General features: G+C 42.3%; 4 protein-coding genes and 1 long non-coding RNA gene across 14 annotated transcripts in view; 3 read left to right on the forward strand and 2 right to left on the reverse strand.

Moving 5' to 3' along the window:
* The first annotated feature begins 9,346 nt into the window (after positions 1-9,346).
* Positions 9,347-20,019, forward strand: dnajc11a (DnaJ (Hsp40) homolog, subfamily C, member 11a). The gene is made up of 16 exons (XM_072696473.1): positions 9,347-9,443; positions 11,165-11,294; positions 11,419-11,492; positions 11,624-11,725; positions 11,816-11,944; positions 12,111-12,233; positions 12,315-12,388; positions 13,089-13,278; positions 14,506-14,591; positions 14,786-14,902; positions 15,021-15,176; positions 15,604-15,673; positions 15,832-15,889; positions 16,738-16,880; positions 18,097-18,226; positions 18,370-20,019. The coding sequence occupies exons 1-16, from the start codon at positions 9,372-9,374 to the stop codon at positions 18,393-18,395; spliced, it is 1,680 nt and encodes a 559-aa protein (XP_072552574.1). The 5' UTR covers positions 9,347-9,371; the 3' UTR covers positions 18,396-20,019.
* Positions 20,020-21,049: 1,030 nt separating this feature from the next.
* On the forward strand, positions 21,050-41,841 carry asxl1 (ASXL transcriptional regulator 1). Of its 5 annotated transcripts, XM_072696539.1 has the most exons (13): positions 21,050-21,786; positions 27,853-27,935; positions 28,627-28,629; positions 28,960-29,077; positions 30,302-30,458; positions 33,201-33,274; positions 34,572-34,656; positions 35,278-35,397; positions 36,090-36,256; positions 36,369-36,465; positions 36,647-36,752; positions 36,845-37,793; positions 38,045-41,841. In XM_072696539.1, the coding sequence occupies exons 1-13, from the start codon at positions 21,730-21,732 to the stop codon at positions 41,123-41,125; spliced, it is 5,097 nt and encodes a 1,698-aa protein (XP_072552640.1). In that variant the 5' UTR covers positions 21,050-21,729; the 3' UTR covers positions 41,126-41,841. The 5 variants fall into 5 exon arrangements, with proteins under 5 accessions (XP_072552640.1, XP_072552641.1, XP_072552639.1 ...); XM_072696540.1 differs by lacking the exon at positions 35,278-35,397 and having other exon boundaries at positions 21,658-21,786; XM_072696536.1 differs by lacking the exons at positions 21,050-21,786; positions 27,853-27,935; positions 28,627-28,629 and having other exon boundaries at positions 28,646-29,077.
* Positions 41,842-42,601: 760 nt separating this feature from the next.
* Positions 42,602-51,445, reverse strand: pcmtd2a (protein-L-isoaspartate (D-aspartate) O-methyltransferase domain containing 2a). The gene is made up of 6 exons (XM_072656489.1): positions 51,168-51,445; positions 48,583-48,901; positions 47,495-47,597; positions 47,193-47,364; positions 45,669-45,792; positions 42,602-44,963 (listed from the first exon to the last, which is right to left on the reverse strand). Exons 2-6 carry the CDS (start codon positions 48,887-48,889, stop codon positions 44,533-44,535), a joined length of 1,137 nt encoding a protein of 378 aa, XP_072512590.1. The 5' UTR covers positions 48,890-48,901; positions 51,168-51,445; the 3' UTR covers positions 42,602-44,532.
* A 40-nt stretch (positions 51,446-51,485) lies between these two features.
* Positions 51,486-62,447, forward strand: LOC140534898 (uncharacterized). The gene is made up of 3 exons (XR_011977484.1): positions 51,486-51,504; positions 59,338-59,490; positions 62,272-62,447. It is a non-coding gene; the product is annotated as an uncharacterized lncRNA (long non-coding RNA).
* myt1a (myelin transcription factor 1a) overlaps positions 53,683-69,968 on the reverse strand; it is a 17,038-nt gene continuing 752 nt past the window's right edge. For 2 of the 6 annotated variants that reach the window (XM_072656486.1, XM_072656488.1), the window contains exons 2-23: positions 67,184-67,275; positions 66,489-66,543; positions 65,735-65,765; positions 65,549-65,611; positions 65,208-65,443; positions 63,956-64,963; positions 63,331-63,465; positions 63,139-63,229; positions 62,916-63,038; positions 62,571-62,785; positions 62,220-62,410; positions 61,879-62,103; positions 61,606-61,760; positions 61,419-61,481; positions 60,912-60,980; positions 59,407-59,469; positions 58,730-58,813; positions 58,340-58,561; positions 57,625-57,716; positions 57,436-57,539; positions 56,191-56,334; positions 53,683-55,079 (exon numbers count right to left, since the gene is read on the reverse strand). In XM_072656486.1, the coding sequence (XP_072512587.1) occupies positions 54,936-55,079; positions 56,191-56,334; positions 57,436-57,539; positions 57,625-57,716; positions 58,340-58,561; positions 58,730-58,813; positions 59,407-59,469; positions 60,912-60,980; positions 61,419-61,481; positions 61,606-61,760; positions 61,879-62,103; positions 62,220-62,410; positions 62,571-62,785; positions 62,916-63,038; positions 63,139-63,229; positions 63,331-63,465; positions 63,956-64,963; positions 65,208-65,443; positions 65,549-65,611; positions 65,735-65,765; positions 66,489-66,543 (3,513 nt within the window). In that variant the 5' untranslated portion in view covers positions 67,184-67,275 and the 3' untranslated portion in view covers positions 53,683-54,935. Of the gene's footprint in view, positions 55,080-56,190; positions 56,335-57,435; positions 57,540-57,624; positions 57,717-58,339; positions 58,562-58,729; positions 58,814-59,406; positions 59,470-60,911; positions 60,981-61,418; positions 61,482-61,605; positions 61,761-61,878; positions 62,104-62,219; positions 62,429-62,570; positions 62,786-62,915; positions 63,039-63,138; positions 63,230-63,330; positions 63,466-63,955; positions 64,964-65,207; positions 65,444-65,548; positions 65,612-65,734; positions 65,766-66,488; positions 66,544-67,183; positions 67,276-67,369; positions 67,387-69,968 lie in introns of those variants that run through there. The other 4 variants (XM_072656483.1, XM_072656487.1, XM_072656484.1 and 1 more) reach the window with 3 other exon arrangements.

Here is a 69,968-nt window from a genome sequence, read left to right on the forward strand (position 1 = left end):
ATTCAATCTAATTCCAATTCAAAGCTCATTTGAAAGAGACACGCTATGTTGAAAAAAGTTTTGGGACACCTACTGATTTAATGTTTCTTCCAAAATCAAGGGTATAAAAAAGAGTTTCCTGCTTTAGTTAAAGTAGCTGTCTCTACTGTCCAGGGAAAGCTTTCTACTAGATATTGGAGCACTGCTGTGAGGATTTGATTGCTTTCAGCAAGAAGAGTGTTAGTGAAGTCAGGATGTTGGATGATCACGACCCCACCTCATCCTCAGCTCCCCAAATCATTCCAAGAGTATTGGATGGAGCACAATCCATCATTCCAGAGAACACAGTTCCACTGCTCTACCGCTGAATCCTGGGGGTCTTCATACCTCTTCGGATCACATCTGCCATTAGGCATGATTCTGAAAGGTTCATGTTTATCTGCTCTAGAGATTCCTGTTCTATTGGCAAAACCTTTCTACAGGGACTAGACAAGCTGTGTGTGTGCATTTGCACATCTGTGTTAGCAATGGGTCTAGCCTAAAATGCTGAATACAGAAGGTATATATTATATACAATAATATAGGAGTGAATTATGTGACTTATACTTAACTCAGTAATCAAAAATGATCATGAGAAACAGTTACTTTAATGGTTTATGGCACCTTTCAGGGTAGCAATATCTGTCCAAATTTCTGTTCAGATGAAAAATTAAAAAAACACATAAAATACCCCTTTTAAACCCATATTAGGATGTGTCCCACTTTCCCAAATTATTTTTTTAAATAAAAAAAGCTTGTTCCATTTGGTCAGGTCAGTAGATACATACTGTATGGTGTGAGGCCGTATGTTCTCCTTGACTTGTCTGAAAAACCTTGCTCAAGCTTAAGCTATGAATATGTACATGGCATAATACACTGGAAGATTAATGAACATTCTTTAATTGCACCAAGCTCATAGATAATGGATTAAATGTTTCTTTGCCTGCAGCAAAAACAGACCGTGAAATGCCATCATTAAAATATGATCCTTATTGCTCGGGGTCGATTGATAGTATGTGAGCACTCTCCAAGCCCTGACCTTTCCACTACCAAGAGAAAAGCCCCGAAATGTTAAACGAAGTGGCCTAACTCAAAAACACAAAGATGTGTACTTCATCTGTGCCTGGAAAAAATGCCTCCCAGTGTAACAAAAAAGTTTTAAAATAGTTTATTCCTGACATAAGACAGTACACTTATTAAAAACGTTCTTTAGCACAGGCAGTGGTTCTGTATAGAACCATGACAACTCATCAAATCATTTGGGTGCTAGTTCTTTGCCTGGTTCCTCACCTGTAATCTGATGTAACTTGGTGGCCCATTCTTTGTACTGTACTCTCAGTAGAAGAGACAGTAGTGTCAACTGAGGGAGTTACCAGAGACTGATATAGAGATACCCCAGGTGGGATTCGAACCTTTGAGCAGTAATGTCCTACCAGCATACCACATGTTGGGGCAGAAGATGTGAGAACTAATGGACAAAAGTGGCAGCCAGGGAAAAATTAACATGCTTCGAACTGATGAGTGCAGAAGATAAACAGAACAACCAGATCTTTCCAAATTAAATGAGAAGATGGTGGGAAACAATGAACGAAGAATTTCATAAACACCCGAGAAAGGAAAAACCTTGACGTGGTTTGGTCTTTAGTTCCCATTCTGTGTACTTTCCTTTTCTCCTGTCTTATATATTACTTTTGGATGTGCCAGAGGGCAGAGGGGGAAGCCTGAGAGGGCAGAGTTTTGAAACTTGTGAAAGAAGTTTTGGGAAAGATTTACAGGCTGAGTCAGTGCTGAATGTAACAGACTGAGCACAGAACAAGGACGTCATGCACTTATAGTAAGTAGGGGGAGAGACAGTTAGCCGCAATTGCCCGTAATTATCTAGGGGCAATTCTGAGTCTCCCCCTGGTGGCCAGTGGCAGTCTAGCGGACGGACTAACCATGGGCTGTGTAGATGTTTCAAGACAGGATTCCACTATTATATAAGTCAACCCTTACAACCCTTTTTAGTGAATTGGTGCCATAGAAGAACCATTTTTGGCTCACTTACAATGTTTTAATGGATGCTTCATTACAGAACAAATTCTGTATGTAAGTTATGAACATGGGAGAAGAAGAAGCTTTTTAAAGTTTTAAAGAACCCCAGTATCATTTTAAGGTTCTACACAAATGAATGGGATTTCTGTGGAACTATAAAGACCATGAACCCATTGGAAACCAACCCTCTGCAGGAACTGCACCTCTCCTCTGCCATGAATATATTTAAAAATATAAATTTAGGTCAAAATCGAATCTAATTTGAACAGACAGCTGTGCTTTGCAGATAATACCATCTAGTGCGGTATAGTGCCCCCCTGAGGTAGTTAATACACACTGTAGTCTGTTAATTCACTGCTAAAATTTAAAGTGTAAATGCATGTTTCATGTTTTTCCAAACACACACACCGTCGACACGACATCATCGTCCAATCGAATGAAAATAATTGAAATAAGATAAAGTAAAAATTCAGATTTTCTGTGAAACTGTGATAAAAACCAGCGTATGGGTCAGTCTTTCTACAGACAGCAGCAAGAAGGGGGGGGGGGGGGGGGGGGGCAAACAAGACTACAGTTACCAAAGCAATACTCCTAAACCACTACAGTTCCTACAATGGCTTGCAAATCTAACTTACAGTTTCCTGGTGGCACATGCACTTGTGAAATGACTGTATTTACCCTAACAGGTACCGTGTGTTCTCTGCATATTCACCAAAACGTGACCTCAGCATGAATGCACATACAGATACACCAGTAATTCACCACCACTGTTCACTCTGACTCTGTAGGTTTCTCTAGAACAGACCGTTTCACACCAAGCCACAATGAATGGCTTTGTTTACATCTTTATGCAGAAATTTTAAAAAGTGGTGACATTCCCCTTTGTAAGGTCTTAAAGTTGAAAACTGAATCTACTTAGAGTTGATTCGATGTACTTTCTGTGAGATATAATTCAGCCCTGGGGAATAACTAGCCAACATTTATGTGTTCATTTATTTGTTCATTGTTTATTAGTGGAAAAAAGGCCTGCTAATATAGGCCTAATAAATCTTGTCCATATGCATGTTATATTTAGCAAAAGTATAATTTCAGATCGGGGAGTGCCTGGGCACACCAGCATTAGGCCTAATGCATATCTTAACATGCATATGTGTGGGCGTTCATAAGCTCTGAGCCACTGAAGCTCTCCAAGGAGTTAAGAACTGCTGCATGGGAAAATACTGAGCTGAGCATCCAACTACTGAGCCTATTCTGTTTAGCAATTAAGGCATGCATATGCAAGGCACACACAGAGGAACATTAAAAGCTTTGTCTCATTTCAGTCCAGATTAGTTACACTTTTTCACTACTGGTATTCATGCCCCAACAGAGGTTTGTCCTTGTTTGACCTAGTTACAGCAAACTGCACTGATGTTTGGAATATCATATGACTACGTTTCACAGCTGATTTCAGACCAAGATTTGTGTTGTGACATAATATTCTTTAGACAGTAGACAAACAATAGTTGGTAATAATATAAGGACCAGTAGAAGGGGTTTCTCACCACAGAACAATGGGCCTTATTCACCAACCATTCTTAAGAAGAAATTTCGCTTGTGCATTTTTTTTTACAAAGACTCTGACATCCATCAGTGTTTTCTTATTTATGATTTGTTCCAAGTGGGATCCATTATCATACGTTTTATAATAACGCTGGGGTTTAAAAACACATCATGAATCCCATGTAGATGTTTTGTCAGGACTTTTCCCAAGAACAAATGTAAGAAAATTCTTAAGCAGAACATCCACCCTCAATATCAGTGAGTCTCTGCCTTCTCAGCACATTTGAAAAATGCATGTTGGGAATGTGCAGAGGTGGGGTTTAGTGAGGAGCAGGTAGAGTAGAAAACATCCAATATGAAGTTGTTCTGCTTGAGACGTTTTCGCAGATGGTTTCCGTCCCACACTATCTCCAAGTAAAGCGTGTTACAGACACAGCAAAACTCAACTTTCGTTTTCGAACACTTGGGAAACTCAAGTCAGGTTTTGAACAGTAAAAATGTACTTTATCAGCATAAAATGAATATTGTTGGACAAATCGTTTGTTTCGTTTTGACCAAATACTACTAGGAGTATGAGTGTAAAAATATTTGTAGAAATATTAAAATATATATTTAGAGTTACCTGCACTTTAAGAAGATATTGGTGAATAAGGCCCAATGTTCCTTATGATTCTACTGAAACTGTCCTAATAGAGGTCAGTCAGAGCTTTACTAACATTGAAACCACCTGTCTAATATTTAGTAGGTCCCCTTCGTTCGGGTCGTCAAAACAGCTCTGACTTGTTGAGGCATGGACTCGACAATTGTGAAGGGATCCTGGGGTATTAGGATCCTTTAGCACGTCTAGCACATCCCACAGTTGCTCAACCGGATTGAGACCTGAAGAATTTTGAGGGCCAAGTCAACGCCAGGATCTCGTCGTCATGTTTCTTAAACCACCGCTGATCAATTACTGCAGTGTTGTAGTGTGGCACATTATCCTGCTGAAAGGGGCCACTTTTATTAGGGAATACTGTTATTTCCCAGAGCATCACACTGCCTCCACCAGCTTGGTGTCAGTTACAAATCAACAATGCAAGCGACAGAATAAACACAGAGGTATAAATACACTAAGACGAAACAAGCACCACATGAGGCTAATGATGGAGGGGTGGAGTCACAAAGGAAAGTGAGGTGGGAACAGTAAAGAGTAGGCGGGACTATGGCGGATGCAAGAACGAAAACAAACAATGAAGCTCATGGACATGGAGCACAGGGGATACGTAAACATGAAACACAGATGAAAAGGGACTAGACAAGACAGGATTAGGTGTTACACTTTTAAGAACAAGAGTGCGGACAGAGTCAATATACATATTATGTCATTAAATATCATATATTATACAGTATATCATATGTACATATTATTGCCTTTATACATAATATGTCATTATCAGCTGAGCTGTAGCTGTGTGTAAACCTTTTGGGCTCTGAATGTGATCCCACACATCATTTCTTCACTCTTATAACTGCATTGTATAGGTCCTAAAATTGAACCCTGTGGGACTTCACAAAATATACACCAATTTTTTTCGCAGTAGGATTAAAGACTTGTGAAGTGAAGTTAATGGACGTGGCGGAGTGGGTTTAGTCGAATAACCTTTAATAAATGAAATAAATAATAGGTACAAAGCTGTTTGAGGTGCCTAGAAAACACATAATACGTACTTAGAACTGCTCAAATGTGAAAAAAATGAACTTTGCCTTTAACCATGCATGTCCTTGACAACACGCTCAGGGTGGACTGCATGACACAATGAACATCCTGCCATGCTGTGTGATATGTATAAAAAGGCTGAAAAGAACCAGCTCAGATACTAGATCAAGGTGGGAAGAGGAAAAGATCTAAGTGGCTTTGAAAGTAGATTCATTATTTGGGAAGGATGGCAGGAGCTTCAGTCACAGAGGCTATTTAGCTGACCGTTTTTTCAATAAGAACAGTGTGTAGGGGACATCTGCATTTAGAATCGTGAGAAAACGTCAGTAAGTAAGGTTTGGAAACCGTGGTTAAAAATGCACATTGAATTGCTGTAATGCCGGTGCATTCGCAGGGCTGGGCTGTGAACACGTACTCAGAATACAGAAGTGAAGTATCTGTATTCAGTTCACATTCGATTTTGAAACGGCCGTTTTCTGAAGACACTTACTTTTTACATTTTAAGGAGAATACTTTTAGGGTGCATACCCACTGAAAACATAGCATTCTCAAAAGATACATGTAAAAGATACATGCTTGATAATGGACGATTATTAAAAGCTTAATCAGTGGAGAGAGGACAGAGTGAAAGGTAATATGGGTAGAATAAAGGGAGGAGACTGAGTGAGGGAGGAGGCCTCAGCAGTGTTCCTTGGAGAGCAGAGAAGTCTTTTATTCAAAGCTGCTTAGTTCTTTTACAAATTCAAAAAACAAAAAAATGCTTACACTCTTAAAAATGAAGGTGCTTTAGATGGTTCTATGAGCGATTCCCAATTGTGGTTCCATAAACTATGTTTGTAATAGAGCTGTGTGAGTGTGAGGAACCTTTTGAAGGTCTAAAGAACCATCACTTAATGTATCTTAATGTATGCATCACTTAATCACGTAAGGTTTTTTAAACCCCTTGTAAAGGTTCTTCATACTCACACAGTTTAATTATAAAGAATCTTTGGTCCTGGAGGCACCCTGGCCATTTTACTGTTTTTCTTGTTCTGAACACATCTGATTCAACTAATCGGCTCATTAACAAGCCGTTTCAGAGTTGCAGAGGGGTGTTAAGCAGGGGATCCACTTCAGTGTGGGCCAGGGTAGACCTTTAGAAGGTTCTTCACACCCATACAGCTCCGTTACAAATAGGGTTCTTTATGGAACAGGGTACCATGCTCTTAAAAAAAAGGTTCTTCAAATGGTTATTTGAGTGATGCCATAAACACTTTTGTTGGTTCTTTATAGCATCACTCAAATAACCATTTGAAGAACCTTTGTTTTTAGAACTATGGTACCCTGCAATAGAATGGTGCCCTGTCTAGACCAGACTCGTAGCTGAGGCGAGGTAAAGGACAATACTTAGCATGTCCTCTGACTATGAACTTCTATAGTCTGTACCTGAGTTTTAGGTAATGCAGTTGTAACACAATGTTTTTTGGTTGGGGAGGGTTAGAGACCACTCTAAGCCAGTGGTCTTCATCCCTCCTTCAGGAAAGCTAACTTCCTGCAGGTTTCCAACACACCCCATTCAACCAATCAAGGACTTCTGAAGGCAGTTTCAGTTGGATCAGGTGGGGTGGAGTAGGGTTGGATCCAAAGTTGGGAGATTCAATGCTCTCCAAGAGTAGGGTTGAAGACTATTGCTCTCAGCAAACCATATAGTATCTTTATATCCAGAGGGCATTCCTGCCTTGAGCCCAATGATTCCTGACCAGGAAAAAGTGAATAAGAAGATGGAGGAATAAATGAATGAACAGAAGAACAGCATGGTGAAAATCGCCAACCAGTAATGTCAACAAACACTGTGTAAAATAAGCCATGTGTTCCCATGTCCCATAAAAGGACACCTGCTAAAAGTACTCCTATGTATTGTGACTAAATGTGTTACTGAAAAAAACATTAAGGACGATGCATTTAGTATTCAGGCCGTCGCCGCTCCATCAATTGTCAGTGCAGGACATGATTAGACTGTCAGCAAGAACAGTCCGTCCACAACCATGAGATATAATATCACAGAGATGGATATTATAGGGCTGCAGATACTGCTTATTTGAGTCCACTTGTCCCATCTGAAGGATCACTATAAATCCATTTAAAGTTATTCTGACTGATCACTTTTACACTGAACACACTCCACCAGAAATAAGTCAGGAAATTCAAATAGTCATGTCGTGACACGGCAGTTTGAAAAATCGAACAGTAAATTAGAGTGAATAAATGTTCTAGCTATCCAACATTAAACGTTCAGGAACCCTGAGATGTCTGTTGAAGGTCAAAGAAGGAAACAGGACTAGTGCAGCTGTCGAGAACTGGTGTCCAGGGTTTTCCTATTCTAACACACTAAAAGAAACCTTTGTGATTGGCTGAAGAGCTGGACCTGGAGGGCTGGAGTTGGAAAATCGCCAAACTAAGCTGGAATCCAGCAGAGAAGCAAGGCATTGTGTTGCAGATATGCTATACGGACAAAAGTATTGAGACACCTGCTTATTTATTGTTTCTTCAGAAATCAAGTGCATTAAAAAAGAATGTACCCAGGTATATGTTGGAATAGCTGTCTCTACTTTGGGGAAGGCTCTCTACTAGATTTTCCAGCACTGCTGTGAGGATTTGATTGCAGTCAGTGACAAGAGCATTAGTGAATTTAGGATGTTGGATGATCACTGCCCTACCTCATCTCTTACTCCCCAACTCATCCTCATACCAACAGTATTGGATGGACCACCCATCAATTCAGAGAACCCAGCTCCATTGCTCCACAGCTCAATGCTGGGGGCTTTATACCCATCTAGCTCACACCTGGCATTAGGCATGATGCCAATAGGTTCATGTTTATCTGCTCCAGAGAGTCTTATTCTATTGGCAGTACTTCTCTACAGGGTCCCCTTAACCCCTTAACACGCCGAGCTGTATTCCTCAGTAAATACTGGGACTTTTGTATAAACTGGTGGGGCTATTCTTGTGAAACAGAAGTTTGTAATAACACGTTTGGCCCACCGGCAGGACATAGGCTTTATAAAGGAGATGAATATGGTTCACCAAATGTCACCAAAATCTAAATATATTGCTACAAATCATAGATTCCCTTTTCCAGCATCATCTAGAACATTTTCGGCTGTTGTAGAGAAGCTTACAGCTTCTGATTTCTTTACAACACTGAAACCAAGGGGTCATGATGCCTGTAACACAAGTACACAGCCCACCAAATGTAAATACTACACCCCACCCCACTCCAGTCTACAGCCATATAGCTTCTCATATTTAAACATATGTTATAAGGGATGCATCTGCCTCGATTGCTTTTTGACTGAGGCACAATTCAGTCATTTGCATTTATCACTGTCTTAAAATGACAGCAATAAAAAGTGCCTGTTTAATTCTAACGGGTAAACACAGGTTAGAAAATCGTTATGTAATAATTCAAGTTTCTGGTCATGAAATAAAATGGACATTAAGCACACAAAAATACAGAGAAGTGTAGGATTTGATCCCTAATTTAGTTATGAAAAAAAGCTAAGCACTGAATTCAGGTTCACTGATCAGCCATAACATTAAAACCACAGACTGCTGCTGACGCCTTGGTGCCAGAGGTCTTGTAGAGCTCATGTATGGGCGGGTCAGAGCTGATATTGGTGGTTGGTGTGGCGCAACAGCTAACACCTACCACTACCTACCAGTGAACTACCCCATCACGTGGAATACTGGGGTTCGATTCCCAGTCTGGGTGACTATGCTGCGCTACACCAATAAGAGCCCTTGGGCAAGACTCCTAACACTACACTGGCCCACCTCTGTAATACGAGTCACCTTGTAAGTCGCTCTGAATAAGAGTGTCAGCTAAATGCCATAAATAATAAAATCAATGAAATGAAATGATATTGGGGCACGATCAAGGTAAACTACACAGTTTCCACCCTTCTGTCCTGTGTCCTGTCAGTCTGACCGTCACTGATCCTCCGAGCCTGATGGGGGCGCTAATCCGCCGCTCTTGGCTAAAGTCGTGCGGCGGCTCGGCGCGGAGAGAGGCGGCGCTGGGCGGGGATGAAAGGTTGTAAACATGGCGGCGGCCTTGGAAGAGGATGAAATCGACAATGATGATTACTACTCTCTTTTAAACGTGCGGAGAGAGGTATGGGCTTTGCGTTTGGTCTGTACGGATCTGCAAGGCGTGAGTCGGGGTTGTTTTGTGAGGAGAGGCGCTCCATGATGGTCACTGTGAAGCAGAAGGCTGGGTCATGTCGAGCGGCTCAGGCTGAAGGGAGCTAGCTAACGCGTTAGCCCGGCAGTGTGACCCTTCCTTATCATTGGCCACTGCAGTGTCCATCTGTCCTACACTGTATTCATAATAAATACACATTTAAACGCGTCTTTTGAATGTTACACCTCTGATGAGATGTTTGATGGCCTAAAATCTAACGTCGTGGTCGCTGAGTAGCTAAATGTGGGTAGCTATCTAGTTAGCTAGCTAGCTAAACTTTCCACGACTGTGGAGCTAAACGTGAGAGCGCCCTGATGCAGTACTTTCAGTTATGGCTAGCTATAGGTCACTGGGTTAGCGATGGTCTCGGCTGGGTTACACGTCGTTGTCAAACTCTGAAAGTTAGCTTAGCTGGCTAATGTTATTGCCATCATAGCTGATTTGACTTATAGTCCATAAAAACCAGAAGCCCACCCGCACAGCTCCACTGTCCTCTCTAAAGTTAGTGCTAGTAGTGCTAGCTACCTTCAGCCCTGCTTGGTTTATGTCTTTAGTGGTTTTAGAGGTAATGTATGACTATTTACTGGCCTCAAAATAATGGCTGATGCCTGTTATAAAACACAATCGTAGTCTTTAGCCTTTTTATTTAGTGACAAAAGCAGTTGGCAAGCTCACAAAGTGTTGTGTAGTGAAGCCCCATGTCTCTTAAGGCATTTTCAGGGGTCAGTATTACAGAAAACCAAAACGTCTCACACTCGTATATGTACAGTCCTTACATGACTGGACCTTAATGACTGGAAGTATGGTGTTAGGTGGGTGCTCTCGTGGAGAGGTGAATACTTAGCTCCATTAAGAGACACGCAGGGAACACGTCGTGCAGGGATTTCAGAGTCAGTTTTAATGAGCAATGAGAGCACTTCCCAGACAACACCTGCAGGAGAACCCAGGCTACAACCCAGCACAGTTCACCATACTCACACACACTCCTGCGTTTTCCTCCAAAACTCTCCATGCACATGTGCACTGTACCCCACCTTAAAGTGAGCGTTACAATACACCGATTACCCATAACATCTGATCTGACCATTCGAGGCCACACGAGACCTCTGAAGGCGACCTGCGGTATCTGGCACCAGGTCCTTTTAGTCCTGGAAGTTGTGAGGTGGGGCCTCGGCTGTCCATTGCCCTGTCGCCGTTTAATAGGTTGACCTGTCTTGGAAAGATTAGATGGCTTTTGGTAGATACTGACCACTGCATACCAGAAAAAGAGGGGAGGGGGGGGGGGGCGCCAGACCTGTCTGATGTTTTGGAGAGGTTCTGACCCAGTCGTCTAGCCATCACAACTTAGCCCTGTCAAAGTGGCTCAGCTCCGTATGCCTGCCCAGGTGTCCTGCTTTTAACACACATCGCCTTCAAGGACTGACTGTTCAGGTGCTTTCTAACGTGTCCCAGACCTTGACAGATGCCACTGTAGAGGAACATAATCAATGCTTTTTGCTTCCCCTGTCATGTTATGGCTTATGGGTGTATGTAAACTACAGATTCAATATATATATATTTTTTTTACGTTTATGTCTCTGTCCTCTACTGCATGCAATTTATAGCCTGAATTTGGATTTGTCAAGGTAGTCAAATGTGTCTTCTACCTTCAGGCCACACAAGAGGAACTCAAGGCATCGTATCGCCGCCTGTGCATGCTCTACCACCCTGATAAACACAGAGATCCTGAGCTGAAGAGGCAGGCAGAGCAGCTTTTTAACTTGGTACACCAGGCATATGAAGGTGAGAGGCTTCATTATCCTTCATTAGAGTTGTTTCCCAATGGATTGTATTTCTGTTTATTAATTTTTGTTTTATAAAAAACAAATGCCAACATGGTCCTAACTTCTCTTTTGTGCCTCTCCAGTTCTTAGTGATCCGCAGTCTAGAGCTATCTATGACATATATGGGAAGAGAGGGCTGGAGGTAGAAGGATGGGAGGTAAGCCACGGTTCAGAAGTCCTCTAAATAGACCCTCAATGCTTTGATTACACTGAGTAATTCTTGTTTATTGATAAATGGTGTGTAAGGTATATTGTGGTCACCTGTGGTGTTCTTAAACTGAAACACAGGTAGTGGAGAGGAAGAGAACGCCGGGAGAGATCCGGGAAGAGTTTGAGCGCCTTCAGAGAGAGAGGGAGGAGAGGAGACTGCAGCAGAGGACCAACCCTAAGGTTTTATTTGTACTGGATGATCTTTTGTGCTTTTGCTTAAGGTTGCTGTCAGATTGGCTGTGAACTTTGTGTCTGTGTCTTTTTGGACAGGGGACAATCAGTGTGGGTGTGGATGCCACAGACCTTTTTGATCGCTATGAAGAAGATTATGAGGAGATCTCGGGTAGTGGCTTACCCCACATCGAGATTAACAAGATGCACATTTCTCAGTCCATAGAGGTATGTGAATTTTCGGCAGATGCTTTTTGGGGTTATTCATTATGTAGACTTTTGCCTTGCAGCTTAAATAAAAAGGAGACATTCAGGCCATCATGAGTAGGTTCTTTTTAACCACTGTGCAACAGACAAGTATGCAAGTGTTTATTTTGGGAGGTATTGTTTTCAGGCACCTCTGACAACATCAGACACGGCCATTCTCTCAGGCTCGCTCTCCACACACAATGGCAACGGTGGTGGAAACATTAACCTGGCTCTACGACGAGTGACCTCCGCAAAAGGCTGGGGAGAGGTACGGATTTTGTTTGCTGCTTTGGACACATTCACCCTAAATGACAATAGAGCCTAAACCAGCCACTTTGCTTGTCTGTAGATTGAGGTAGGAGCAGGAGACACGCATGGCCCTCTCTTTGGCTTGAAGATATTTCGCAACCTGACAGCCCGCTGGTGAGTAATGCAGATTTCATAGATAAACTGCAGATAAGTGCAAGCAGAAGTGAACTAGCCTGGCCCAAGCAAGGATTGTTTTTGTTTCTCCCATCATACAGCTCATACAGCACTCCAGAAATCTGCCCCTGCCATATACTTTGTTAAGTACTGATTTTATAATGCTTTCTAGCCACAGTTTAGGGCTCTAAGCTTCTGGAGCTGTCCAGCATGTACATAAACAAACATAATAGCACTATTAAATGTATTTTTAACATCTCCTTATGAAATCTCACCCCAATGCAAAGTGTTTCTCACCTAATTACTTGCGTTAGTTATGCTTTTGCTGTATTTATTGTTGAATCTTGGTCATACTTCCACACACACAAATATAGTGATAAGGAACATGCAGTTGTTTTTTATTTGCTTATGTCCTTAGTATGTGTGTAGACGATTATTTCTGATTGGTTGATTCGTGTACTTGTGTCCTGAGAAGTTCCCATCTTTTCCCATCTGTAATATCACTGAAACAATTGTCGTGTAATGAGCTTTATGGAGAACAGTAAAAGAAAACAAAGCTTAAAAATTGAAAGATTAATACTTTGTTTTTCCACAAATTCTCTATCACAGTGTCCTCATTTGTTTATCATCAGTATGTATTTACTTGTTTAGGCTTTTTATCAGAAAAAGGGAGTATATCGCTGCTGTGTGTGTCTTGCAGCTTCATGACAGCTCAGTGCGGGTTGCAGTTTTCATCACGTGGTATGCGGCCAGGTTTCTCCACCATGCTTGCCCGCCACCTAGATAAGAACACGATGGGATACCTGCAGTGGCGTTGGGGCACTCAGTCCTCTATGAACACCAGCATCGTCAGGGACACAAAGAGTAGCCACTTCACTTTTGCTGTTCAGGTCAGTAACACAAACGTCGGTCCACCTTTTCACACGTCTCTCAACCACACGTCTCTCAGGTGATGCACAATTTATCGTGCTACATAATATGCTTTTCTAAGCATATTGAGGATATCGTTAGTGCTTAATAAACACTGATCAGCTGCAGGTTTCATTACAAGCTCTGTAATTAGACTGGTTTAATTAGCAACAGCAGATGTTGAATTGAATTCACTGTACTCAGTATCTGAACAGTAGTTTCTATGCTACTATGCTAAGAATCTATGCTACTGATGTATTTAGTCTGTAATCACATGTATTGTGATAAATGTCTTTACATATTGTGATATAGTATTTGTACCACATCGCCCAGCCCTAACATCAGTTTTTTTCATGTCCGTTTGATTTTTCACCAGACTATTCCTTAACTGCTATTAGGTCAAGCCAATCACTGTAGACAACATGGACAGCGCAACATCTCTCAAATGTGAAGCAATTGCTTTTTGAGCGCCTCTGCTCTGCCCATCCTCATATGTTTCAGTGACAAAACAGCCCATTTCCATCTCATGTTTCTCCTTTAAACTGTCTTTCATTCTCTAGTGTCTAAATTTTAGCGGTTAGTTTTCCCTGTCCAAATACTTTTTTTTTCTTTTTCCAACAAATTATAAAACTCACGTTATTCTGCTTTTATTGTAAGAACACTTAGGAATTAGGAATTAGGGTTACACTTAGGAATAAAGTGATTGACAACCTTGGCTGAAAGAGAACGCCTGCAGGACTTGCAGTGCGCCCTTTCTGTTCATTACATAGAGTAGCTGAGTTGTAGTGGAACCTGTTTACTATTGAAACATTTCACTTCCTGGACAAACTTGGGATCCAGGGGTCAAATCTGCTTTGCTTTGGCGCTGTAAACTCAATGACGGCGCTCTGACACACACTTGGTCTGGGAGAATGGGGCAGGTGTACCAGAGTATCCTGGCTCTGCCGCTGGAGGAAAGTTTTGGCTTCATTTCTATAGAATGGAATGGAACCACAGTGGCTATGCTTTCTACAGTCAACCAAATGTCTGCTTTGCTGTAATCTGATGTTCACAGGTCTTATATATATTTTTTATATTTTAATATTACCGCAAACAGGGTCGTCCAGTAATGCAAAAAACTCCAGATCTTCCAGTAATACATTTAATGTGGTTAACCAAGCTAAACTGCAGCCGTGCTGTTAATCTAATGAAGTCTTTTCTTGCCACAGCTGGGGATCCCACACACATTCATTATGATGAGCTACCAGTACAAATTCCAAGATGATGATCAGACCAAGATCAAGGGTTCTGTGAAGTAAGCGTCTTTGTATTGTTTGTTATTGATATTCATGATACTGATAATGTATGTAACTGTATTGTTAACATGAACTCGTTGAAATTGCCTTTTTTAAGACTGTTATAAGAATCTGTCAATCATGTTTAATTCTATTTTTACAATTATGAGCCCCTTTTCCACATAGGTGACCTCTGTGTGTCTTTTCTCTACAGATCAGGGTTTTTTGGAACAGTGGTGGAGTATGGTGCCGAGACTAAGATCAGTCGACACAGCGTTCTAGGTGCTACCGTCAGTGTTGGAGTACCCCAAGGGGTTTCCCTCAAAATCAAGTATGAAGTGTGATCTGATTACAAAACAAGTATCTTTAACTTGTTGGTGTTTTGTTTTTTATATATATATATATATATATATAAAGATGTTTGTTTCAATCCTGTTTCAATGCTTTAGGTTGAACAGGGCCAGCCAGACGTACTTCTTTCCAATACACTTGACAGACCAGCTTCTCCCCAGCGCAGTGTTCTATGCCACTGTTGGACCTCTTGTATTTTACTTGGCCATCCAGAGGCTTGTTATCAAGCCTTATGTGCGTTCCCAGAAGGAACAGTAAGTCCTTCAGTGTCCTCACACCCTTGGAATTGAGAATTCGAAAACAATAAAAGACCTTGGAAGTATTTAGAAATTGTTAAGGGTTGTTTCCAAAGTACAAGGAATGAGTCTGTACGTGAGGGCATAGTTAATTATCACAGAGTGTGTGTGTGTGAGAGAGAGAGTAAGAAAAGCTAGTCTTCTAAAATTTTACACATAATAAACTGTGTTCTTTAATCACATTCAAGGCTGTCTGTAACTTCACAAATTTCAGCATTGACCTTGTCATTTGGCTTTAAATTGTTAGATGTATTTGTGTTGATGATGATGCTTAAGTGTAGAACATTGCTGACAATCACAGGTGGTGCTGAGGCAGAATGAAGCCTATTATAAATAACACTTTATTGTGATTTACATTTTGTGTTTAATTGCTCCCTCTGTTTAGGGACCTGGAAAAACAGCGGGAGAGCACTGCGTCTGACGTTGCCAAAAAGAAGCAAGAGGCAGAATCTGCTGTGAGTCCACAGATCTCCAACGTAGTGCTGATCACTTTTAATGTGGACTATGTCAATATGCATGCAGAACGAGTGTGGAGTCTTGTCCTGTGTTCATTTGTGATTTTGTCAGAGAGATGAACATGTGCCTTAATAGCAAGTCTTGTTTTTTTTTGTAGGTTTTGCTGATGCAAGAGTCTGTGCGAAGAATCATTGAAGCTGAGGAATCTCGAATGGGTAAGAGAGCCATTTTCATATCCACCTCTTTTTCCATAAAAATATCTTTTGCTTTGTGTAAGAACTTAATTAACTGAATTAATTTGTTGATTAATTACAACCACAGCGATGATAAACATACAGTGAGTAGTATGATGTTCTCAGTTAGAGGATGTTGCAATGATTGGAAGATGAAAATAATTTCGCTCGAAAAGATTGAATGTTGTGGAGCACCATATAACTTTTATATCCACCACCTGCCAAAGAAGAGGACTTGCGTCTGTGGTTGAAGCTGAAGCTGCTAAATTAAAAACCACCATTCAGTCTGCCCTTGAAGGGGAAACCAACACCAGAACATCCTAGGTTATGAAGCTCTGATGAAGCAGATGCATTGGGTGCTTGTGAGGGTCTTGGCTGACTAGGTTAGCTCTTAGGTTAACGTCCTACCTGATGGCCTCACGAACACCTGATGCATCCTCATTCCCTGGAGCTTCATAACCGACTTTCCCCTCCACAAAATGGTCCAGAGCAAACGTGTGGACGTTCAGGTGGATGTTTGAAATTTAGCACCTTCAACCATTGACGCAGTTCCTCTTCTTGTTTGGAGTTGGTGTCTCACAGCACTCCGATCTTTTCATGTTGTGTTGAGAAGCTAGTTAACTCTGCTCTTAATAGCTCAGAAAAACTGAAATAGCCTGTTGGAATGTTGGGTTAGCCTAGCTAAACACTTTCAGAGCAGTAGCCTACTTCAGACTGCATTCACTTTGAATACGAGCCAAATAAGGTGGATAGCCTCTGATTGACAGTATGCAAGGTAATCAGATGTTCCTCATTTTACAAATGACTTGCATTGTGTCTTCTCTCATTAGGCCTCATCATACTCAATGCCTGGTACGGGAAGTTTGTGACAGACAACAGTAGGAAGCATGAAAGAGCGAGAGTCATTGATGTGACTGTACCTCTTCAGTGCCTGGTGAAGGACTCCAAGCTCATTCTCACAGAGGCCTCGAAGGTAAACTAATTCTCATAATGGTCCCCCAAAAGTGACTCTTTGATTGCATAGGGGTGTAACGGGACATGTGTTCATACCAACCAGTCACAGTATGTCGTAGACGTCACGATTAAGTACACACAGTCGTACAGAGAATATACAGTACATGTAGCCTATAGTTATGTTAAAATTACAGAGTTCACAGTTTAGACACAGTTTTTTTAACCACTTCCAAAGCACTTGTGTTATCAGTGGGTTAGCAGAGTCATCCTTGAAGCATGTGTCTGTGTAAAAAGCCATGTTTGCTGGATGCAGCGAGCTTTCTGCCTCAAGAATCATGTCTGAGGTAATGCCCTTTGTGACTGGTTATTTCCCAGTAGTACACCAGTTAAACAAATGCGGATAGGAAGGCTGATTGGATACAGAGCAGCTGATTGACCTAGGCTCAGTTGCTCCTGGAGAGATTGTTTGATGTGAAGCTCGCTTTACCATTTCACAGCCATGTTTAATTTATGCTGAGAGAAAAACTAGCCCTATAGCTGACAACACCAGAACAAGCTTAAGCACAACATGAGAAAAATTACCAATAAAATAGGACTCCCTGGAGCTAATAAACCTGTTGGCACCATGCCTATATAAAGCCCTGAAGCATTGATTTGTAGAGCAGTGGAACTGTGTTCTCTGAAATGATGGATGTTGCTCTATTCAATACATTTGGGATGATTTGGGGAGTCTGGGATGAGGGGAAGTGGTGCTCATCAAACATCCAGACTTTACTAATATTCTTGGTTCTGAATGCAATCCAGTCCTCACAGCAATGCTTCACAGTCTAGTAGACAGCTTTCCCTGGACAGTAGAGACAGTACCTCCAGCAGAAGCAGGATTAACTCTTTTTAATGCCCAAAGAAACAATGAATGAGCAGGTGTCCCAATACTTTCGTGTTTTTATGGCATAGGTCCTAGCAGAAAGTTTGCAACATGCTAAGATTTTCCATGATGCAGATTTTGTTGTGGTTTTTGTTCTGGTTGTACCGAACCATGAGGTCCAAGCTGTGGTATAACCACAATCGTGTTCTAAACAGATCAGGCTACTGTGTGCCGTTACACCCCTAGTACCAAATTCACAGCTTGTATCAGTGAAACATTTAAAACTGATTTTTGCAGTTATAATCCAAACCCAAGCAGAACATTTCAGGACAACCTATTAATATGCTGTTTCTATTCACCATCTCCTCAGGCTGGCTTACCAGGCTTCTACGACCCCTGCGTGGGTGAGGAAAAGAGCCTAAAGGTGCTGTATCAGTTCAGAGGCGTCATGCACCAGGTTCTATCTGGTGACACAGAAGCACTCAGGATACCAAAACAGTGTATGTCTACTACAGGTCTTTTTTTCTGTTTATTATTGCTATATTTTGAGCCTGGGGTCTTGTTTTAATCATAATGCTAATCTAAAGCCTCAATAAAATGTATTGAAATTTCTATTAATTTTTCTTTTCTTCTTGCATTGCAGCTCACAGGATTGATAACGACACTTAGGAACAGTTTTCTTCAGGGATGAAAGGGACAGCTTGGACTGGTGTAGAAGACAAACGGATGTTGTGTTCTAGTGACTTGGATCTTATTCCTTGTGGCCTAAAAATCATTCATATGCATATATATATATATATATATACTTTTTGTGCAGTTAATAATTTAGTTATGCAAAAGGGCATGTTTAAAAACCAAGTCCACTGGAGGAGCGCATGAATTTGCTTCAAGCCTACTTGAAACACCATGACTCGTGTTAGAAACCTGAAAGAATTTGCTATGGATTGGGTACCTTCCATGTCATTCTGGCCATTTTTTAAGTATTTAAATTCTCTCCTCCCCCTGAAGAAAATGGTCACTACTTGCATATGAATGAACTGTACTGGAGTGTTTCCAGGACACAACAGTGCCTGTTTTCAGCCCTCATGTGAGAGCGCTATTTCACTATACAGATGTCAGAGGGTGAGCATGCTGCTGCTGAACCAATCCACGCGATCACACTAAGTATCGACCCTTTGTTAATCATGCATTTCATTTTTCGGATGTAAACACCAGCATGCAATACAAGAGAGCTCATTAGTGTGGGTGGATGCTGAAGTACCTTATATTGAGGTAAAGACCTTCAACCTACGATACCCAATACCATCTCTTAATGATTTGTTTGCTTGACTCTAATAAACAGTCACCATTCCAATTTCTTTGACCCTATTCTCCATCAAGCTGTTGAAAGCACATGATTTTACATGATTTCTAACACTGCCTTAGGAAACTGTTACACGATTCATTTCCGAATGGTCAGTTTAAGTAGTAATCCATCATTTTTAAATGTTGACATTTCTGGCATTCTTCTTGTTGTGTTCAGAAAGAGTTGAAAGGCTGGCACTAATAAACGTTAACAGCTTTCATTTTAAGCTCTCAGCCTGCCTTGTATCTCAGTTTTGAGGCTCCAGATCTCCTTCAACTCCATAAATGTCCCGTCAAATATATTTTTAGTGCCATAAGACAAGTTATTTTAACCAGGTCCGTGTCACTGTTGCCATCCTAGAACATGGTAATGCCTTTTGTAATTTTAGGGAATTCAGAAGTAGTGGTGGGTGAAGGATGAGCTGTTTAATCAAAATCAGCCTTCTCTCCGTTTCAAGAAAGGGTCCCCTTTCAGAGTGACTATTATTTGTAAAGTACATTTCCTCTGTATATTTGCCAGGTGGAAGGTGGAGAAAAAAATAAATCCTCAAAGTAAACTTGTAAATGCTTTTGAGTTGTGTGCTTCTGTTTATGAAAGCAGGCTGACCTGATTAGTTTTTCCACTCAATTATATATGATCTGTTCTAGCTATTATGATTTCTTCAACTATATTTTGATTTATTTAACTGTGGAATGGTACAAGTCTCATAGTTGGGCACACCAAGCATGATCTGTCAGGAAAATGCTTCTTGTCATTCCTCATGTGATGTTCTAAGAAAATGATTTCGAAAAGGCTAACAGTTCAGTCCTCTGGGCTATATTTTAAATTGCATTGCTTACCAAGGACATCAGTTTGTAAAATGCACGTCTGTTTATGACCTAGATTTCTTGCCCTTGCTGTATGTCTTGTCATTTTGTCTTCAATATATTTCATTCTTTTCATTATAAAGACATTAAACTGGTGAACATTTTTGAGGATGCATCCAAGACACACCTGAAGGCCAAAATCCTGGGAAATTAGGGAGAGAATTGAGACTGGCTGTGTGGTGCAAGCTTTACATATTAAATATTTAAGCGTACAACAAATCTTTGGCATTTTGGAGTGAGTGGTGAACCTATAATACATCTAGATGGACTCTTTTGGACAGTATTTTAATGAATGAGTGAGCTGGATGAATTACTGTGTGCTTTCTTAGTTTAAAGTTGCCTCAATATCCAGCCATTTAATCTATAGGGTTATTAAAATGCAGCAAGATTAATTTGACTTCTACTTGCGTTATTTTATTAAAATTAAACACTTTTAGTATGGCTTAATCATCCACATCGACTTATAATTAGTGTAAAACATCAAGCATGACAAGTATCACAGTAAGTTACACCAGTAATAAGGACGACATTACCCCCCTTCATGATTTAGCCTCATATATAAGTGTAATATACGAGAGTAAACTAAAAAAAGCGGGCATCAACGAAAGGTGTGCTGGAAATAAGAAACCTCTCAAACACGCTTTTCATTTTTGTGTGTGTGTTTTTTTTATTATTATTTTCTTTTCTTTCATTCATTTCTTTTAAAAATGTCTCAACAAACGTGCTCGCTGTTGTTGTGATTCCCCTTGAGGTGAAGCTGGCGTCACTCGTTCATTTGCGACAAGCGTGAGTGCATTTCAAAATAAAAGCCCAGCGCAAACAACACCCCCCCCCAAAATAAATCCCGTATTAACATGCATCTTCACTGCAGCAATCAACTGATGTCCAAAACTGCTTATGTGTCTTTCTTTGCTTACACGCCTGTCTAAACGCAAATCTAAAGCGATTTTGGAATCGATTAACTTCTGACATAGTCAAGCCCGGCTTTTAATTTGGAGAAATGTGAAGTTTTGCGCTGCACTCTGCTTGTGGCATCAAATTGATCGTTTTGATGGCTTATTTAATAAGCGCAAGACGTCTCAAAACAAACAGAGCCGTTTATCTGTGCCTAATGTGTGAGCTGTGTTGTAATATCTGTCATTCGTACGTGTGGCTGCTGCTGAACTGGTATGCATAATAATGGGCGGGGTCCCATTGGCGTGTGAGACGTCAGCTAGGCTGCTGTGTAGCACTGGCTGAAGAGCGAGCGCGAGCGCGAGAGCGAGCGAGTAAAGAGGGGGATGGGGAGCGAGTTGTTTTGTGTTGCATTCCTGCAGTGTGGGCTTGACCTTTGACCTCGTTGTTGTGTCCTCTTCTCTTTGCATTCCTGCTCGAGGGTGGATTTATTTTTATTTTTATTTTTTTTCCTCCAGGAATGCCCAGCGCGTCGGTCAGTGCTGGGGCTCTCTCGCTGCGCGCCCTGCGTGTGTTTACTGGTTAGCTGCGGGGGAAACGGTACAAAAGGCTGGCGCTGTTGAACGCGGCAGCAGAGCGTTTGGGGGCTTTTCTTTTTTGCACGAATCGTCTTCCTACCGTTTAAGGGAGCCGATCAGGCGGGGATACGCTTTCCATCTTGAGCGAAAGGTGCTCGGCAGTCCAGTCAGGAGGCTTGCGGTGTTGCAGAAAGGAAAGGCTCGGTCAGGGTCACTTAGCCTGCGCGCTAGCCTGCCTCTGCTAGCTCACACGTTTCACATCCGCCGAATCGGGCAAGGCTGCAGCGAGTGAGACGCATCGGCACGACCAGACCGAGGAAATGAAGGACAAACAGAAGAGAAAGAAGGAGCGTACGTGGGCAGAGGCCGCTCGTATGGTAAGCTACACACGCGTTTATCGCCACGGTGTGGTGTTTGGTGCGAGATTGGTGCGATTTCTCGGCACCGAGGACCGGACAAAGCTGCTGCGGACGCTCGGGCTGTTCCCGCAGAGGGAGCGCTCTCACGCCGCATCGTGTTGCAACCCCCAGCCCCTGGCTTACGAAATGATGGTTGTGGGAAATCAAAAAAAACGCTGCCAGAGTCATCGAGACGAACAGCAGCTTTGCTTAAGGCTCACAAATGAATGGAGGGGCACAACTTGTAGCTTAGCCGTGTTAGCACCGCTACGCGTTTGACCCTTTGTTTGCAAGACTTGTAACTAAATAGCTAGCTAGCGTTAGCCTGGTGGATATGCTAGCCCCTAACCCTAGCTAGCAGGCTGGCAAGCGAGAATATCCACCCGTAGGAGCCTTTCGTTACACAGCAGCCTGTTTTTCAGTAGAGAACAGTGTGCGATTGCAGGCGGTAAACGTAGCGTTTGCTGAAAACGACAGGCCGTTTGTTTCCACATGCTGCTGCTGCTGCTGCTGCTGCTACTACGCAGTATGTGTTTCCTAGCCGTAGCCTAACCCAGTGTGCAGGCAGGGGAGCGAGCATAAGCAGCACATTGCACAATCCCTGCATGTGTGAAATGCGTGTTGTCACTTACAAGCCTGTAGACTCGTGGCTCTTTCATATCAAGGAAATGTAATTCAGTAGAGCCTAGATGACAATGCTTTCTTCAGTGTTGGTCACATATACCCTCTCCATCCATCCAGCCACCTCTGCTCTTTATTACATGGACGTGGACAGCATTGGCTAGTTTTCCACTGCTGCAGTACACACCAACTCAGTGTCCTATAAACGAAGGTTGGGTTTGCTATGACTGTTCCTGGGTAATGGATGCAAGGGACATCCCGTTAGGCCCCATCAATCTGCCATCAATCTGCTCATCGGCTGCAAAAGCTAGAGATGGCCTAGAAACATGCAGGTACTGTAAGCTGCATTGCTGTTACCGGTTAAAAGACAGTCTACCCTCTTCATTCATCCCTTCAGGTACAGTGTGGTAGTGTACTGTACTTTGCAGAGGGTTCAAGACACCTTGCCATACTATTTAAGGACATTACTCTCTGCAATGAGTGTTTGTTTTGCTTGTAGGAACTCCAGATCACATTGCAAGAAGATATAACAAATACAGTAATACATAACTATGACAAATACAATCATGATATTTAAAGACATTTTGCATGTAATCACAGACCAAACACATCAGTAGCAACAGACTCCTAAAACTACTATACAGATACTCTACTGTACTTCTGCTACGGGACAACATCTGCTCCTCTTCTTCTAATTAAACCAGTCTAGTTATGTTGTTTGTAACGAAACATGCAGTTGATCAATGTTTAATAGGCATGGGCAATATCCTTGATATCCTATTATGCATCACAATGATCAATTTTATTCCCATACCATAAAATATCGTCATATTGCCCAGCTCTAGATCTAGTTTAGAGAACAAAGCTTGGTTCCAGATTTCTCCAGCATGTGAATTTTTTCAATTTCATCAGCAGCTCACCTAATCTAACATCAGTAAGCACTGATTTACCAAACCAGGTCTCAAACGGTGACTATAAATAATACTAGACTTCCAGGAGGAGAGGGCTAATGAACTGTGAACAATGTAAAATCACTATGTTTAGTTAATGTTTTGTATTTATTGTAATATTAGTGTTTTACTGAGCAAATAAACACTATAAACTGTCCTGATGAGGAGCTTTCTAAATTCTAACTTTCTCAGGTGCCTGAAACTTTTGTGCAATACTGTATGTGTGTGTGCATATACACAAGAATTTCTTTTAGGCCTGTTATTCTGATCATCTGTCAAGAAAACTAGAGATGTTCTAAAATCTTAAGTTTGGCTTGAAATAATTTGATGTTCAGAGCCACAAGGGTTAGGGTTGGGGAGTGCAGCCGACACCCCCATTGCAGGGAGTTACATATACATAGGCTATGTATACAGTAGCATTGCTATTACAGGTTAAGAGGTCTCATGACATCAGAATCCGGGGGAGAAGGAGCTTCCGGTTTCAGATGCTCTGTAAGCGTTGAGTGGCAGCCAAGAGCAGAGTTTTAGATTGGTCACAAGGTTAAAAAAATAAAAAAACGGACGCTTGACACGTCTTTTGCTTCTCAGGACTGGACCCTCCCAAAACCATAGTAGTAGTTTTAGATATTTCAGTCAGGTGAGATCTGAACACTCAGATGCCTTTGGGAAACAGGGCCCTGGTTTATTAAAAAGGGGTCTTTTCACATTTGTATGTCTAGCCTCAGTCTCTTCCACAACATTGGCTCACTGCAAAGGATATACTCCCCCCAGCACGACAGCAGTAACGTATGAACTGCACTTCAGTTTCTGGCATGAGCTAACTGAAGGCCGAAATCTAAATCCACGCCGTGTCGGCACAGCCGCCGTTATCTTGTGGCATTTGCTGCTGCGACTCTAAGGTTACCGTTTAGGGTGGGGTGCAGACAGCCGCCCCACATTTTGTCGTTTCAATTCCCTTGTGAGAATCTTGCATTTCATTAGTTGAAGAGACCAAAATAGAAGGCGTAAGAGGCGACAATATCAGAGGTACAGTCTTTAAAAAATAACACAGCCAAAAACTGAAAAAAACGCTGAAGACCCACCTTTGGTTCTTAAAGGGAGTCTATATGTACATAAGACGAGCATGTCTGAAATACCTCTTGACATTTTGTAGAACCTCGTCGAATTTACAGGAGGGGTGTCCAGTCCTCCTTTTGGGGATCCGCCTATCTGCAAGGTTCACCACCATCTCAGATTGGATGGAACACCCCTCATTCAGCTAATCAAGAATGTCTGAAGGTGGGGTTGGAGGAAGGTTTGCAGGAAGCTAGACCCCCTCAGTAGCAGGATTGCGAATTGCTTAATCCAAGCCTCATTTCTAGGGGAACATATTTGATCAGAAGGGATGCTGTCAGGGCAGGTTCGCTCTAAAGGGAAATAATGCTGCCCGCTATATTACTTAACATCTGTTATGTTATGTAGTGGTTCAGGGAGCAGGTGTCCGCTGTCCTTTGAGCCAGCCAGACACCAGAAGTTCTCACACGCACCAGAAAATCCAGGACTTTACAGCGGATGCAGGTTAAGTACACTGTCTCTTCCCTTCACTAGTAGGAAATGAGAAGCCTGAAGCCTGGAAAAGACCTTGGTTCAGTTTTAGTTCAGGCAGTACACACCCCAGCTCAGCGTGCAAAGCTGAGTAGTTCCAAAGAAGCGTTCATAGAGGTCATAGAGAGTGGGTTATAACGTTATAGCTTTTAATGTACTGTTTATATTCAGTCAACAGCGTAAAAACCATTCAGAGGAATGACAGTTCGGGGGAACCAGCTCAAGCCTGCTGAAACTATACACATGTTTCCAATCACATGCTGTTGGCAGTGTGGTATTGCATTGTCTACCCATTTTGTCATTTATGTAACGTGAAGTTGAACGTCTGTTATACAAGTTATTTAATAGTGGTGTACTTCAAGCTCCCCCGCAAAAAAGAGTGGTATTAATAGTGCCTGGTCTTTGTCATTTAGGAAACCTGCAGCGGTTTCCTTTTTATTGCTTTATCAAAGAACATTTTGTCCTCATTAGCGCAGAAGCGGGGTGTGTGTTTGTCGTCGCATGGCAGGATCTGGGTGGGGCTCCCCCCTTGTTTTAACCGCTGCTAAAATGCATCCCATGGAAAGGGACTGCATGTCTGATGACAAACGGAACTTCAGAGGCATTACAACCTTTTTTTTTTTTTTTTTTTTTTTTGCAAAGCGGAGACATGCTGTTCAGAGTCCTCCAGAAGGTTTAGGCTTTTGTTCTCTGCCTGAAAATTGGGTGGATATGCTGTGATTGTGCAAATTATTTTATTATTATTATATTTTTTTTTGGATGGCTCGTAACTGAGCATTGTTCAGTATTGCAAACAACCCCAAATATTTTGTTTGTGTGACCTAGATATTTCTTATTCCTAAGTGGGTTGCAAGTTTGACACAGCCTTTGCCTTTTACAGCCACCACCTATGTGCCACAGGATTGCAGAAATGCTTCAGAGGGAGCTTTAAACAAAAACAGGAGAAAATGAGGAGATTTGTGGCTGAGCGGGAGCCTGTTTTTAAAAACCAAATAACAGACCAGAAATTGTTCAGAGTGTTTTTAATGTCCTCGTTCTTCATTTATCGCTGTCTGCATTGCTTCTTCCAATGGTTATGAGCGATCCAGCAGAAGAATGACATAAATTAAATACATTTTTGGGAAGCATTTTTTTAGCAGATGTTGCAAAGCAGCTTTACAAGAAATCTGGTGATAAGACAAAAGATCAGCAACACATAAAACCTGTAACCCCACATCAGCAAGCCAAAGGTGTCTGTGGCAAGGAAAGGTTCCCTCGAAGCTGGAGGAAAAAACCTTGGGAGGGACCAAGACCAAAACTACTTACATTGTTCCTATAAACTTGCGCTACATTGTTGCAACAACAACAAAAAAAAGTCACAGTACCACCATATTAAGATTGCTTGGGTGTACTGATGATGATGATGATGATGATAACCACAATGAAAGTAATAATAATAATAATGGCAGCAGCAAGAAGATTAATGGTTTTGGTCCATGTAAACTTAAGTGTAAGTGTAGGTTTAGTGGATGGTGGGCAACTAGTCCGAGGCAGGTAGCAGTAGCTGGAGGATGAGCGACTGGAGCCACTTTCCGTTCCTTAAAGAACCGTGTTTGAAATTAGATGTGTTGAGGGTAAAGAATCTTTTAAAGGTTAAAAGTAGGGCTGCATTATCTATCGTTTAAGCATTGCTATCGCAGTGTGCGCATGCGCAGTAGTTACATCACTGGGCGTGTAGTGTCGGGTGCAATGTAAAAACACATCATGCTACAACTATTTACAACTATTTATTTTTATTATTATTCTTCTTGATCCAAAAACAAACCTCCCACTGTTGTAATGTTCAATGACCAGTCTGCCAGGTTTTATCTGCTCAATATTGTGTATTTTCCTCCAGTATAGGATTCACTGAGTGCATTATTATTAATTATAATAATTAATCATCATTTTGGATTGTTGACTTCCTGGTTTTTCCCAATGGCAGCGTATATTGCAGGAACAATAATTAGCGTTTTTCAATATTGTGCAGCCCTAGTTTAAAGAACCTTTACGCTTAGGGAGTCTGTTATTTTTAAGAGTGTAAGCCTAATAGTGGCAGCTTATACAGCTGAGTTTCAGCATACCAAGTTGATGTGATGTAATGGATGTGTTGGTAGACATTTCTGGGTGAATGACCTGTGAATTTGTGTGTTGTTTGGAGGAGGAATCTAAGAACATTGCAACATTTCCTTCTTCTTTTTGTGTGCTCAACTCTGTCTGTTTTTTGTTTTTTTGCTTGTGTACCTTGTGTGTGTGTGTGTGCAGGCGGGGGCAACATTGCTTTACTTTCCATTCCATGTCTGGTTAGTGTTTCAAATGTAGTGTAGCATGAGAAGAAGTAGTGTTGAAGGATTTTCTGTGGTAACTTTCCTAGCAGATTTGTACAAAAGCTGACCATAGGAACATGCACCCCTGACAATGACTGACTGATTTTAAGGTAAATGCTGTTGGCCTTGTGAGGGACAAAGACTTAAAAATTGGCCATGATTGTGTAGACCCCACAAAATGCGTCACTTCTCATTGTTGGTGTGCTGAATTTACCTACTTTGTGATTTTAGCACATAGTGGCACGCTATGCTGTGGTTGTTGGTCTTTGCCTTACACGAACAACGCTGAATAGAATGAATTTGAACACATTAAACATGTACTCACACACTCTCATGATGCACAAAGTTCTGAAAGAAATGCTAAATGCAGGACTGCTGTTGGAGGAGTAACTGCCAGTAGCTGCTGCCAACAAGAACCAGCTCTAGATTTAGAGCTGACGTATGTGGTTGGAGTAAATGTGTATTCAGCAGTGTGAGCCTATGTATGTTCCACTTGTGAAATGTGCTTCTCCATTTCCTGTCCCCTCCCCCACCCCCCCATAAAGGTTCTTGAGGACTTCTCTGATGCCCCCATGACGCCTAAACAGATCCTTCAAGTCATCCAGACAAAGGGACTCAAAGAAATGAGGTTTGTTCTGAATGCACAATTTAGTGAAGGCTAATGTTCACAGATGTTTATAGAGGTTTATGGACACTCCTTCTAATAAAGACATTCAGCTAATTTGAGCTGCACTCGTTGCTTATGTGCAAATGAATGAACGTACGCAGCCACAGACACGACTTGTCTAGTCCCTGTAGAAAAGCATAGCCAATAGAATAGGCCTCTCTGCAGTAGATAAACCATGAACTTATTAGTACCATGCCTATTGTCAAGTGTGGGCTAGAGGGGTACAAATCCTCCCCGCAATCCGCAATAAGCTATGTAGCAGTGGAACTCTGGAATGATGGATGATGCTCCATCCCATATTTTTGGGATACGCTGGGGAGTTGGGGGTGAGGTTGGGGTGGTGATCATCCAACATCCTAACTTTACTGACGCGTTTGTCGCTGAATGCAAACAAATCCTCACAGCAATGCTTCAGAATCTAACAGAAGTCCTTCCCTGCACAGTAGAGACAGTTACTCCAACAAAAAAGCATGATTAACTCTTTCTTAATATCCTTGATTTCTGAAGGAACAATGAATGAGCAGGTGTCCCAATACTTTTGTCTGTATAGTGTATGTTACCTATGTTTTCTGCTTGCATAGTAAATACAGTACTTTTTTTTTGTCTCCCTTTTTATGTGATCTGCCTCGTCTGCTCTCATCTGTGTAAATAGAAGGTAAGGTTTTCGGACTTGTAGGATGTATTTTTTTTTTTTAAAGGTATCCTCCAGTGTTTCTCAGCCAGCTTTATCTGTACTATGGGCTGGTGCTGAAGCAGCTGCCCATTGGCTTCTATAATAAGTACGCCTTTATTTGGGTCAGTGAGTTTTTCATACAGGGAAATGCCTTTAAATTGTAATGGTCTGCCTTCTGCGGCTGCAAGAGTTTGGTATTGGGTTGAGAAATGCTGGGATACTCCTTTACCATACTAATCTGAATTCTATAACATCCATCCCATTCTTCTGGCTAAATGTGCTGTACTCCTCTAAAAATGACTTCTCACACAGTGGCACAGCCCCGCTGGCCTGCCTGGTCACCATGCTCCACTCCCAGGTGAGGGGGGACAGAGTGAAGAACAGCATCTTCTTTAAGCTGCCTGGAAGGATGAGCCTCTTCACCCTAAAGGTAGAAATGATGCACTTGTTCTCCTTGCTGCACACCTTCGCTTAATCGGTTCTCTGTAGAGCTGTACAATACGTGGCTGTTGCTTGTATTGTGGACATGTTGCTGGAAATTGCAGTTGCAGTGCATCTTTACTACTGTATGTTAAGAATGCACTGGTCAGTAATTTAGCATGATTGACTATTGGCCTGCATACCTTCATCAAAACGTGCATCTGGACCTATGATTGACCTGTCAAGATGGTCATCACGCTCAGTAAAAACAACGGGCCTTGTTTACCAGCTGTTCTTAGGAAGATTTCTTTTCCACGAAGCTTCAGACCTTCTAAAGTGTTGTCTCATTTGGGATTTGCATAGTTTATGAGGACCTTGGGATCCAGCATTATAAGAGCTTAGCTGCCAACAATTCAGTGGTTTAAAACCTCATGTATCTGACTTCCTGGCACTCTTTTTAGTTGATGCTTTTCTCAAGAACAAACTTAAGAAAATTCTTAGAAGTGAGGCCCTCTTGTGAGTGATTGATTGATTGAAAAAAGGGGAGTCCAGCACGGTTTGCTGATTTCCCTGCCCTAACAGACCTGCTAAACCTGAATTGAGCAGGAAAAGCACAAACCTGTGCAGAAATCCGTCCCTCCAGGACCAGATATGCCCACCCCTGGGTTATGGTCGTTATTTGTGTATAACAGCATTCAGTCATATCAGTAATACAAAAACCAGTGTGGGAGTAATGCTTAACAAAGCTGTCCAGCCATGCTCTCAAGATGGGGGGGGGGTTCAAATAGTAATTGGAGTGATGCCATTGAAGAACCACTTTTTTTCAAACTTTTTAGAGTCCGAATGCTGATCTGGGATCAGTTATGGTTTACTGAAGTCAGTTAGGCAGCTCTTGAGGGGTGATCTCAGATTGCTTATTGTTTTACTTGAAGATGCTTGATAAATGAGGCCCTGTGTTTGTAATGGAGATGTGTGAATGTGAAGAACCTTCACTTGATGTAAAGGGGATATATATATATTTAATTATAATTAAGTAATTTAAAGCAATGTGAGCTTTACTCGCATGCCCATCCGTTACAAACATGGTTCCTTATAGAACCAAGATTGGTTCTTCTATGGCATCGCTTTGGCGTAGGAGATTAATATGAATGATGAACTTGTTATACTGTTTTAGTTTGGTGCACCCCAGCTGTTGATGCTCTGGTTATGTTTCTCCTACTCCCCCCCCCTTCAGAAAAATGCCCCGCAATGGTCGAAGAACCCAGCAGCATCCGAGGCCGCTGACCCAAGCTGCACATCGGCAGCTTCAACCACAGTCGGAGCAGCGGAGGGGGCGGAGCAGGAGAGCTGTGACTCCACAGAGACTGCTGCTGCTAGTGGTGAGAATGATGGTGTGTAAAATTCTGCTGATTGGTTCATTGGTAAACCCCCCCCCCCCCCCCCCCCCCATTGGGTCATTTAGCCACTCAAGCAGTATCTAAATGGCTAATGGATGCTTATGAAACCCAAATGAGAAACATGCCTCCTTTCATCCAAAAAAAGAAGCCTGAAATACATTGCATTAGAGCAGTCAGAGGGGTGATTAACATCAGGTGCTTTAAGAACACAGGATGCTGGGAAAACATTGATTTCTTTTTATTTATTTATTTTATATCTGAGGATGTGTGTGTTGCCATGGATACTGCAGCAGCACATGACACCCACTGACCTAGATGAGAGCAGTTTAGAACATGTGTATTTGGTTGTGAGGGAGGAAGAGGGGGAGAGAGGGACTGCTCTCTGAAAGGGACAATGGGAGCTAAATTACAGATCTGATTTGCATATAGTTTCAGAAGACTGATGCTCTGAGGCCTTCTGGAAATATGGCATTTCCAGATGTGAGCATACTCTTAAGAGTACATAGCATTAACCATTGTTAGCAGTATATTTGCAGCTGTATTGTATGTTTGCATTGATCTTAGTTCATGAGGGATTTATTTGTTTTTGTTATATTGGCTAATTTTATTGTGAAGTATTAGTGTATTGTGTTATTTCAGGGGATGTTGTGAAGTACTAGTGTACCTACTGTAGTAGGGCTGCACATAAGGTTGGGCGGTATAATGATAATACCATAATGTTGATGGCCACAGGGTAGGGACGCTGTGGGTGCTAACTGATGACTGATGTCACGATCAGGTAAAAACAGGGTCGGGGAAAAACTGGCCCACCATAGTCAAGTTAATGATGCGCTCAAATTAGTTTGAAAGGGAGAATCAAGCAAACCTAGTTATCAAATGTGGCTGAAAACACTCTAAAGACCATTCTCTTGACTCTGTGCTCTCCAGTATGCTGCTTTATGCTTTAAACTAGTGTGATTTGAACCTCGTTTAGCTGGAACACTGGACTGTGCTGTGGTGTTTAGCGTGCTGACTGTCGTATCTAAATATAGCTAGATAGTGTTAGCTGCCTACCCAACCACGGCAGAACTGGTCTCAATTTGCATTTCTGCTACCCCTAAAACCCTTCGCTCGACTTTGCTCTCAGACACGTTTTTATCCTCAACGCTTGGGTCGGAAACTCAGCCGTCTGATGCTCGATGGACCTGTAGCCGATCTAGCTCAGCAAAGGACTACAGATCTAAAACCATGGAGGAAAAACTTGGATTTCAGCTTTCGGTTCTTTTAGCAGTCGCTCGATCTGAGTCTTTGACGTCTAAACTTTTGAGTGGGCTTTCTGTCAGCCAGACTTGAATTAGTTCTGTAGTGAGCAGACTGTTATCCTGCTAACAAAGCTAATGCTAAGCAGCTTCTCTCTCCTGATTCAGAGCAGTTTAACATTTGCAGTTGTTGTCAGACTGATGGTTTAACACTTACTGAATGATGAATGTAAAATTGCGCTGGTCCACTTAGTGTTTCATCCTGTGAGCAAACGTTGTATCTGGTCATAACACAGGTTATTTAAAATAACACAGGCAGAGGAAGTACAGACACCACTTGCATGTAGAGCCATGTGCTGTACTTGCAGCCCCCGTTCCCGGTAATACTGGATACAATGGTACTAATTATGCATAATATTGTCAAAGAAAAATCACCAAGTCTGTGATCAAGCATAGTAAGCATAGTAACCTTAATAATGCACTCAGTTTGCCCAAGATTAGAGTTAAATAAATGACATTGCACAGATAAAACCTGCCCATGGGATATTTGGACACTCCATGTCCAAATGTTTGTGGACACCCCTTCTAATGAATGTCTTAATCTAATTTAAGTTGCTACCATAACTGACACACAAATGTACAAATGCATGCACACAGCTTGTCTACTGCCAGTACAGTAGGCCTTTCTGGAGCAGATAGACATAAACCATGAGTACTGGCTCAATGCCTCTTCCCAGGCATGGCCTAGATGGATATAGTAGAAAGCCTTCCCAGCAGGATTTAATTCAACTCTCAATACCATTGATTTCAGAAGAAACAAAAAATGAACAATTGTCCCAGTACACTGTATGGACAGGAGTATGTCATGGAAAATGAGAACTGTGTACATTTTTGTATTGAATCAAGCAGCAAAAGAAAACTGTAAAATTGAGTTTAGTTTGTCTTACGTGAGATTACATGTCTTGCGATGTGACCTGCACATGCCCACATTGTGGTGACAATGCTGAAATGTGTTGTGCTGCCCTATACTGTAGGCAAATAATTTAAAGCAGCATTATGTAGAATTGGTATTTTTTTCCTCCTGGGTTCCCCCTATAGGTGAGGATGTGTAGTACGCCACTGCACTATATACAAATGGCAACTCACGTTCCACCTCATGGACAGCTATAAACACGTTTATTGTCAAGCTGAGAGATTCAGAACTCTCACTGAAAGTGAGGGAACATGTGGACTAATGCAGTAGAGTGAAATTACAGGGCTCAAATGGCAGATCTTGCGAGAGGTCTTCTCTGGCATTGCCATTGCACACTTTAGTGGAGCTGCACAAGTTATTCTCCCATTTAACAGTTAGTGGAGCATTAAAATGAAGCTTTAAGCTTTAAATGAATTTTTAAGGTAAAATTGCTACATAATGTTGCTTTATTTTTGTGATTTGTTTGATTGTTTCAGAATATCTAAAACAAAAAGCTCTTTTTGCTCGTTTTGCTCCCTGTTTTAGCCTCAGTGGACGAGACTTCCTCCAGTGCCTCCTGCTCCACAGAGCCGCAGACCCGGCTGAGTCGATCCTCACAGGTACTCCCAGTGCCTTATCTCATGTAATGCTTTTGTTACCAGGTATGCCTGATGCTCGGGGACATGTACATTCTATCCACCCCTTTCATCATTCCCGCCAAAGAATATACCATTTTTTTCAATCACAGTTCTCAAACCCAATTCCAGCAGAGTCCAAACACCCAAACAAATCCAAAATCCTTCCAAAGTAGATTTTTTTCCCCCTGCATATACAGAGGTCGGTGTGGAATAATTAATAAATGCTCTGTATTTGGGCTTGTTCTGATGCTTTAGCAAGTAGACCAAAATGAGAATAAAATCATTGTGTGGCCTTTTTTATTAAATAGATTTTTTTAATCAATTAATAAATTTAATAAACTGTGTGGTTGTAAAATCTGTGGACCCTCTTTCTCTCAAGCATCAATACTAAAAGAACAGTGATGTGTAAATAAACATTGATCTGTGCAGGAAGTGAGTTATGCTTGTTAAAACACCATGTATCATTCAAATAAATGTGGATTCTGTTTACACTCGTCATTAAAATGTGTCCCCAGTGTGACCCAATGAGGTCCGATTGTGCTTTTCCAGCGTAAAAAGCACACCGATGTGCATGCTGTGTTCACAGTTTCTCATCAAAACCACCCTGCTCCAACTGTAAAGAGTTTAGAGGAATGGTGGGAGCTACATTAGATGGTCCTCACATTCCCTTATCGGCTCGGTCAACACGATTTGAAATGTACATTTTTCCGCCTGCTTGATGGAATCTGATCACAGAAGATGCAGTCCGTCTACGGTTGTATTGAATTTGGACGAGATCCGATCATCACAACGTGTCTTGGAAATCCGAACATGATCCGATAAAGAAAAACACATGTTGATGCTAGGTGTAAACAGACCCTTACGTGATTCAACAAGCAACTTAATGAATTGGTCAAATCCATAAAAAAACACACCTTGTTGAACTTAATGTGGCATTAAATTTGACAAACTGAGAGAGGAGGGAGGGGGGCTTTTTACTATTTTTACTAAGTAGTAAGTAGTACTAAGTAAAACTATATATTCCAGCTCATTGTGGACCATTTCTGTTGGTCAATTCATCATGAAACTGCAAAAAACTGCAAGAATTAAATTGTCAGAATGAAAGTAGATTTCCTGCATTTTTAAATAGAATTCTCAGGTGCCTAAAATGTTTGCAGTGCTGCACATGGCTGTAAAAATCATCAAAAAGACATTTAAGTACTTTTTTTAATATTCTGTAAATGCATAGGTGATTTTGTCTCTTGCAAACTTATTTGTTGTTTCTTCTCCCTTTTTACAGTCAGGGAGACAGAGGAAGAAAGCTGTAATGATGCCTCGTGTGGTTCTCACTCCACTCAAGGTCAACGGTGAACACGTCCCATCAGGTTACTGTTCTTTCTTTCCCTTCCCCTCCATTCCTTTCTTCCTCCTTTCTTTCTCCTTTCTTTCCCATCTTTTTTCTCTCTGCAGTGGTTTGTTTACCCACTCTCCCTGACTGTGGATGCTCTATATCTGAGTGGTTTGACAATGTTTGTAATTTTACGCACCGACACTCTTTAATCATTTATACTGCAGTCTTCTCAAGGGCAGTTTTCCCACAGTTTCGTCCTGTCGGCAGCCTCTTCTGTGTCTGTCGGTTAACACTAAAAACAGCATCATCTTCTCAGAAGGCACTGACCTATTTTATTTTTTTTATAGCTTGCTCCCTGCGTGAAACCAGCGTTTCTGGTTGTCAGTCCTGCTCTATGCCCTGTGGATATCTGAACCCCTCTGCTTTGCGTTTGCACCCTCACTCCAGATATCCACTCACCCTTCGTGCTCTGTATCTCCATGCCTGGGACATCTGTCCTCGTGGCTTTATATGTGTGTGTATGTGTGCGCGCACTAGCCAGCACTTTTTTGCCTGCTGCTCCAGCCTTTCTGGTCACTGGCCTCTCTGCCTGTGCTGCCCCTCCCACACTCACTCAGTCTCACCAGCCTCCCTCCTCCCCCACCTGTCCCCTCAGGAGCTGCGGGGAGGCGCAGGGAAGGGTCTAGGGGGGGTCCAGGCCCGACACTTCGAGCCCGCTCCGAGCTGGGCTGGAAACGCCCCCAGCACTTCAAGAGCATGCGTGGCCTTCGTTCAGGTACAGAGGATGAGCCCCAGGGATCCATTTATTGCTTTTTCCCTTATCCAAAAGTCCACTTAATCTACCACTTAATTTGTCCCATATGTACACAGCCCAGCTTGCTCCAGTTTCTCAATGGGGTGGTTGATTAAAAATGAAGCCAAATGCCATGATGCTAGAGTTTGCCTCGGTCAACATGAACATGCTTTTATTTGTCTTCCCCTATAACAGTTAGACAGGTGCAGTTACACTTACGAATTCAAGCAAGGTTTTTTTTTTTGGGGGGGGGGTGTTCTTTGCTGTTTGAGCTGCTGCACATGCAGAGACTATAGGCCTGTTTTTAGATGTTTGTGCTTGTCTGCTTTGTGTGATGCTAATTGAACCCCCTTATTTTGGCTTCATATTGAATGCAGGGCATGTACTGGCTGCTGTATCATTTATCATGCAACATTGGGTCTTCTGGCTGCAATATGTTACATTGATTACATGTTTAAAATCTTGTTTTTGGAGCACAGTGCAGCTCTAGTTGTTACCTCAGTACAACACCTGCTTATCATTTGTCATTTGGCTGGGGGGGTGGTTACAGCCGTTGAACTCAACATAATGAAACATTTCAGATCGTGTGTGTGTGCGTGTGTATGTATGTAATAAATAAGAGAAAATGAGCACTGTGTGGTGCATGTATATTGATCCTCGGTTTGAATTTGCAGGGCCAATGAAGAGGAGTCGTGGTGGTGTAGAGGTGGACTTTGAAACTCCAGGTTCAATCTTGGTAAACACCAACATCCGTGCACTGATTAACACACGCACGTTTGCAGCATTTCCTCCCCACTCTCAGCAACAGCTCCTCCAGCTTCTTCCAGAGGTGGACAGACAGGTGCGTTGTTAAAATGTTCAGTTTCTCTCACTTTGACAACAATGAAATGTGGTTAGGCCCCAATGGTGAAACGTGTGTCTTGGTGACCATTCGTCTTCTTTTTGTTGTTTAGATTGGACCTGATGGTATGGCTCGGCTCAGTAGTTCAGCACTGAATAATGAGTTTTTCACTCATGCCTCTCAGAGCTGGAAAGAGAGACTTGCTGAAGGTGAGGGTCACCTTGAAACAGGAACATAGTCCCTTTTTTTAGATACACTACTACAGACATGCATGTACTGTTCCAGACAGCCAAGCTCCACAGAGGTATGGGAGATAACGATGTAAAGTACCGCATGGTATTTCTAAGCTTGGATGAAATAAATAAATAATAATTGTTCTAATGTTTTTAGGTGAGTTCACACACGAGATGCAAGTTCGCTTTAGACAAGAGATGGAGAAGGAAAAGAAAGTGGAGGCGTGGAAGGAAAAGTTCTTTGAGGAGTATCATGGCCAAAAGTAAGATTTCATGATCTTGCAATCAGATCCCATTGTAAAAATATTCTTGTGCTGGAATTTCTCTTAAACGCTCCACTAATCTGTTCCAACAGGTCTGGCTTGACCCGTGAGGAGGCACTGAAGCTCACAATGAGTGATGCAGGAGATGTTGCTGAAGCTGTGTTGGGGGCTGACACTGCTGCTGTGGCAACACCCAAGAGGAGAGGTGTTGGAAGGCGGCGGAGAGAGGGTCGTATTAGGAGGCGATCACGCGCTGACCTCAGGCGCAGGGCCCGTCGGCCACTCAGCAAGGCTGCTCCCACAGCTGTGGCTCAAGCAGAAGCAGAAGAAGAAGAAGAAGAAGAAGATGACCAAGCTGCATCAGACATTGCCACCACTGCTGCATCACCTGTGCCAGAGACTGCTGCGGTCCAAGGAGAAATCGTCCTTCCAGCAGATCCAGAACTGGAAGCACCTGCAGAAACCCTCTGTCCAGAAGCAGTCCGGTCCCCCTCCCCTGCTCCTGCATCCACTCCTGTTCCCACTTCTACAAGCTCAGTCTGCGATGAACCAGAAGCTTCCACCCGCCTGCTGCCTGAAGTCGTTGAGCCAGCTGTTGCCTCCACCTCCTCTCCTTCTTCCTCCTCTTCCTCAACATCGTCATCGTCCTCTCCTTCCTCATCACCTTCCTCTACCTCCGACCGGCCAGGCGCCTTCGCTGCCAGCTCCGACTCCTCGTCATCTTCGTCTTCTTCCTCGTCCTCCACTGCTGCTGTGGCCACCGACCCGCTTGACGATGGAGCCTCGGTCATCACCACTGGTACAGCAGGCACTGGTGCCAGCAGCAGGGAGAGCAGCCCAGCTGCAAGTCCCGCTACAGCCAGCCCCGCTATTCAGCTCAAGGATCAGAAGAGGAGACCCGAAGAGTCCCAGGCCTACACCAGCTTCCCCGAGAAAAGGGCGCGGCTGGATGAGCGTCAGTCCTTTCGTAACACAGTTGACTGTGTGCACTCAGAAAAGCCACAGCCGACAACCGAGGAGCCCAAGGTCCCGCCAATCCGGGTATGAGGAATTTGTATTTTAATTCCTGTAATGTTTGCCGGTTTTGACAGAGATCCTTAATTCCGGAGGAAAAAGTTGGTTGTTCTAATTGACAAGTATGCCTTTATGATTTTAGTCATGCATATTAATTATTCTTTTCATGAAGGTCTGAACTTTAATTGCTTTTCTAAAGTGACATTCCTTTTTTTCTTTTCTTTTTCCCCCTATCTTCTTTCCCCTTCTTTCCCCTTCCTCTTTCCCTTTTTTCCTAGATTCAGCTCTCCCGGATCAAACCGCCCTGGGTCAAAGGGCCGCCAACGTACCAAATCTGTCCCCGCATCGTGCCCCCCAACGAGGGGTCGCGGCGCAGTGGGACGGGGGCGCGCACCCTGGCGGACATCAAGGCCCGTGCCCAGCAAGCCCGTGCACAGCGGGAAGCCGCTGCTGTTGCTGCAGCCACTGGGGACGGGGCAGGGCCTGGGGGGGGCGGCCCGGGGGGTGGTACTGGGATACCGGATCGCTCCAGCGGGAGACGTTCGAGAGAGCACCCGGGTCCCATTGAACCAGGAGGAGGAGGAGGAGGAGGAGGAGGAGGAGGAGGAGGAGGAAGACGAGGAGGAGGAGGAGGAAGAGTTGATGTGGAGGAACAGGAATCGCCTGCGAGCTCTCATTCGTCTGGAGCACAATTACAGCTATCCAATGTAGAAACTTCAGAGAAGCCTCAGGCCTCTACCCCACAGACTGTACCGTCGCCGTCCTCTGTATCCTCTAATCCTTCTGTGCTGCTATCAGAGTCTCCTAAAACCACCACACCCTCACCACCTGAGGCAGACAGTCCAGCCTCCCAGGACCAGGTGGAAGAAATTTGTGGTGTAGAGGAGGTGGCCACTTGCTCTAGTGACAAAGCCTCAGAACAGACCTTAGACACTCCAGTGCCTACTCCAAGTGAGACAGAGTCTGTAAGCAGTCACCAAGAGGCCAGGGGCGATGAAGCAGATTCTAGTGACAGCAGAACAGTGACTCCTAGTTGTACACCGGTGCCCAATGAAGCAGTTAATCTGGTTCCCACATCCATACCTGATTCACTGCCTAGGTTTGGTGCTCAGGGTGTTGATGTGATCAGAACCCTTGCAGCATCCTCTCAGTCTTGGGAAGGTGAACAGAATCAGAATGAGCATCGTTGTAGTACTACTGGGGTCATCCAGCATGGCTCAGATGTCAAAGGCCCCAAAGAGACTCTTGTTACAACCCGAAACGGTTTTGTAGAGGGTTCAGAGGAGCGTGGAGTTAGGCAGAGAACACTGCAGGAACATAAGACTGGAGAGACTGATGCTGATTGTAAATATGGAAGCTATGAAACTCCTCTCCCTTGTCCTCCAGATACCACCAGAGAGGAAGATACTGGGATGCACAGCGACTCCACGGAGACAGCATCAGATTTTGAGAACGAAACTCAAGAGGATGACACCGTGGACTGGCATAGAACGATGGACCATAATGGAGTGCAGGCTCAGAATACGAAATCCCAGAATCAGCCTGTCATCCAGACACCAAGCCGAATTACCTCGTGCACTTTGAGCCCTCCACAGCACCAGCAGCCAGTCATTCAGGCCCATGTCTCTAACCCTGCCCATAGTCAAACTGTCATTCAGGCTCGTTTTCCCAATGGCATGCCAAACCAGCCAGTAATTCAGCCTCAAAAGCAACACACAATCCGCCATTCCCAAGAGCAAAACTCCAATGCCTTGACCCAGGCCCATGTGCAATCATACCATACACAGGGAGAGAAGGACCAAAGCAGAGCTCAAAGTCTGAACGAGAACAGCAATGGTGGCAAGCTGTTTGTCCCAGAGGATGATACTAAAGCGTTCAACAGGGGGCCTGTGGATGATGCTGGATTGAAGAACTCTGCCATTGCTGCTGTGAAGAGAATTCAAAGTTCTGCTCGGCCTGTGTCCTCTGTGGAGGCGAACAACCCTCTGGTGACCCAGCTTCTTCAAGGCAGTCTGCCTTTAGAGAAAGTATTACCCCAGCCACACTCTGTAAGTAAGTTGGAGATAAATCGACTCCCTGGGACGCCACCAGGCCTGCCATCCAACCGCCAGCCTGGAGGACCTCCCAGGACTCTGGCTCCCCGCTTTAGAGGCTCTGCTGAGACAGGATCTGCAGAATCTGTTGGTTCAGAATTTCAACAAAAAGCACCCCCTGCTCGGGTGTCCCCAGGTCCTGGACGGAATTATGGTCCCTCCCCACCTGGCACTGCACAGTCTCGAATGACGTGCTTGTTTGAGGAGGCCGGCGGCTCTCGTAGCACAGTTGTCCAGCAGTTTGTTTCTCAGCAGCCAGGAAGCACTGCGCCTCCTGGTGCTGTACCAGTCATTACCCCTCTACCCTCCACATCCTCCACCTCTAGGCCAGCGGATGTCAATTCTCAGAGTGCTCCTGGAACATTGGAATCAGCGGTCATCAAAGAGCACCCCACACCTCAGCCTTCACGGGGTGAAACTCCAGAGAGGGCAACAGCTGGTTTTCAGCAGCGCTCCAATAGCCTCCCCAAGCCTGTGTGCAGAACCTCGCCTGATGCTCCTTCTCCTCCACATGGTGACCTCTGTCCGACTGAAGTTGTACCTACTGTTAAGATCAGCTGGCGTCCGTCTAAACCCCACCCACCCCAACCTCAGTCCTATCAGCAGCAGCTCTCTATTGCAGCTACTGTGAAGAATGAGGCCTCTTCACGCCCCTCATGCCAGCAAGCTCTTACCAAAAATTCACAGTCTCCAATCAGTGGCAATGGGTCTGTTGTAGTAGTAACCAAAAAAGAGCCTCTGAGCTCTATGGACAGTTATGTGAGTGGAGGAGCAATGGAAGGACTGCTTAACATGGAAATGTCTCTTGCAAGAATGGCGAAAAAAGAGCAAGGCAAAAATCCTTATGTTCGACAAACAGACTCCTCAGCCTCCCCGGTCTCCTCCTCTCCTTCCTCTACCTCTGCCTCATCGCTCCCCTACCATCTGTATGGAAAGCTGCCTAAACTGCAGCAGAGTGGAGGTGGAGGCACTGGATCTGGCTTCAGCTACACAGCTAATGTGTCTGTAGTGGACAGTAGTGGCTTCTCCCGCAGCATAGGGGATAGCGTGCTGCAGCTGCGGCCACGTGTTGGCGTCGGGAACGCTGGAGGCCAAAGCGCTACTCTTAGCATCCAGGCATTTGCTGACAGCGCTGCAGAAGAAGTGGCCCTTAAGTGTTCCTGCCGTCTCAAGGCCATGATCATGTGTCAAGGGTGCGGTGCCTTCTGCCATGATGACTGCATCGGCCCCTCAAAACTCTGTGTTTCTTGTCTGGTGGTCAGATAGTGTGTTACAGCCCCTCTAAACTGAGCCTAAAGGTCAAAGCGAATGCGCTGGCCTCAGCAGACTTTGGGTCCCTTCGCCTGTGATCTGAAATCAGAGGAACTTTTGGACTCAAGCGAGCGAAGAACATGAGGTAGGACTTGTATTGATGCAGGCCAGATTTTTGGCGATGGTCAAGGTGAAACAATGGGGCTGGAAGATGCCCTGCAAGATAAAATTCAGTCTGTATTTTTGCTTCATATTTTTTCTATTGCTGTTATGATGGTGTTACGATGTGTATTATTGTTTATTATTATTATTATTATTATTATTATTATTATTATTATTGTTATTGGTATTAAGTGAATTTACATGGCACGGTTGATTGTAGATTGTGCCTTTTCTTTATACTTTTCTTCTCCCCTCCCCAACAAAACATTTACCTCATCTACTTGACACCAGTCATCAGTTCAGTGTAAAAATGGTGGTGTTCATGTTTGCGTTTTTCTCACTTGACTCTCTGGAAAAAAGAGTGGAGAGTTATGTGCGTCTTGTCTTGCAAAGAAATATTTTTTTAAATCATTAAACGAGCAAATTACTTTTTGTTATTTTGTAAGTGCTTCCTTTCCTTTTTTTTTTTTTTTTTCTCCCTTTTTTTTATTTTCTTATCCAAAGTGAAGTCCAGTCTGTACTTGGCAGTTAAGCACAGTATTCTAATCTAATAAAGCTGACAATGAGCAGATTCTTTTCTTACATTTACTTTTTTCCTTTATTCTTTACTTCTAGATTAAAGTTAGTGTTGATTTTGTGTGGGGAAATCTTGATGAAAGGTGCATCTCGACAAGGACGATTCAAAATTGTCCTAGAAAATATTTAATATTTGTGAACTGTTAATTGATGTGTTCTCTAAGTGCAAAAGGCAGAACTTCGGAAATGCAGCAACCAGACACACTGGAGGCGTTTTGCAAAGCCTAGGCTGAAGCCGAGGTAGGGCGTACCTGGTAGGACTGTCTTATGAAGCTTAGTGACATTATTGGTCAAAAAATGCCACTATGGTCTAACAAGGCAGCATGGTGAGGGGACAGGAAAGGCAGTTGTGCCTCTTGGTTTTATTCATTGCTGAAACAGAGGTGTGAATGCACACACAGCTTGTCTGGTCTCTGTAAGTTGGAAGTTTTGCCAATAGAACAAGAGCATCTGGAGCAAATAAACATGAACCTGTTGGCACCATGTCTAATGCCAGGTGTGGTCTAGAGGGGTATGAAGCCCCCAGCACTGAGCTGTGAAGCAATGGGACAGCGCTCTCTCTGGAATGATGGTACTCATGGTATGGATTATTATTCCAGCCCCCCCCCTTTAATTTTTTAATGTAGAAATGCCCTTCATTTCAGAAGAAACAATGAATGAGCAGATGTCCCAATACTTTTGTCCTTATATATATATATATATATATATATATATATATATAAAATGCATGCTGAAAATAACAATGCCTACGTATTTAATGTGACCATTTCAAACTTTATTGGACTTTATATAAACAGTAGTTGTCAATGTGTATATTTCTCAACACACAGATGTGCAAAGGCAGATTTTACATTCTCAAGTTGGGCAATTTTTTTTATAAACTGCAAATTGTTAAATCAAGCTTAGTTTGGCCCTCTAGGATTTGCTACATTTGACACCCAGTCTTCTGCATCCTTTCCATGTCTTGTTCCATAGTTCCTTGGGGAATGTTTGATGGTGAAGCACATCATTTGGACATTATTTCACAAGGGAGCAATGGAACAGAAACAGGCTTGTTATTTTTGTATGTAATTAAGGAACTGTACAGAACATAGTTTCTATCCCTGCAAGCATCTAGATAGAAGCAACGTCCTAACTTTTCACACTGAAACTGACGATCTGATGATGCAAATCATCCAGAGAAAGCTTCTTGATCTTTTCTGAGCCCATGGTGACTCTCCTATTATATCTGTGTTAATAATTTGTTGTGTAGCGCTTAATGTAGCACACTGAGACGAACGTTTAGTACAAACCAGACTGATATAAACAAAGTGCATTGAAAAATAAGCTTGAAAACAGCAGATCTCAAAAAATAGATCAAAAGTTGAAAGATTATTTTTGAACTAGCCCAAGAGGAAACATGTACTCACACCTTTCTCTGAAGAATCTACTACACCCCCCACCCCCCAAACCACAACAGAACTTCTTTGTTCATAACACAATATCACTGAAGTAATTGTACCTTTCACACACTCCATTAATAATGTACACCGTTCATTTTCATAAAATCAGTCTCTAAAAGTTGAGAAGGATGAAATGCACAACTGCAACACACCGAGGCAAACAGTTCCACGTAACACAACGTTTGTGATTCAGCAGGCTGTCAGCAGCCGTTGTTTTTAGAGTAATACCGCTATCGAAAATTGAAAGTAAAGACAAAAGCAATACTGTGAAGTCTCTCTCTCAGTAGGGGACTAAAAACCAAAAGAAAAAAAGGTGTACTCCTACCTGTATAATAACCTCGGAGACCACATTTAACATCAGCAGGCAGTAAGAGACATAACCATAATGTACTGACTTTTTTTTTTATATACTGTATATGTAAAAAGAGGTTGCTGACAAGCAGGGATGAGATTTCTTCCATTATCATATATGTTTTTGAATGAAGGAAATATGAGGCTTAATTCCCCTGCCAGGTTTTAACAGCTCTGTGGGGAATCCTGGTCAAGAAGGGTTTGTCTTTTGAGAAACTGAATAGAGAACACAGACATACTGTTCTTTCTTTTCTTTTTTGTTTTGTAACTAACTCTAAAGTCGGCATTCTCCGTGCTGAACTTTCCATTCCACCTTAAAGAATGTAGGAGTTACAATCTGCTGGTAAAATGTACACAATGTAACTGCGGCACTATTTAAGGTGGAATGAAGAGTTAGAATAAGAAGCCAACTTTAGCTTTTATTTTGGCTGCTGAGTTTTTAAGATCATCTGCAGCAGCTGAGGATCGTGCCATCTAGGGCATGCCAGATGGACGGAAGCAGATCGGAACCTTAAAAGCCGATATCCAAACCATTAAAAATGCCTGGATCTGATCGGGACATCCCTAGTAACTACATTTTAACTATAAATGTTCTGTTGGTCCAGTCGTCACCCAAGTGGTCACAGAATGTAAATTACAAGGTTGTGGAATAACAGCGACAATATCTCAGAATGGGTAGAATGGGTAGAATGGGTCTACACGTCATGATCAAAGAAGCTGTGCTTGTCGGAAACCACGAAACTGATTATTTCTTTATACTAACTGCTGATTATTTGACTATTAAAAATTGCACTTGACATCTCTGCTGACAAGGCAGGAGTTGGACTGATGGGGCTGTGGGTACCTGTAAGAGGTCCGTGACTAGGCTGGGCATGACCAGACACTGATGGCCTACTTCTCTCTGTAATATAGAAGATACATCTTGAGTGGCTCAGGAAGTGGCAGGGTGAGGATTTTCTCCCTCAGGATGTTAACCGGAGCTTCAATTAGCAGAACCCTTCCCTCCTTCCTCCTCCCGTCTTCATCTTCTTCTGCCTCGTCCTCTTCGCGTTCACAAACCCCTCTGCAGTCCTCTTCTTCGTCGTCTGTCCCCGACTGATTGTTGTTGTCATCCATAGGTCCGGGGATCAGGCGACTCATGAACACGTAGCGGTTCGTCAGCAGGGTGGAGTCGCGATGTTCTCGTTTCTGTTTTATACGGGACCTGCCTCTGGACCCCACTCTCCGAGGCAGGGGCCACGACCCGGACACCGACTTCTTCAGGGTCTGCCGGATGGAGATGCGAGCCAAATCCTGGAGGCTTCGGACCTCGAACATAGAAGCTGCACAACAACAAACCCCATACTGGTCAAAAGCTAATACACAGAATCTAAACCAGTTTCAATCACAGCTTCTGTACATAAACCATTTTCTACCATCGACTCCACAAGACCTCTGAAGGTGTCCTGTGGTATGTAGCACCAAGACGTTAGCAGCAGACCCTTAAAGCCCCTCACATCAACAAGCCTTGGGTGCCCATGACCCTGTCGCTGGTTCACTGGTTGTCCCTTCTAGGAGCACTTTTGGTAGGTACAAACCACTGCATACCAGGAACACCCCACATGACCCGCCTGATGTTTAGGAGATGTTCTAACCCTGTCGTCTAGAAATCATAATCTGGCTCAAATCTATACACTTGTCCATTTTTCCTTCTTTTTCTCAACACATCACCTTCAAGAATGACTGTTTAGTTACTGCCTAATATCCCTCCCCTTGACAGATGCCACTGTAGATGAGGACAAGCAAAGTTTTCAATTCACCGGTCAGTGGTGTTAATGTTTTGGCTGATCTGTATATAGTCACTGTCAACAAAATCTCATACTTCTGAAATTTTGACTTTATTAAAAAGGAAAAATGGACATCATGGACACTAAAGACATCCCAAGACCTTCAAGGCCATTCAGGTTGGGCTACTTGCCAGTAAAATATTTCCTATGGAGTACAAAATTCAGCGACATGAATGTCAGTTGCTATTGTAGGCCACTTACGTAGAGATACTGCTCTGGGCTTTCCATTTTCTCTGTGTTTGGGGAGTACAAGTGGTGCGAAGGACACAGCAATGATCTTCTTTGTCTCCCATGAGTTGTATCCCGTTCGAGTAATTTTAGTAAGCTGAGAAAAAGGAAAAAATACAGATTATTTAAACTCTCTGGTCTTTTTTTCTGAGGAAGATCTGTACACATACTCATACAAATGTGATTATCGAACCAGCCAATCATGTGGCAGCAAGATAATCATACAGATATGGGTCAGCAGCTTCCAGTAACTTTCATAACAACTCGGAATGAGGAAGACAGGCAAATTTAAGCATTTCTAGAGCTGCTAATCTCCTAAGATTAGATTTTCAGCGCAACAATCTCTAGCGCTGGCAGCTGTAATTCTGTATGGGCTGTGCATACATGTTTTAGAAGATTTTGTTAATTTTTTTAACAATTCTTGCTTGAACATAAAATTGTGAGGACAGCAGATCATTTGTATTTTTCAATGAATAATGATGCATTTTTGGCTGTGTGTGCTCTCGTAATCACGTTAAATACATTTGGTGTTAATGTCACTGGCTACAGGTCACTGCAAATTTCTGGCGCTTAATTGGGATTGTTGGAAATGTTGGATTTAGCTTATCTTGTGTGTTAGCAAGCAAACAGTGGTTGGTGTGTTGCAACAGATAACATCACTACCCACTACTAGTGGACTATCACACCATGTGGGAGACTGGGGTTCGATTCTCGATCGGGGTGACACCAATAGGAGTCCTTGGGCAAAACTCCCAAAACTACATTGGCCCACCTCTGTAATACGAGTAACCTTGTAAATCACTCTGGAGCTTCAGCTCCATGCCATAAATGTAAATGCAAATAAAGGGGGAAACACAGAACAAACTTCAAATAGGTACAAGTTCAGAGGCTCAGAATAAAAAAAAAACATTACAGAAGTATTACTGGATTTTGTGATAAATCTGGAGTCTGGTCTTTAGAACATGCTCACAGTGTACAGTCCTTTGGTTGTGCATGGAGACAAGAGTAGAGTTCAATTCTCGGGTCATATTCTGTGTTCACTGGGTTAAACAACAGTTCTTTTTCTTAGAATCCATGCTTTTAATGGCCTGTTATTTAGAGAATCCTAATTGAGTATGAGACCTGGTCCAGTGTGAAAGGTTCTAATTCAGTAGGAGACCATCTTTATCCTATAGTAGCTCAGTTCAGTGTTTAGGTTGCATACTGTTGTTACTTTATGCCGAACTGATCTTATGATAACGTGACTAAATGACGAAGTCTGTTGCTTGTGTTGCCAACCTTTACTGCCTGTTGATCAAGTGCTATATATTGAATATGGTGTATAATAATTAAGTGTACTGCGGCCTATTATTTAGCTGGCGGCTGAGTTTGAATCCATTAGAAGCTGCTTTTAGGCCCTAGACAGTACTCATATACTACTGATATTGACAAAATGTGTGCAGGATTAATCTTACAGTGCAATAAAACATGGGTTTCACCAGTCTGTAACGTTCTCACCTTTTCCTCTAAGGGTAGCACCAGGATACCACCAACTTTCAGCAGATTTTTCATGTAATCTTCATGTTCCCTCTGAACCCCTGCTCCACAGTACACTCTGTCATACTGCCTGCTCTCAGGGGCAATCTCAAGACAGTTTCCCATTACAAACGACGGCTCACAGAACTCAAACCTGATGCATAAAAGTGTGGTCAGGTCTAAGCGTTAGGCACATTTAATGTAAGTGAAATTGCAACACATGTTCTTCCTTGGCTATATAAATAAAACAACATGAATTCAGTAGTCAGCACATGACTATAAACCTGTCAAAGCTGTCACTGGTCTTGATAAAGCAGTCCAGCTTCTGATAAGCGTACTCAATGACATCAGCATGCAGTTCAACACCATGATTCACACCAAATGGACCTGCAGGAAAACAGAAAGTTTCAGAGTCAATGAACAGCAGAAATATCATACCCATTATGTTTCAGTTACAGAAAGTGTAAACAGCAGATCCCACATACACTATCTGTCCAAATGTTTCTGGACACCCCTTCTAAAAATGCATTTAGTTTAATGCATCTACTTTAAGTTGTGTGTATGCACACACACAGCTTATCTAGTCCAGTTACAGTTGCAATGCTAATAGAACACAGGCTCTGGAGCAGATAAACATGAACCTATTGACACCATGCCTAATGCCAGGTGTGGGCTAGATGGGTATAAACCCACCCATCATTGAACTGTGGAGCAGTGGAACTGTGTTCTCTGGAATGATGGATGGTGCTCCATCCAATTCTTTTGGCATGAGTTAAGGAGGTGGTATGAGGTAAATGTACTGATCATCCAACATCCTGACCTCACTAATGCTCTTGTCACTGAATGCAATCAAATCCTCACAGCAGTGCTTTAAAATCTAGAAGAAAGCCTTCCCTCTGGACAGCAGAGACAGTTACTCCAGTAAAAGCAGGATAAAACTCTAACACCCTTGATTTCAGAAGAAACAATGAATGACAAGGTGTCCCAATACTTTTGTCCATATAGTGTTTGTATTTCAATGTTATGTGATGATCCGGCAAACAGAAAGTTATGGGTTCAAATCCCAGGACTTAACCAAGTCACCTAATGTGGCAATAACCCGCCTATTTGAGAGTAAAAGGCTGCTTGACCAACATGCAAATCGACCAATCATAGACTTTCTGTTTGGGTGCAGCCGGTAGGGGGAGGCAATCCCATCTGTAACTGAAAGACTTATGTCACAAAGTCCAGTGTAGACAACCATTTGCTACTGAGGCTGAGACTAGGGCACCTAGTCCTGGTTGTGCCCTTGGGCAGATTAATAAAGTATAACCTAATTACATTTTGGGGCTTCCATTTCATATTCATATTCACAGCTCTAACTCGGACTTACCTAGTATGAGGCCCACCATGGTGCTAAGATAGCCTGTCCCACTTCCCAAGTTGAGGAAAGACAGGCCAGGCTGCAGGTCCAGGGCCTCCATTACCTCAGAGTAGATACAGGGTGCAGAGAGATGGATGTTACCGTGTCTCCAGGCCAAGTCCTTGTAGGCGCTGTCTCTGAACTCCTCTAGATAGTAGTCAGCGCGGTCAATGGCCCTGAAAGCACACTCCACCAGCTCTGACCGAATGTACTGGGCCTCCTTTAAGTTATCAATCAACTCGTCATTGTCCTCTCCTGCACTCACTGCTCCGCCCATTGTAGTTGGTTCCTGTGGAAGAACACAGTGGAAGGAGAAAACAAGGACACGTCATGCTGTTAGTGAGATTCCACAGAGAAGGTGATGAGGCAATCCGTACCAACTTTGATTGAGTCTGTGTTGCTGTGCTGCAACTGCATATTTTCCCCAGACAGTTTTCCATTATGAAAGATGGCTTACAGACCTCGATCCTGAAGCATAAAAAATTCTCTATTTATATATATATATATATATATATATATATATAATGTAAATACATATAATACACATTCAGTGTATTGTGCTACACACTCTTAAACATAAAGGTTCTTCAAATGGTTCTTCAGTCAATGAGGAACCATGTTTGTAGTAGAGAGAGTGTGAGGGTGAAGAATATAGAAAATGGTACAAAAAGGTTTTTCAAACATGGTGCTTAAAGGAACCAATGTGGTTCTTCAATGGCATTGCTCAAAGAAACATTTGAAGAACATCCAGTTCTTCAGAATACTCCAGTACCATCAGAGAACCCTCTGGAAAAAAGATGATGATGCCAGGTTTAATCATCCCGGCATATTAATAAAATTGAAGCTGCATCACAAGCTCTGTCCTTGCTATATGTGTGCACTCATAAACCATAACACAGCTTCAGCAGCTAAACGTGAACACGAGCCCTGTCAAAGCTGCCATTCACCAAAATACATATTAATTAAGGTTCTTGATATAACATGTGAACTAATAACAAAGCTTGACTGCAATAGTGAAATTCACAATAGTTTATTTTTCATTTTGCCTATTGCTTCTATATGAATTATTTTGGTTACAAAATAAAAATAATAAAAAGAAATAAAACATTTTTCAAATGGTCAAACTGATTTGGATTCACACTTGATAAATATATTCCACTCATTAAAATGAATTTACATCAATTTTTAATGCCACATAATTCATTCATAGTGTTTAAGATGGGTGATCAGGTGTGAAATGCTCCATTCTAGAGAGTCAGAAGTGTTCACAGTGGTGGTGATGGGAAGCAGACGTCCAAAGACATGAAAACAAGAAGATATCGATTAAATGATTAAGAAAACACAGCCTGATACCTGATATGTTGTTTTACAATAGTTTGTGACATAGTTGTGAATAGTTTTTTAAAGCTACATGCAAGGTATGCTTAGGCTGAATCGTCCAAAAAGAATACCTATTTTTGTCCTTATCAGCATTACATATATAAATGTTAAGTAAAGGAAATTGCTTTATTTGTGTGAGCCCTCCCAGCTAACATGTCCATGTAGGGCCTGTGTGGGCAGCCCAACGTGGAACAAGAAAGTTTTGTCCTCTGGTTCCATGTTGGCCCCACGCATGGATGCTCACCTGGGTCAGAAATGGGACCAGAAGGGAGCTTTTCCTTGCCACTAGCTTTTTTTTTTTTTCAACATTTGCTGTAAAAAGCACTATATAAATAAAACTGAATGAAATTTGAAGAAGGACTTAAACATGAGCACCATCTGGGTTATACACTGCATAGGGGGTCTAGATGGGACCCATGATGGGGCCTATTTGGAAAGCCCAACTGGGTCCCATTAGGAACACTCAGAGCCACACTCCACCCATGTGGGCCTCACATGAGCATGTTGGCTGGGTTGGTTTCACTCACCTTTGCACACACCACATTTACTGTTTAGCAATGTGCCAAATGAAGCTCCTAAACATTCTCACTGCTGAAGTGTGTCTCTGCGCAGGACTGTGAACTTATTTACTTACTTACAAAATCAACGACACATTATTACCCTGACCAGGGGTGGCCAAACCTTTGCCTACAACTGGAATCCACACCAACAGAGGATGAACAAACTATGGAAAAATTCAGTCTAATCAGCACTTCACCGCTGAACACGCTTTCAGTGCGCTTCCAGTGAGGTGCCGGCAGGTGGCGCTGTGGGACAGGAAAGTCTAAACTTCCCCGGAGACTCACATGCTCAGAAACTGCGCGACTGAGCAACATGCCCACCAATCCTCACACTGCGCTCCCACTGCAGCTGCGCCACTCGGGGAAACAAACGCGCACAAACGCGTCTTTGATCCACCAAGTCCCCCAAAAGCGCCTCCCCTTACACTGCATCCAAAACGAGCCCTCTGAACGCGCGTGGTATTCGGGAGGTCTTTTTTTTTTTACATATGTTGGGTTAAAACGAGTACTTGTGTCGTTGACGTTTTAACCCAGATCACAACACGACGCTGCAGCTGGCTGACAGCATCTGATGGCGGTGTGCAGTGCGTTTTATAAGCGCTGTTTTCGGCTCACCTCGGATGCACCCTGTCGGTCTGGCTGTAAATAAAGGCAGCAGATGGAGCTCTGAGCTAAATCTGATCTCCACCGCAAACAAAGAAAACTGCACTTCGGTGACTCAGCGTTGTCTGACCACGACGCGCGCTAACGGTGTACCGAGCAGCTTCAGCGCTCGCCCCGTGCTGCGTTTACTCCCTCCATCGTCTCTTTCCCCGTCTGGTCTGCGCCTCTGTCCACATCCAGCGCGAGCGGCCACAGTGCGGGATGTAAACACTGATCAGCTGATCGTCTGACGTCACACCCGCACAAACTGTGGGTTCCCTGAGTGAGCTGCACGAACACACCTCATTAAGTATGCATTAGCAGGGGTATCGATTGATTGGCTTATTTATTCACTGATCCTGCATATGAAATATTGATGACCAGAGTTTTCTGCTCGAGCTAAAGTTGAGTAAAAGTACAAAAGTAGCCTGGAATATATATATATATATATATATATATATATATATATATATATATATATATAACAACTACAGTGCTGGGTAGTTTAGTCCAGTTTAACACGAGCTTTTGCTGGTAGACTATATGTCCAAATGTTTGTGGACACTAATGAATGCATTCAGCAGATGCACACACACACACGGCATTGTCTAGTCTCTGTAGAGGAGTGCTGTCAATAGAATAGGACTCTCTGGAGCAGCATCTCCTACATGCTGCCTAATGCCAGGTGTGGCTAGAGGGATGTAAATACCCCAGCATCCAGCTGTGGAGCAGGGGAACTGTCCTCTCTGGAATGATGGCTGGTGCTCCATCCAATCCTTTTGGGCTGATTTGAGGATGAGATGGGGTGCTGATCGTCCAGCATCCTGACCTCACTAATGCTCTTATTGCTGAATGAATGCCCTTGATTTTTTGAGTAGGTGTCCCAATATTTTTGTCAGATATTGTAGCTGAAAAGAGGGTCATCTGGGAGGAAACATCTGCACTGCATGGATGAGTTAGGGGCCAAATTCCATCTGTGTCCAACACAATTCACAAACGGTGAATAGGGCAGTCATGTCTTGTCATGTACCAGCTAATCCATCAGCATGACCTACATAACCAATCTGGTCGTCAGTCTGGGCATATTGGTTTACTGGTTTGGTCAATTTGGTCATACTGGTAAATCAGTGTGGTTAAGCTGGTCAACCAGCATGGTTATGTAGGTCGTAATGGTTGACTAGTTCGGTAAGGCTGATCATAATGGTCATGCTGGTCAACAAGCTTGGTCATACTGGTTGTTGCTGGCAGACCAGCTGGCAGCCCATCTATCAAACAGCACACACTCACACTGTCTGATGGGAGGTTCTTAGCTGTAAATGTCTGTAGTCTGAGCTTGATGACCTACTTTTCTGATAGTTAAATAGTTAAGCATATGTTTGCCCAGTAATGTCTTTGAGTATATATGAAAGTAGTAAACTTACACTGTGTCCAAATGTTTGTGGACGCATTTTTGAATGAATGCATTTAGCAAATGCACACACACAGCCTTGTCTTGTCTCAGCAGAGAAGTAATGTCCATAGAATAGGACCCTCTGGAGCAGAGGAACATGAATCTTTAAAGAAAAAACAATGAGACAGAAAATTTCTGGTGTTTGTTGGATATGTTGGCTTCATATCCCCAGAAGCAATTTACAGCCAAATCTTTCTAATGAGAAATGTGTGTACATTAAGTTGTCATTTAAAGGGCACAAATCTCTAGTTATGTCCAGTGTTGTTGAGAACATAAATGAAAAAATTGACAGGCCAGATTTTTTAGAACCTTTTTAGAACCGGTTCTATCCTGCAGCCTTAATGAGGTTCACTTATAACATTTGTGTGGTTTTATTTGCCAAAAACACAATTTATATTTGCTACATCTCTTTATTCTTTAGAATACAAATGGCTGTTTTACTTGCCTTTAAGACATACAGTATATGGACAAAAGTATTGGGACACCTGCTCATTCATAGTTTTTTTCTGAAATCAAGGGTATTAAAAATAGTTGATCCTGCTTTTGTTGGAGTAACTGTCTCTACTGTCCAGAGAACAATTTCTACTAGATTCTGAAGCATTGCTGTGAGTATGTCATTGCGTTGGGCGAAAAGAACATCAGTGTGGTCAGGATTTTGGATGATCAGCAACCCACCTCATCTCCAACTCTCTAACTCATCCCAGAAGGAGCACCAGAGAACACAGTTCCACTGCTCCACAGCTCAATGCTGGGGGGCTTTATACCCCTCTAGTCCACATCTGGCATTAGGCATGGTGCAAATAGGTTCATGACAAGGTGGTATTTTTCCATGTATTGTATGGATTTTTCATAGGCCTTTGATGAACAGATAGCAGCGGCTGTTCCCCGGATCAACCAGCAGGTGTCACCCAAGTACTATCAAAGCGCAGCATAATTACCATAAATTAATATTAAATACTAAATATGGCTGCATACCCAATATTGAAGAACAAATGAATAAGAAATGCTTCATTAATGCATGCAGTAACACGATTTAGGTGATAGAGTTCCCTTTTATTTCATCACCGACAGATGGGCAAAGTCTATCCATATGCAGCAGTCACTAACACAGATACATTTACAAAATAAATATTGCAACAAGATCTCCATTCAATTTGTACTTAAATATTAAATAAATAATAACAATAATAAATACATCATACTGTATCTGTTTAACCCACTTCACTGTGGAGGGTGTCAAAATACTTTTATGGAAAACAAAAATTCATTAAATAAAAGAGAATATTAGAAAATAATATAAAAAATTGATAGAAAATATTTGCACTTAAAAAAGAGATTAAAAATCCCTGTCTTTAAAATAAATAGGAAGGTTTATAAAACGCTTGCTGTGGATAATTATTTTTTAAAATATTGCCTCCTTCTTCAACACAGAGGGCAAATATTCTGATTATATTGACTGTTAAAAAGCTGCTTATAGAATTTTGTTGTGTAAAATAAATAAGCTCATAAATAGACACTGATGAATAAATAACCAAAATAATCAACACCTGGACATGAATAAATAAATAAAACTTACATAATCAAGGATCAAATTTAAATAGTAATAATAATAATAATAATAATAATAATAATAATAATATGACCATGGGACTACAACCTATTTATGGAAGTGCAATATCTATGTTCTCAAATACTATGGCCATTTCTAAATGGGACTGGAACAAGGTCTTCACCAAATATGAGACAACATCATCATACAGGGTACAAACAATAGCAGTGCTGCTTCCTAATCATGATTCATAAAGGGGACGCCAGGAATTCTGAAAGTACCTTCAGACATTACATGTCAAACATACGCACATGTACATACAAACACACACACGCACACACACCAATCTCACAGCTTTTTTTCATGACAACCTCCGTTTCGCTGAGAAGAGTAAGAAAGGCAGATCGGGATGGGTGTGAGCTGTTTGCTAATAAGAGGCAACGTCCAAAAATAACCCCGAAGAAGAAGAAGTACCTTTTTTAAGGGTCGTTTTTTTTTTTTCTTCGTCATTTAAACGTTAAAGCAGCAAGACTGGATTTCTGAATTTGGTCCTTTTCCTCTGAACTCCGCAGCGCTCCTCATCCTCGTCTTCAGGGCTGTCACATACAAAACCTGGATGTCCTTTAACAGTACATGAAGTATTGGTGGTCTGTTTTACAACCCACAGTGTCTCACGGTTGTCACACTCTTTCCAGCTGTCTGTTTGCTATCGGATCTCCACTTCCGCAGCCTGCTGTCGTGTTTACACCTCTATGCCTTTGACGGCTTGGTTGATGGATTCCAGCAAGGCTCGGTTCTCCGGGTTCTGGTAGCACTCTTTGTTTGAGAACATGTGGGTTAGAGTGTCCACGTAGGTGTCAAAGTTCTGCTCGCTGATGGGCTCCTGCTGTGGGAAGCAGAAAATTAGAACGGGTTAGAATGGGAAGCTAATCTCTGTATTAAAGAGCTTGTACAAACGGTTACACACGCTGTTCACACACTAGTCTCGTATTTACACATCTAATGTGAATGACACACCCCCAATTCACCCTAACATACTGTGGCTGTGGTGTAGAACACAGTATGATCTATTAGGAAGCCTACAAATGACAAAATCTCACTAAATGCTCTGGGGGTTCCTTGTAGGAACAAGAAAAGATTTTGGCTGACTAACAGCCTAAGTGTCATTATAAATGTATATTACCAAAGAATAGCCCCACCAGTTTGTACGGAAGTCCCTGTAGTTACTGAAAGTGTACTAAGGGGTTAAACCTTAGTTAAAATTAAATTAAATTGTCTTGACTGAGGGGCTACATTTAGAGTAAGCAGGAAAATGTGGAAATGTGTTTTTCCACTGAATCATCATCATTGATTGAAGGATAATATGATTTTAAGTGTATTAAAATTTGTAAATTATTTTGATTTTTGACATAATGTAAATCTGGCAGTAGCTCTTTACATTGTATCTACATTTTCATTTACATTTCATGCTGAATGGCCCAATGGAAATAATCCAAAATGACTTGGAATAAAAAATTGTCGCACTGACTTTCATTGAAAGTTAAGATGTGTTTTTACTTCTCCTGTAAAGCTTCCTTTTAGAAGCTACTAGGTTTTTAAATGACAGCAATGATACATATTTCTCATTATAAGAATGTTATTATAATATTAGAAGAAAGTAAAATCGCAGAAGTATCACATTTGCTGATTATTTGCCTTGTTTCAAAATGTAACATTTCAAACAAGCCATGGATTAAGGCAAAGTATCTAATTAAGCTAAATAAATGAGCTAAATAAACTTACTTAAATAATATCTCATAATGAGAAATATCTGATAGCTTGACTAGCTTAAAAATTCCAATTTACATTTACCAAGTTCATCAGTTTGTATGATCAGATTTGACAGTACGCTACTCTGAATGGAGGTCCATGATTTACTCAGCAGAGGATTTCTACTTCACAAGCAGCGTATTTGGTATTGAACACTGCATAACACTGTAGGTGGCTAGTTTCCTCACCATCTGTGGGAGACGGACGTTGGCCAAGCTGCGGATAAGCGCCTGGCTCAGTCCAGACAGCTCAATGAACAGAGCCTCGTTTTTCTCTTCAATGAGTTTGTTTTCCTCCTGCATGTTCTTCAGGTTCTTCTCCATTGATGAGATCTGTGGAGAAGCATCGGAGAAACAATCCATTAGAAGTAATAATAATAATCCACCTAGGACATTAGTCACAGACTCAAAGAGCCAGTGTTAACATCATATGCAACAGGAATGGAAAATGGGGAAAAAATATAATATTACAACACCTGAAGACATTATTTTCATAATCCAAACATCATCGCTGTCCAATGAAAAACATGTATCTCCAAAATGGTGACTTTACAGTCAATGTAAGAAGAAAAGCCAAATAATGTAAAATAAGAGGTTATTTAGAGAATTTGTATTGGTCCAGAATTATTGATATAGTATAGAGAGCAGCTACAGGGTTTAAACTATGGAGAAAACTAAAAACGGACAAAATGGAGATACATGTTTTTCATTGGACAGCAGTAATACGTACTATGATATTTGCTTTCCTGGGGTCTGAAAAAAATGCACTTGCAAAACAGCCGAGTTACATGTATGCAAGCTACACTCTCCTGTGAAGTTTTGGAGTTTTGGAAATACATGGTTTTTGTTCTCTCTTGCTCTCTCTCTTTCTCTCTCTCTCTCTCTCTCTCTCTCCCTTTGTTTCTAATTTTTTTACATTTATATAAAATATTTTGCTCCAGCTTACTTTTTTTTTTTTTTCAATTTCTTTGTAATGCTGGAGGAATATTGGACATTGGGATCAAGTTAAATAATCTAATAATATTCTTAATGAGATATGAAATAATTTGACTAGATGTAAGATGGTTTCACTTGCTAAGACATAATTATTTTGCAGTGCTGCTACACCATTTGAAAGCTTCTGTTAAATCTGTTTTTAATGAAATCTGCAAATAATGAGTGTTTTGTGCTGATGATGCCCACGATATGCTCAGAAAAGCTTATCATGATGTCTCATGCTTCCCATGTTAACAAGATCTCATTGTTATATCTCATCCACCCCAATTTCAGATCAACATTATATTTCCAATGATGGCTGAAAACTAGGTCTTCTTTCCTTATTGAAACTAAGGTTCAATCTGTGCTATTACAGATTTGACGGAACAGAATATACTGTATAACACATCATCCCAGGGCCACGGAATTACATTCAGACTGCTCTCAGTGTCAGCTGACCTGTGTGTGTAGGTTGGCCATGTCTGCCTCCATCTCCGAGTTGGACTCGTTGAGTTCACAGATCTCTTTGTTCAGCTGCTTTATGTCTTCATCATTATCAAGAACTGTGGAAAGAAAAAGCATGTTATGAAATTTGCAGGTCTCAGCAATAAAAATAGCATCTATCTCAAACGTGATCATTCTTCTTACCATCGCTCGCCCTGAATTTCTTGCTGATGTAGTCGTCCCCTGGGAACCTCGCTCTTTTCTTGTTGGCAGAAGCTCGAGGGCAACCTGATAGGCTGTGGGCAGAGAGGGCAAAGGAAGGTTAGGCTCAAGCAGGGGAATTTTCTAAATTGCTGCTGATTAGATGCATTTCTGTCCAGGGAAGGCTGCTTTCTACTAGGTTTTGATGCATTGCTGTGAGGATCTGATTGCATTTAGCAACAAGAGCATTAGTAAGCTCAGGAGGTTGGATGATCACCAGCCCACTGCATCCCAAAAGTATAGGATGGAGCACCATGCATCATTCCAGTGGACGTAGTTCCACTGCTCCACAGCTAAATGCTGCAGAGAGTCCCATTGGCAACACGTCTGTACAAGGACTTGACAAGCTGTGTGCGTGCTTTTGCACATTTGTGTCAGCAGTGGGTGCAGCTTAAAGTAGCTAAATACATTCATTAGTAAGGGTGTCCACAAACATTGGACAGCTTGCAGAATAGCAACCATTATTGTTACTAAGCAACCGATGATCAGTGGACTGATACACACTGTAAAATGAGCTGACAATAAGTGCTTTTGAGGTTTTTATTGATGTAAAAAAAGAAAAAAATGAAGGTGCTTCAACCTTTGTAGCACCTTTAATTTTGAGTGCACACATAACAATGTGAGAGCAACCCCTCCAGCCCTGTATCCTGTAGCGTACCTGCGGTGTGTGAGGAAGCTGCCGTTTGCATGGCCAGAGCCATCACATCCCGGGGTGGGACATGTGGGGCCCTCCGTCTTGAATGACTTCCAGGAGAAAGGTGTCCCGTTCAGCAGGCCCTCCTTCTGCCTCCGTGCAGCCAGCGGGCAGCCATAGGCACTGCGATGGGTGGCATACTTCCCACTGATATGACCCAGACTGTCACAGCCAGGCACAGGACACCTGTGGACGCACAAGCAGGTTTTAACTGAACGTCAGTGCTGTGTAACTGAAGCACATTAATTAGGTAATAGAGGAAGTTAGGGTGCTTATGGAAGTGTTTCCAGTACTTTCCAGCTGGGCTGAAAGACAGAAACTAGTGAAAGGCAAATGCTTTTTTGAAGGACATACTTGATCAGCTCTGAATCTTCTTTGTCATCCTTGGTGGGGGTTGTTTTGACTGCTCCTTTCTTGGCACGAGGGCATCCAGATAAACTGCCAACAACATGGCAAATGTTAATCAAGGTACAATGTCTTTTGGCTTAGTTAGAGTGAGTGGTGTATGAAAGAGCAAAGGCTCTTTGAGCGATGCCACAGAAAACCACTTTTGGTTCCATAAAGAACCATCTTTGTCATAGAGATGTGTGACTGTGAATAACCTTTAAAAGACCCAGCTAACCTTCTCTTGATGTAAAGGTTCTGTATCAGTGTAATAGTCACATCTCTATTAGAAAAATGGTCTAAAAGTGCTTCTTCTATGGCATCGCTCTAAGAACCTTTTGTAACGCCTTTATTTTCTAGTGTGTTGAAAAATGACAACTTTACATGAAAAGTAAAATACATTCTTATGCTCAATGGAAGTCAATGTAAGACTATTTAACTCCAAGTCATTTTGGAGTATTTCTATTGGTCCATTAATTGTGAAATTGTCATGCCATGCAAATAATTAAATAAAGTGGAAATAAAAACAAGATACAAAGTTTTTACATGACAATAACAAATTATTCCCTCTGATACAGCCTGATCTGATTCAACCCAGTAACTGCATCTGTGCAAAGGATGCTGATAGATTGGTAGGGTTGGTGTACCTTCTGTGTGAGGCGTAGTTTCCAGTGATGTGTCCTGATCCGTCGCACCCTGGTGTGGGACATCTGGAGGCCAGAGCGTTATAGGTTAGTACAATCATAATACTCCTGTATCAGAGTCATTTATTTTCATTAGTTTACAGAGGAATTTCACCAAATTGTCAGAATTAAAGGGTTAGAATGGAAACAAAGCCATTCAGGTGGTTTTCAGTGGTCTCAGTGGTTTGATGTGAAGTGCATCACTGTAGAGAAACCTACCAAGTCAGAACTGTTTACCGTGGTGGTGATGATAGGAACAGGGGTGTCTGAATTATTTAATGGCAGTAAAGTCTCTATCTATATGTTGTATGGAAAACAATCCCCAAGATAAGCCTTCAAATCTACTTCTACTTCGTTATTATCAGCATTACACATAAATACTCTGAAGTCACTCACAGGTTCTCTGTTCATTTTGGGCAGTAAATTACATAAACTACACAGTCATATCAGGATATTATGACCACCCTAGGTTTGGAATGAACTCACTGATGCCACGTGACAGGGTTTTGCTGCTCGTATACCTAAGCGAGCACACCAGTCAGTTGTAGCAGAGTGCAAAATGATCCTAGTGGGCAAAGGACGCAATTTGATTGAAGTCAAAAATGGGCATGATAATAGGGGTACCAGGCGAAGGGTGGTAGCATCTTGGAAACCGCAAACTGTGTGGGGTGCTCTAGAGCCGCCTTAGTAAAGATGTACTGAGAACAGACTGCCCCGGGGGCCACTGGTGCCTGAGGGGAAGGACGACTGAGGCGAGTGCTACAGAGCAATCAACTTGCCAGTGTGGAGCAGTTAGCCTCTATAATGAACACCTTCCGTCACCTAATACAGCCCATGCCACAATGTCTCACTAGTGTCATCCAAACCAAGGGTGCTTATTTCCATCATTAAGCAGGGAGTCATAAAATATTGTGATATGACTGTGTACATGCATGTTGTAGACATCACAGCCCCTATTACCCCTGAATTAGTCATTTTCCCTCATCAAACCACAATGAATGTCTGTTTACAACTGAATCTTTAGATGTTTTGGAAAATTTGAGTTCCCCTTTAAGTAGCCTTTGTTAAACTCAGTACTATGTCTACATGTTAAACTCAGTACTATGTCTATGTGTACTAAGTCTTTATTTAACTTATTTTAGCCCTTTTTTTAAAGTGCACTATGATTCCACTACTATCTAGTTCACTATGCAATGACGGATTAGATTTTAACATTCCCACAAGGGTCACTTGTAGTATCAGTATCAGTGACCAGCAACAGAGGTAGGCAAGACAGTGGCTAAGAGGTTTAAAAGGCATTGGCAGAGCCCCAGAAAGAAACACCAGCACAAACTAAAGCACAGTATCATGTTTTTAGTTTGTATTAACAGCAAAGTTCAGAATTTAGTAGTAACAGCAGTATGCTGTACAGTTAAGCAGCAGAAGCAGGTTGGCAGTGATTTAGAGGCAAGATAAGCAGACAGACATACTTGAGTTCACCAGTGTGGGCAGCCATGAGGGTCCGAAGACTTTTATCAGCAAGAGGACACCCAGAGAGACTGGAAGAAGGAAGCAGAGCAGAGGAAGAAAGAGAAGAGATTGGAGAAATGTAAGCGCCTGGTAGAGGAGGAGTACATTTCTGTGGGTATATCTATGGTTATACTCGGGATCGATTTGGACAAGAAGAGTGAGACTGGCCAGTTTAGCTTGCATTTGAATGGCTGTTGTGGGTGGTAGCATTGTTTGTAGTATTTGTGAATTAGCAAATGACAGGGAGCTGATTAATACTAATGGTGCATGGTGAATGCAGAGGCTTAGAGCTGTTACTTAAGTGTTGCTCAGACTTTAGTGCTCATAAAGAGCAGAAATGAAAAAGGTTAAGTACAGTGAGTTTTGGAGTGTGAGGAACAGATGTGTTCTTTTAAAAAGACACATATTAAAAGGAAAACAGAGGCAGGGTTGGTTAGTATGGGTCTAAGTGATAGTCAGTGTTATACCTGCGGTGAGATGCATAGTTGCCTGTTATGTGACCACTGCCATCACATCCTGGGGTGGGACATCTGGACACAGAGTAAAGGAGTGTTATGGTTAAGTGACATTGTTAATTGTTAATTAACATTTCTGTCAGATTAGCAAATGGCAAATCCTTCTACTTCTGCTGCTAACTGTCTGGAGGAGACTTACAGCAGGAGCTCTTTCTTGGTGTCTTTGGGTTGGAGCTTGACTTTGAAGCTGGAAGTTGTGACTTCACCAGGGTACTTTCTGTCCTCCAGACTCTCTTGCGTGACATCATCATCTTCTGCATCAGAGGATGTGTGGGACTGTATGGTGTAATCCACCTTTAACCATAATAGATGAGGGTGAGCGAAATCAGCTAAAACCATAAAAAGGTACATGGCCCTAATCCAGATGATTCATATCTGATGTTAGAAACAGATGAAGGTGAAGATTGCAAACCTCCTCAGGCTCCTCCTCCTTCTGCCGGCTTGTCTTGGTATAGTCCAGAGGCGCCTCCCACTCCTCCACTTTGTAGGTGTGGCCAGAGTTAGGTGAGGTGACTCCATGCTGTTGTGAGAAAGATGAGGATGAGGAAGAAGGGTCAGGTGACCTCACACCCTCTCTCTTGGGCTTCTTCATGCTGAGGTCCAGGGTACCATTCTCATCAACCTCGATATCCATGTCCTTGAGAGGAAAGGATGAGAATAACACATTTAACATCATGATGTTGCACCACATCTGACTGCATCTGAACTTCTTTGGGATTGGTCATGAGGTTCACTTGCACTTATTTAACATACCTTGCTGGCCTGCTCCGGAAGCTTGGTGCTGATGTTCTCTGGTCTCTCCCAGCAGCGCGTGGACAGGTTGAGGATGGCAGTGGCGGCCATGTGAGCAGCCTCGGCATCGTGGGAGTAGTCGTATCCACTGGAAGTGGAGGAGGAGCTGCTCTTGGCATAGCTTCCAGATAGGCTCTGGCTTGGGGAGGAAGCTTTTGGGAATGGTTTTGCTGTTAATCAAGACCACAACATGGATACACAATAAAATTTGTAATATGTATAAAATAAAGAGTAAAAAATCTAAAAGTATTAGAAAGTATCTGCTTCTTGCTTCTTTGACTGTAAAATAATGGAGTGGTGAAGTGGGCTTACATTTGAAGGCTTTAGGTGAGGTTTCGCTGGTGGGCATCTTTGGGGCAAGCATGCGCTTGCCAAACACCTGCACGTCAAAGCTTGCATAGTCAAAGGACACCTTGGAGTACTTCTCCAGCTCCTTTGCCAGGTTGGCTCGAGGAGTGGCTGGCACCACATTAGGCCTGTAGCTACCGTACTGAGGGATCTCCAACTGCTTCACAAAACACATGGGCCTAAAGGAAAGAAGGGGATGTTAGTTTCGAAGCAATTTGCTGGCAATAACAAAAGTATGTCACAATAGAATGGCATTTCTCACTGATATTTCTATCTAGAACAGAGATCCACATCAAGCAGGCAGTTTACCTGAGCACTCTGTCTGAGTTAGAGCCTCCAACAGACTGCTCGCTGACTGAGGGCTGGGCCTGAGATGGCTTCTCGTAAATCTTTGAATGTTTACCTGCGGCAGCGATCGGGCAGCCAGATAAACTGAAAAGAGAGAAAATTATGCCTGTCGTAAATAATACTGTTTTAACTAGACCTAAAATGTCAGTGCTGATTAGAACCGATTTAAAGATTCTGAATTTACCTGCGGTGGGTGTTGCGGTTGCTGTTGACATGGCCTTGGCCATTGCACCCAGGTGTCGGACATTTCAGCACGTTCTCATGCATGGCCAAGACTATGAAGATGGAGAAAAGATGTCAGAGCCGGTGGGAGATATAAAATGAGTAAATATGGCGATGGAGGTGTATAATAAAAAGTACGATTGGTAGCACTTACTTTCAGGCGGAACCCTGTCCTTATGCGGGCACCCAGAAAGGCTCCGGTGGTGAGGATACAGACCGGTCACATGACCTGTGCCATCACATCCTGGGGTGGGACACTTCACTTCCTTTTTCTCTGATCTGGAACCGTCTGTGATGAAAAGATAGATGGTAAGATGAAGACAAAACATGAGTTTCATCATAGGATTTGCCGTTTTACCAATTTTTGAATCCAATATCCAATAACTGACACTGTAGTTTTTCCTCTGATCAATACATACTAACAAAATGCTTGAATCAAAGTTTTAAAATAAAATAAAGCCAAATTTGCAGCTGATAGATTAAAATGACTTTTTATAAATAATCAAAAGTATTGGGACAACTCCTCAGTCATTCTTTTTTCCAAAATCAAAGATATTAAACAAAGAGTTTATCCTTCTTTCATTGGAGTAACTGTCTCTACTCTCCAATGAAGGCTTTCCACTATAATCTGGAGCATTGCTGTGAGGATTTGATTGCAACTCCCCATCCCAAAAGTATAGGATGGAACACCAACTATCATTCCAGTGAACACAGTTCCACTGCTCCACAGCTCAATACCCTTCTAGCCCACTCTAGAGCTTAATGTACGCTGACACTACCTTTGCTGTAGTATCCCCTGCGTGCTGCATGGTCTGGCATTTTGCTGCTTCTGTCATCTGAACTGTGGTAGCTCTGCTGCTCTGGGGAGAGGCTTTCTTCTGAGCTGCGTCCAATCTGCTCGGCCTTCAGCGCAATGGCCTGCTCCAGCAGCCCTAGGTTCCCCCGCGTCATGTCGTACGTCTCGGACTCGTCCGTGACCTCTGACCTGTGAGACATGCTGTCCATCTCCTCATCTTCTGCTTCCTCCACTTCTTCTTCTCCTTCATCCTCTTCTTCTTCCTCATTCTCTTCGTCATCTCCTTCAGAATGCAACTCGATGACCACTGTGGGCGAGGCTTTGTTGGGCACCTCTTCTACTTCTTCTTCTTCTTCTTCTTCGTCATCATCCTCCTCTTCTTCTTCATCCTCCTCGTCCTCGGATAAGGGAGCATCTAGCTTTTCAATGCAGTTCATCACGACATCTGGTTCTGATACTTGAGTTGGAAAGCTGGTCGCCAGTACGATGGGGGAGTGGTCAGGCTTTGTTTGCTCTTCGTCCTCCTCCTCCTCCTCTTCTTCATCCACGTCATCTTCTGGACAGTTTGTCTTTGCCTCACTTTCTTTGGCCTGGACTTTGTTGAAGTCCCCGCTAAAGTATTGGTGGTCCGAATTGTTCTTTTGACTTAAGCACTGGCCCTCCTCACCTTCCTCGTCAGGCTCCTCTTCATCTTCACAGTCCTCTACTTCTACCATCTGCATGGGTTCCTCTGCAACTTTTAGTTGCTGTGTCATCCTCTCTTCATCTGTCATCTCCTCTCCTCCCTCTCCATCCTCATCTTCTCCAGCCTGGATCTCTTCAGCAACTTGAAGCCCCTCAGCACTTTCAGTCTCCATTGTGACATGTTGGATAGGTGTGGTCTCAATCTGCTCTTTCTTAGGTTCCTCTTCAGGCTCTGGGACAGGAATTTCTTGGACTGCTGTGTTTTTCTCTTCATCTTCAACTTGTGAAGATTTTTCAGAAGGAGCAACTATGGTAAGATCACAAATATAAAACATTTAGCGTACTGATGGAATGACATGCTTGTGCTCTCAAAAATAAAGAGGTTCTATAGAGCATAGAAGATGGAAGGATCATTAACTTATAAGATTTAAAAGTCCACATAATGTAAAAGTTTAAATGTTAAAAGGTAATATATCCAGAACTATAAATTGAAACTTATAGCCATTTAAAAATCTTTATTTTTAGTTTTTGATCAAAACATAATTCCTTACCAGCCAATCGCTCTGATGCATCCTCCTTCTTCTTAGGCTCCACCTCTTTCTCTGCTGTCTCCTCGTCTGACTCTGTGGCTTCATCCTTTGGTTCAGCCTCACTGTTTGTGTCACTGTCTGCATTGAATCCATCATCCATTGCCAGCTTCAAGGGATTGGGCTTCTTTTTCGAAGCTGCCTGGCTCTCTTCAGCCTCTTGGAGTTTCCTTTTCTTGGCCAACGGGCAACCCAGTGCACTGTTAGAAGCATCAGGTAAGTGAAAATAAGGTAAGTGAGTCATTGATGTGCTAACCATATATTTATTAGTTTGGAAGAAGGCCTGACATCCTGGCTAATGTTACCTTCTGTGTCGAGCATATTTTCCACTGACGTGGCCCAAACCATCACATCCAGGAGTGGGGCAGCTAATAAATAAAGAAAAACAGACATCTGGTTAGTTTATTACTTAATGTTTGACAATGTTCAACATTTATGGGAAATATTTAGTGCATTTAATCAGTACAAAGTGAGATGATCAAAAATGATACCTGTACTCTTGTCCCACAAGCTCAAGAGGAACTGAAAGAAAGGGAAAAGCAAGATTTGTATAGTTTATCTTCACAAAAAAAAACATTACCATATATCACAAACTCCCAGTGACTGTGAACTTTTGCTATCGTACACTATGTAGGCTATACGTCCAAATGTTTGTGGACATCCCTTCTAATAAATGCATTCAGCTACTGGACACCCATCGCTGAAACACATGTGCAAAGCACACATGTAGCTTGCCTAGTCACTGTAGGACTCTCTGGAGCAGGTAAACATGAACCCATTGCAACCATGCCTAAAGCCAGGTTTGGGCTGAATGCAATGCTCTGAAATCTATTAGAAAGCCTTCCTGGACAGTAGAGACAGTTACTCCAACAAAAGCAGGATAAACCTTGATAATAGCCTTGATTTCGGAAGAAACAATGAATGAACAGGTGTCCCACTACTTTTGCCTATATAGTGAATACTTAGTAGATTCATAAAGAGATTAGATACTTAGAGATTCATCTTTCATAAAAAAGCTTAAAGATCTCACATAAATAGGCCAGAGAGAGTATAACCTAGTTTAGTAGTGCTGAATAGTGCATTGGTTCTACACTCTTTAAAATAACGGTTCTACTAAAACCCTTTAATTACAATACAGCATATAGAACTGTTATTGTTTCCATTAGATACTTTTATCTTAATTCTACTGTATTCTGTTGTATTCTATGTTTCCATATTGATTTTTACACAACAAACTATCCTCACCTCTGATGCCCTTTGAGCGAGTCCGTGTCCTCTTCTCTTCTGTGTCTTGGCTCATCTGGAACACATGCAGCACACATTATTCAGCATATTATTTTTCTACTAGTGATTATACTGTGCTGGTCAAACTGTCCATCCTGTGCTTAAACAGGCTTCTGTCACACGAACGAGCTTTATCTGAGCTCAAATGTCAATGCCTGAGCTCGAGTCTATCCTCCTCCATGAGCAAGAATCATCTAATGGTCCCCTGGGCTGAGCAGAGTCTGATGTTACTGGAACCAGAGTGGCTCTGTGCATCCTTTAAACCCTTTAAAACAGCAGAATCAATACTACACTTCCAATCTGGTCCTTTGAGATTCACACCATGACCCGCTGAGAGGACTGGGAGGAGGGTGTGTGTTGGAGAGAATAAAAGAAAAAAAATACTGAGAGAGAGAGAGAGAGAGAGAGAGAGAGAGAGAGAGAGAGAGAGAGAGAGAAAGTAAGTAGAGTAAATAGGGACAATAGAAATGAAGAGAGAAAATTGAGCAGAAGCTTCAGTGAGAGAAAAGAGAAAAGGAGTTGTAGCACTTCATAGAAAAAAGAAGAACTCAAGGTTCTTTCCTGTGTGATAGCTCTCTTGGTGAAGCACAGAAAGCATGATACTCAAAGCACTCCATAGCTAAACCATTACACAACACACATGCACACACACTCACTTTGATTCTCCTGCTCCTCTTGTTCTCCCAGCTGCTGACTCTGTCCCCTCTTGTCCACCTCTGGCTCAGCAGCTGCCCGTGGAACTCATTCTCTGTTGGAGAAAGGAAAAACAACACAATGTGACTTTACCAACAACTTACAGCACAGCATAATTAGCACAGCAAACACGCACAACAGAACCGCACCATTTTATCACGGTACAGCATGGCGGGCACACTTCTGCAGGAACAAAAACAGTAACTTTGGGGGGTGGTGGTGGGGGGGGGGGGGGGGGGTACATTTAGGTAAATTATAGGCATGGCCTATGGCCTGCTGGCGAGCCAAAAGTGTTATATATATATAATATATATATTTGTTTGTTTGTTTTTTGTTTGTTTTACCTTCTATTTTAACCATTCTGTCTTTTTATTTTGTTTTTCATATGATTGGACAGTCATCAAAATATTTCACTGCTTGTAGTACCATGTATGACTGAATATGTGACAAATAAACTTTTTACATTAAACATTATGTTGTAATACAAATAATATCTGCATATAAATAATATCACATATTCCCCAAACAGGAGGTCAAATACTATATGGATTATAAAAGCATAAATACAGTATAATAATTATGATCGAATACCTTCCTGGTGGACTTGAAATGTTGAAATAAACATCTAAAATATCTTTGTATATCTGGACAACATTGTTCGCAAATCAACAGTTTGAACTACTGCAGAATAAACCAACTAAATCTAAGCTTTTTGTAAGTTTGATACATTTCTGAGAGGAAGGATAGGTAGATATAGACTACACTAATAGCATTAATACATATTATTACCACACCAAAACCTGGAGAGCTGAAATGTAAACAGCAACACTGGTAATCAGTGTAACCACTTTTTCTAAACATAGAGCTGTTAATATACAAACTCTGAATTCATGCTCTTATTTACAGCATGACAGTTACTGTCCATAGCAGCTCCTCATTCAGACAGGTACTCAATAGTGGCAACACATCCTGCTGCAGCGATTGTTGTCTGTAAGTCTGTAAGAGCTGGTAAAAGAGCTGCAGGCCAGCCTTTGCTAACACTCTGGAGAAACCGACAGCCAACAAAGTCATTCAAAGCGCTTCTGAACACTAACACACGACCCATGATGGTGTGTGCGGAGTGTGTGTGAGGGTCTTCATTGGCTCTGGTGTGAGTGAACAGCGAGCGATGTGACCCAGCTGTTCCACCCGGCTCTCATTAAAGCCTCTGATTACGTTTCAAGCAGCACCTGGTGCTCCTACTCTTTCCAGCACACACACACACACACATTCACACACTCACAAAAAGCACAGCACTGCCGTTTTTCACATGAAAACACGTTACACTGAAGTAATACATTAATCTCATACATAGAAGAAATGTAAGGGCCAATAAATGTACTGACAAAAGCAATGCGGTAGTAATGCAATGCACTGAATGATGTCTTTCAGCCAGTCTCTCAGTTTACTGGCTGTTTTGGCGGTAATGGTGTTGAAGCACTGTATTCTATTCAAGTGGAGATGATACATACATGTTCAACTCAAGGGAAGTCAGTGCAGTTCAGTGTTCAGTGTATAAGGACAGGTTCGACGAATACAGAAACACCTCAGATGAATGAATTATTGATATCGAGTTTCAAGAGCAGTAAACATGTAAAGGCCGCTACCACTGCAGTTGGCCTATGGAAGTAAGATTGAGAATGCTAATATATGCTAGTATATATAGAATATATAGAATTACTGCTGTCACTCAAAACCTTGTAACTTTTTGACAGAATGTGAATCTTTACAACAGAAATGCTCCAAAATGTTGGACTACAATGTTTACATTGTTTTACCTATTTTATAAGTTGCCATTTTGGAGCTACATACATACACACACACACACACACACACATTAATATATATACTGTATATATATATATATATATATAAATATGTGTGTGTATTCTCAATATATACACAACCAACAATACTGTGTCAATACGTTTTGTCTCATGGGACCTTGGTCTCCAATAAGAGCATCATGATGATGCAGTAACCTCTCTTTCTCTCTCTCTCTCTCTCTGCTTACAATACCACGCCTTTAAATGACTCCCATCAGGCCAACAACCACCCCCCCCCACCCATCACTGCAAAAGCTGCGTAATGGTAACCACTCTGTTCCAATCACAAGGACGTGGGACATTTCCACCGGCGCTCATTTTCACCATACTGCCTGTCCACATCATTCTCCAGAGCTAAATGACATTTACTGAGTCCACTCACAAAGCTGCACCACAGGACTGAAGGGAAAATAAAGGATATACAGCTAGGCCACATCATCTGGAGACTTTAAGACACAACCCAGGCCAAAAAGTTGAGCTTTAAAATGCAATGGCAGCAATTTACAAACAAAACAAGAGTCTAAATTAATAATAAGAGTTGCAACTTGACTCTTGGGCTTCTCTCACTGCATTTCTGAAGCCCAGTTCTCCTACACATACCACAGCCCAGGTCCTTCAAACATGCTGGAACTAACTTCCAAGGCTTCTTCTGCTGTCAGTGATGTTGTGACTGCTACAACTTCAGCTGTGAACTAGCCTGGCCTGCGCCTTCATTTCCACATACACGACATTACACACTTCACATCTACCAGAATCAGCGACGGATGGATCAGAGATTCGGGCCTATGTGGAAAGTTGATGAGCTTTAATGGAAGAAAACACACGCGATGCTAATATACAGAGCTACCGAAGCAGCTAGTAGAGTCTATTCTTCATCTAGCCA

The sequence above is a fragment of the Salminus brasiliensis genome, chromosome 14 (genome assembly GCF_030463535.1).
Source record: "Salminus brasiliensis chromosome 14, fSalBra1.hap2, whole genome shotgun sequence".
Classification (NCBI taxonomy): Eukaryota; Metazoa; Chordata; class Actinopteri; order Characiformes; family Bryconidae; genus Salminus; species Salminus brasiliensis.

What these genes read in the sequence shown, in the direction of transcription:
- pcmtd2a (XM_072656489.1), bottom strand. Translation starts at nt 48,889, where the DNA reads ATGGGCGGAGCAGTGAGTGCAGGAGAGGACAATGACGAGTTGATTGAT. An exon ending in CATGGTGGGCCTCATACTAG is followed by an intron (nt 47,598 to 48,582) that starts GTAAGTCCGAGT and finishes GTTTTCCTGCAG; the next exon opens with GTCCATTTGGTGTGAATCAT. An exon ending in TGCTACCCTTAGAGGAAAAG is followed by an intron (nt 45,793 to 47,192) that starts GTGAGAACGTTA and finishes CCTTTTTCTCAG; the next exon opens with CTTACTAAAATTACTCGAAC.
- asxl1 (XM_072696536.1), top strand. Translation starts at nt 28,811, where the DNA reads ATGGTCTGCCTTCTGCGGCTGCAAGAGTTTGGTATTGGGTTGAGAAAT. An exon ending in GAAAGAGAGACTTGCTGAAG is followed by an intron (nt 36,466 to 36,646) that starts GTGAGGGTCACC and finishes TAATGTTTTTAG; the next exon opens with GTGAGTTCACACACGAGATG. An exon ending in GAGGAGTATCATGGCCAAAA is followed by an intron (nt 36,753 to 36,844) that starts GTAAGATTTCAT and finishes CTGTTCCAACAG; the next exon opens with GTCTGGCTTGACCCGTGAGG.
- dnajc11a (XM_072696473.1), top strand. Translation starts at nt 9,372, where the DNA reads ATGGCGGCGGCCTTGGAAGAGGATGAAATCGACAATGATGATTACTAC. An exon ending in GGTACACCAGGCATATGAAG is followed by an intron (nt 11,295 to 11,418) that starts GTGAGAGGCTTC and finishes GTGCCTCTCCAG; the next exon opens with TTCTTAGTGATCCGCAGTCT. An exon ending in CGCAACCTGACAGCCCGCTG is followed by an intron (nt 12,389 to 13,088) that starts GTGAGTAATGCA and finishes TGTGTCTTGCAG; the next exon opens with CTTCATGACAGCTCAGTGCG.